Source organism: Pyxicephalus adspersus, chromosome 2 (assembly GCF_032062135.1).
Source record: "Pyxicephalus adspersus chromosome 2, UCB_Pads_2.0, whole genome shotgun sequence".
Lineage (NCBI taxonomy): Eukaryota > Metazoa > Chordata > Amphibia > Anura > Pyxicephalidae > Pyxicephalus > Pyxicephalus adspersus.
In genome coordinates, this window is record NC_092859.1 from 112,363,710 (window position 1) to 112,435,798 (window position 72,089).

General features: G+C 38.1%; 1 long non-coding RNA gene across 1 annotated transcript; it reads left to right on the plus strand.

Annotated features, from left to right (window-relative positions):
• Positions 1-19,462: 19,462 nt before the first annotated feature.
• On the plus strand, positions 19,463-38,518 carry LOC140324194 (uncharacterized). Its single transcript, XR_011919510.1, has 3 exons — positions 19,463-20,434; positions 36,502-36,575; positions 37,677-38,518. It is a non-coding gene; the product is annotated as an uncharacterized lncRNA (long non-coding RNA).
• The last annotated feature ends 33,571 nt before the right edge of the window (positions 38,519-72,089 follow it).

Below are 72,089 nucleotides of genomic sequence, written 5' to 3' on the forward strand. Positions count from 1 at the left end.
GACTGCCCTGGTGAATGGGTTGTAAAAGTAATCCAAAAACTGCTGATCACTGTTAACAGCAGCTTGATCTTAGTAAATCAAACTCTAAATTTATTTTCAGGGTTTAGTATCTTTGACCATCTTGATTGACTGGATCAATTACAAAACTCCTTGACATGTGTACAAAAGTTCAATAATTCTTGGTATCTATGGCCATCTTGATTGGCTGGATCAATTACGTAACTCCTGGACATGTGTACAGAAGTTCATTCATTTTTGGCAGCCAGCTATACCAAGATCCTACATTGAGCAGAACATGTGCAGCTCAGGGTACAATATGGAAACGATTGTGATCAGGCAGGTAAGTATGTTTTATTGCAGATAAGATATAGCCTGTCCCATCTGCAATAAAGACTTGTCTGCACACATTTTTTTAAGTACACCAGCACAAAACTATTATGACGGTGCTCCCTGGAAACCGCAAGACATATGTATACCAAATAAAGCACTCTAAGAATAATCATGCATATTTTCTGACAAAAAAAAATGCTGCATGCAGACGGCTTGTCTTTTCCCCTTACAGGCTATTGTCATGAAGTTAGCTTCTGTTCTTTAACGTATACATTGTGCTATAGGTATAGCAATACTACTTGTATTCCTTGTGGAATTCTTGTAGAGCAATTAAAAGGGGCATTTGTCACAACACAAAATAAACATCCACAGATTGTTATATTTAAACATTCTATTTTTCCACAGTGTAGAGGAATAATTGCCCTCTTCCAGGAAATCCTTTCAAGCTGTGTGGAATTTTTGGATGTGTTTTCAAGTATAATCCTTATCTCTGATTTCCACTCCCATTTAGAGGAAACCGTCAAGTGGGACATTATCATTGTCACCAAAATGTAAGTTTCTGTTCATGATCATGGCGGAAAATAAATGAAAGCTTTGGTCCAGCAAGTATTATCTAAAATACACATTGGGTGTTGGCCGGTGAAAGTGTTGTTGGTTTTGATAACCTGCCGCTTATGTCACGGTGTCAGTCATATTACATATGCTTTAAGGGAACAGACACTATAATAAAGATGTAGTAGATAAGATAAAAAAACATGTATGGGAAGGCAGAAGTCACAATGACCTAACACCTATCACCTTGGCGCTAATCCTGTTTTACTTATCCGTTTTTAGTAACGTATTTGGACACCAATATACACACCCCTATTACCTGCATGAAAACATGGCCATCTTTCACATTCCTTAAATAAGTGATCATGGTGCTCTATATTCCCCCACATAGTAACCAGACTTGATTTTACAAGAATAAGACTAATGAGCTGAGATCTTTTGATGTAGATTGCAGAAATGATAAAGCAAAGTTGGCTTTTATCTTGCATTCAAAACTGTTTGCTGAAACTGAATGATCAATGATCCACATTCATTGCCCAGTTTATACATTTCTTAAATTACATGTACAGCTTGTATAAGATTGAGGAGCTTACCAATAATTCATAACATGACCTCCTGCAGCTTGCCTTCCTTTTGCAACCATGTCCAGACAGCAATGATGAGGTGCATTAACATTCTTCCAATAAATGTAAGGGCATATTACAAACACTTACATGCTCTCATTTTATTGCTTTAGTTTAAGGAGCGGATAATCTCTTTTTAAACTGAGCACACTTAAAGCACCAGGTATTTGGCAAATGGCAGAGCAAATGGCAAACTTACAATCTCTTTAAAAATGCAATGTACCTAAAGCTGTACTTTTTTCATTAAGAAACAGGCTTAACTTTACAGAGCTGAGATGTACTGAATGTTACTAATGCTAATATAGAAAAACAGAGTTAATGTTTCAGGCCCAAGATATGACTGTGATTTTTTGTGCAAATCAGAAAAGCTGCACTTGTTTGGGGGGGAAAAGTTTTGTTTTTCGCAAAAATGCTTTATTTTCCTTCCTTATTCAACTGACTTTGCTATTTAAGTCATTAGTATCCTAGTAAGCTGCATTTTTTAGTAGCTCTAGTAGCACAGTAGCTTGTTTACTGAAATTGACTGTCACACCGTTATGTAAATCCACACAAAGCAGCTCCCTGTGAATATTGGGACTGAAGGCTTCTCTGTTGCAGAGGAATTGTTGCTCTCTGTCTGCTTAAAAAACTGATGAATCGCACAGGATTTTCAGATTGGCATTAGGATTTCTATGAAACCCCTTTTTAATTTGGTCAGCAATCATGAATCCAAAATTGATGTTTTCTTACCCACTGTCCCTTCTTTCCCCACATCTTATGCTTAATTTCATAAAGATTGTCCAAGAAAAGACTCACATTTCTACAAGCCCTACCCTGCCCCAAAAACACCTTTCGGTAGCTTTACATACGCTGTACCTTAGCATTGGCTATTTTGCAACCTTCCAACCTGGTGTACCATTTAATATGCTTCGATGCCTGAATAGATAATGGAGCGCAAGTCATTTTCTAAGTGTGCATAAATATTTTAATTTAATATATTATGAAAACTATAACTGAAAAGGTAAAGTGTTATTTAAAGTATTTAAAGGAAATTATGGTTCCCTTTTGACTTTCAAAACATGGAAGTTCTAGGACTTTCATTATTATCACAGTGGTTAAATGTACCTTGCCATAACATTTGCTTTAGATCAGTGACTTGATAAGGATTGCAGCCCCTGAAATATACTGCAATGCAACACTTAAACTTCTCCTTGATTTTGGTTTGGTTGGTTGTTAATTTTTTTGTGGCTTTGCATACAATTCTCAAGCTCACAAGGTGTTTTTGTATGTCAAAGGCAAAGTTGCCTCCTCCTGTAGTTTAAACATCTTGCTGCTTAATCTTATCTCCTTACTCCCGCTGTGATTTGAGCTACAGGATGATATATTTACAATTGCTGGACTCCATATCAAAGGTAACACTGAATATGAAAAGACAGTTGTTCCAGAACAGCTTAAAACAGAAAGCAAGTCACCTATGAACGGAGTTAGATTTCAAACTCCCTATCTGCTACACCCAATACTGAAGTCTGCTTTGTGCAGCCTGTCACTGATAAATGCAAAAGCTTTTACATACACAGTTCACAAATATGATTCCCAATTTTGCACTTACTTTCAGCATTATATAGAGCATAGGGAATGACAGCTCCCTGACTTCAAAACTAGTGGGAAGCAGTCTGCACTATTGTCTGGTTTAATATTATTAATAATAATGACTTATATAGGGCCAACATTTTCTGTGGCTCTGTACAATAAACAGTACTCAGTAAAGATATAGTCAGCAATGACAAAGATACAAATTACAGTCTAATTTAATGGCTGATCTAGTAAATTGTCCAATAATAAGGATATACACAACAGTTGTACACATAATGAGGGAGATGCAGTAAATGCATAGGTAAATAGGTCACCTGGTTTATTATCTATACAGGTAGATTAGAAATGTGTGTATGCATTGCAATACTAGTGACACTAGGAGAGAAAGCCCTACCATTTTCAGTTTATAGCATAGGACAGTGTTTCTCAAGCAGGGTACTTCCAGGGGTTTCTAAAGATTCCATGAGCAATGACCAATATGAGCCTCTCAGATCAGTTACCACTAACAAAACTAATCTATTTGGGTATGTGTAAGGGTGACATTCTTGCCTCTGGCCAGCAGTTCAAGATGCATTCATCCCCTTTACCATCAAGCTAATGAACCATGATTCAGGCATATCAAATATATATTGGGATTTGAAAATTATTTCAATGGCTTCCCCCCATTAAAATGGAGATGAAAGACTGTTCCAGGGTGATAAGTGGAAGAAAGCATATACCTTAAATGTTCTAAAGAATGCTATGGTGGCAGGTTGTGAACTGCCTTAAGTGACCAATGTCAGATTATAGGCTGACCTAAAGAAGATGCCGGGAATGTGAGTGCTGAATAGAGTGAGACAAAGAAACAAAATCCTTAATGCAAGAATGAGAATAGATGATTATAGGGAATAAGAGAAGGATGCAGCTAGTAGAGCAGAAGTTACATTTTGGATGGTATCTGGAGATAGGTACAGTTATTTAAATGGAAATCAGAGAGTAAGGTAGGAGGAAAGGCAGAGAGAGCTAGTCTGTTGAATATTTAAAAGAAAGGGATCTGCTGGCCCAATCCCTCATACAGTTTATATTTGCCACAAAGGCAAATGTTCATTAGCGTGTTTCACTGTACTTTTTTTGTTTTACACAGAAGAAGTCTTCAGATCCATATAAATGAAAACATAACTAACACTTTTTTGTAAATCACTCTTTGCTAAATGGACCATAAAGACCACACAGATCCTCTGCAATTAATCTGACATACATACTTGTTACTTCTTGTTTGCCAGTTCATATCTTGTTAGGTTTATAATAGTTTATACAAGCTTCAGTATTAAAAAAAAAAATAGGGGTCAGCCAAGGAGGACAGTGCTCTTACATCATTGGATTTTTTGGATATACAGGAAGGACTCAGGAGAAGGTCATTTATATTTAAGCAAATGTGGTTTAGTGGGGTGTAAAGACATTGTAGGATGATATTTTATGATCATGAAATGATTCACAAATCGCTTTTATGAAAACGCCCAGTAAAATCTAATAATTACAAATAGCTGCATTCTCTTGGTATTACTTTTAGAGTTGTATATGAACATCATTATGCTATTTTTGTAACTTCTAAATATTTGTACTGTAATAAAGGGTTTACTAAACTCTTCCGAGAAATTTACTCCTACTCCAAAATCTGTTATTATGTTTATAGCTGTGAGAAAAAGCTTACGTTTCATTCTGTTTAATACAATTAGTCATGAGCCCAAAATAATGTCTTTGACGAAAAATATCTAGTTTATTGGGAGGATGTATATAGTATCCAAAATACACATAAATATAATTTTATAGGGGTGTAATTATTTAGATGTATTGCAGCTTTTCTTAATCTATGGCTCAGAATCAAATTGGGTCAAAGACGTGTTTAATCGGTTGCCACTTTACTGTGTAGTCTAGTTTCTCCAAGTGCACAATTAGTGCTTTATTGGCAACTGATATAGCACACTGATACTGAAAGCACAATCACATATTGGAAACAAGAGCACATGTAGGGGGGAATGGAATTAATTATACCAACAAGATCTGACTCTGTTGTACAAGGATTACAGTAGTATGATGTACTTCAGGTACTGCTTGCATTAAAAAAGGGAAATCCTGATATGCTATTAAATAGGGAGCAGCTAGGATTTTTTTTTTCATCTTGTTTATGTAAAAGCATTTATTTGCATCTATGCTAATGAATCTATTCTCTAATTACTTTGCTAATATTAAAATGTTGGTTTCTATATTTTTGCTTTACAAGTGGGAAAACATTTATAATTATACAGGTAGTCCCTGGGTTACATATGAGATAGGGACTGTAGGTTTGTTGTTAAATTGAATTTGTATGTAAGTTGGAACAGGTACGTTATTTATTTAGTTTTTTTCATCGAATCTCGCGTATTGTGATCCACTAAACAAAAACTATTGTGATCCCTCCTCCAAAGAGGAAGGGTCACCCAGTTTTCCCAGACCCCCCGAAGCGAGGCTCCTGACCGAGGGCTGGTTACTAAGGCCACCCAGGCGAAGCTGGAGTGGACCTAGTAGCCTGTCAAAAGATTTCTTCTGCAAGTTATGCAAACCGCCCCCATCCCCCCAATCAAACCTCCGTCCTGCACACGAGTGAGCAGGAAAGTCCTGTTCATATCTAGGAGTCGTCCGTATGTCGGATATCCCGACTCAAGGACTACCTGTACTTAAATTGAAAGTCTGTGTGTTTTTGTTTATAGCTATTGTTATCTGTCTTTGTATGTCATTCCTAACCACTTGGTAATAATTCTCTTATTGGGTCCGAGTACATTGGTAAATTTCTTAATTAATTTCCTAAAACTTTCCTAAGAACTTGTAAATATATCTCCAAGGATTACCCTGCACTGCAATCGTTCAATATTCATTTGGGTCTATGGGGATATAAAGAGAAAGTTTACCAAGAGACTGTTGGAAGCGACTGCAGGAGACTACAGTCGCTTCCAACAGTCTCTTGGTAAACTTACCTGTTCCTTCTGCAATACATAACCTGGCTGATTACATTTTGTAAGTATAGTTCCACTCCTAAAGTATACTGCAGTGGCACTTTAGGCTCAATTCACAAAGCTTTAACAGATGGATAGAGAGCTTTATTTTCAGCCATGTGCCAAATTATCCTATTCTATTGGATTTGGCTAAAAATAGGCTGAAAATTACTCTCACTTCTGAAAACAAGAATCCTAATCCTAGTGTGTTCACTTTGTGAATAGAGCTTTTGTCAAAAATACTTTGTTTGTCCTCTCAAACTTGAAAGCTGATTTCCTATGGGTTACAATGAATAAATGCACAACTATACTCTTAAAAGGTACAAGTCATTATTATAGCAATAAAGGCTGAATGGAGTAAACCATGAATTAGCAGTTATGAAGCAAAAGGAACTTGTAATTATCATAACTAGGCCAGTTTTTATTATAGTAAAACCACTGCATATGACTATTCCCTGCGCTATTTTCCTGGTTTTGCAGATCTTATTCAAAAATGGGTTGTGCCAGTGCTAGAATCCTTTGAATTTAGTATAATTAGTCTGCAGTAAAAGCATCTATTATATCAGCCTTATAAAAATAGAAAATAGGTTAATCTATCCCTATATCACTATGAGTACATCACTATGACTTTTGTTTGACGTAAAGTGAAAAAATGTCAAATGTGAGCCTACATTTTAAATAGAAAGATTTCATGAAATGTATGGTACAGCAACAAATCACATATACCACTTTGCTTCCATGATGTCAAACTGTCAAGGATGAAAAACAGGTATCAGTGAGAGCTCAGGAAATGTACATACAGCTATACAAATTAGAAAGTTGATAATCAAACCTCAGTTTAAAGGTCAGGTTATTTTGGTTATAGCAGCGCTGGAAAGTACTTTGTTTAATTTCAGACATAAGTGCTGGGGCAACACTTTTTTTTAGCATCATCATCATCAAGTCATTATCATTGGAGCGCCTTCCTGACCTGTGTGAGGTCATCACAAGCATGGGAAACCACAGACAGTGCAAGAATAACATAAAGAGGCCTTGTCTCAGTTCTGTCCTAGATTTAGTATTCACAGGATTATTGCATTTCCCGGTATCAGAAGAACAATATTGGTTTTGTTGTGTATATGGTTACAGAATACTATATGCACATGTTATAAAGAGGGGCCCCCCAAAATCTGGAACAAAGGGGAAAATCTTTGGAATAGGAGGTACAGGGTAAGTAAAGAAAAAGGGTTATAGAGTAACCCCCAGTTTTATATAATTTTGTGGCGGGGTAAAGGTAAATAGTGTATATGGTAGAATACTATAGGTCAGGGGTCGTCAAATTTTCATGGCCAATAGGTGGGCAGGAGCACACTGGTCCTGCCTTAATGGCTCCGCCCACCACCAGGGAATGCCCCCTGAACTGAAATGCCCCCCCTCCGTATGCAATGCGGAGGAGAGGGATTTACCTTCAGGGAGCTTTCCCTATTTACCGCAGTGGCGGAAGTATCAACGCCAGCCGCAGTAAATAGGGGAGCAACAGCAAGGAGGCGGCACCAGAGCTCCAGCGGCTCTGGTAGTTCCTAACGCCCCCTGGTGGATCTGCCAGCATTAGGCTGGATTGGCCAGGGGGCGTTAGACTGGAACGAACTACCGGCTAGACCATATCGGGCCTAAAGGCCGGAGTTTGCCGACCCCTGCTACAGCGGGGTTCCCATGTGCCAGGAGGATGGCAACTGTTGAGTTGTTAGCATGGACTAACGTATTGTAGTCTACTGGTATTTATCAAGTCAATAAGGTGCCACTGTAATAGGAAAAGGTTAGCACAGAATGCAAGTCACACAGGGCTGATATAAAGTTTTGACAAATTAGGCAACTGCCCTTGGCCCCTAACTTCCACAATGTGCCTAAAAGTTAAGGTATCTATAAATAATATAGAGATTCGTTGGGCTGCTCTTTGCAGCATTGAGAATCCACTTACCACCCGAAAAGGGGACCTGTGACATCATGGGACTGAACTTATTTTACCTGTAAAAAAGTAAATACCTACAAACAGGGGTACTCCAAACAGAGAGAGTGCTAACTATTGATATGGGGTGCTCATCAGAGCCTATTACAGTTTTCATCAATCCATGCAGACAACGTTTTACCTCCTTTTAATCTATTTAGCTGTTTATTTGTAAACTCATGAAAAGTTCACTGAAATATCTTTGAACATCTAATCTATGGAGCAGACACTGGGTGATTAAATAAGGGAAACAAAGATAAACCGTTAGTATGATCATAAATTTGTTTAGTTTAGGTAACAAACCAGTCCTAACTGGCGCCCATGGCCTCTCAGCTGGGATGTGCTCTTACCGATGACTTATATTTGGGATTTCTCCATGCTGAACAGTCTTTCTTGGTCATAAACACATTCATCAGTTTGAAGGCAAGCCAGGGAGAACACTGTGTACTAACGCAACTGAATGTTAGTCCAGAATCTTTTAATATCTTCCTGCTTTTAATGTGGTAACAATACAAAGAAACCTCTAGGACCATAAATGTTACTTTATGACATAACATTGCAAAGGCATTCACTGTTTTCTTTTATGTTGATCATACACTTGGAGATAGAAACGTTTAACCACTGAAAAAGTTAAAACATATGTTTAACTATCTTGCAATCATTCATGCACTCTTGTTTATTTTTCCAGCTTCTGTCAATCTTAAAAAAATACCTGCATCTGGAGTTCTAATATATTAAGGGGTGTCAACCAACCTAAAAAGTACAAGCTCCCACCTCTGTGTTTTCTTCCCCTGTGCTATGACAGTTGTGGTGGCAGGTCCAGGCCGGAGTAAATACTGCTTTGATTATTTTACCCTGTCTGCATAGGACAGTGCTCAGCCTCTTGGTACTGAGAAGTTTGGCGGGAACACCATTCTTCTAGGAATCTCCTTTTTACATTAGCAAATAGCATTTTTATTGCCATACATACATTTCTCAGTAAGGCTCCGCAAAGCAATGGAATAAACTGCACAAAATGGTAGTAGCCCCAACCTAACTCATCTCCTAAACTACTTATACTAATTTGAATTTGTTGTGGATGCTATGGGTGTCTAAACACTTTATTTATTAATTGCTCGTCAATAAAAATGTGATTGTTTCCAAGTAAATAAAACAAATTTGTGAATACCAGGCCCCAATTTTATACTTTATCAAGCGCTTACAACAATATATATATGCAAATGTATGTATATACAGTGTAAATTTAAACAAATATATATATATATATATATATATATTGTAAATTGCTACATGCTGTTGCATACCAATATCCTCTTTTTATAACTATAGAATTTCACATTCAGTTGGGGTGAAGACAAGGTTACATTGAATCCAGTATATTCAGGATCTCTTTGGCTTGGTTTGTTTTATTGCTCATGTAAGTTTACATTAGAACTCCTTGCCCATCTATGGAGGTGCCAGCAGAAACTTGTTTGGATTACATGCGGCACATACATTAGCAGCAGCTGCATGAATCTCTTGGGAGAGGAAAGAATTATTAGAGAGGAAGTGATTGTTTGAGAAATTAAACACAAGTCTCCTGCATGCCCATTATACCTCTGCTATGCGATAAGAAAGCGCTATTGCCAGCGGAAATAATATTTACAGTACTCACATTTCCATGTATTTGTGATTTTTATGCAGTACCAATATTGTAGTTCTAAAAATGCTTTAAAAATGCAATAATGACTAAATGTTTCTGATCTAAGAATGCCAATTATTATTTGTGGTGGGTTTTGCATAGTGTAAAGTGAGAGCTGTTAAAAACGTGTAAAGTCAGCAAGGCAAGCTTGATTTGTCGTCCAAGGACAAAGAAAATGAGAGAGAAGCATGCACCTGTTTTCTGATGTCATAATTCTATGAGAAGGTCCAAGAAAGTATACTGAAAGGAGGAACAGAATAGAACATCCACAAGTCCCCAGTATAACAGCAGGAGACAGGAGTGATGAGCTCTGAAATAGCCCCTATTCAAGTCTCATACGTACAGTATGTATGGTAGCCTGAGTAGATAGCTATGATCATTACACCCAGACTCCATGCAGATTAAACACATACAGAAGGCCTGTATAACCTGCAAAACCATTCATATTCTGCCCAATGAGTCCTGACTTTTATTTTGCCACACTGCACAGCCCTATCTGGAAGGAGAGTAGACCTGATTGTTGTGTACTGTCGTTCAGCAAAACTTAAAGGCTATTCACCCTCAGTCTGTGATTTGCTAGTGAAATCATCAATGGTTGGTGTTACCCAATGTGCGAACCCATGGTGTCAACCTCATTCCCCAGGGATGTAAAATAATAGTGGATATGTACAAATTGCATTAACTATAAAGATGAAAAGTTGAATAAAACCTGACCTTACTTTGTCCTGGGTCATGAGTGTATAAAAAAGAGTGCAAGGGTCAGAAGCATATAATGTTTCTAGTGCAGGAGACAGAAGTATGTTTGGTAGGTAATTCATGCTGGAGAGGTCAGGTGTATGTATTGCACTGAGTACAGAGGTCAGCTGTATGTAAAGTACTGCGTGCAAGGGTCAGGTATAAAATCAGAACTGTGTAGAGCACCCCTGGTTAATTTCACCACCACTCCATTATTATTGGAACACAGCACTCATTTTATGCACACACTGTATAGACATACACACATATTATATACATATACATGGCATGTTTATACATGGGTATCAGTAAACAGTATTCTTTAATCCTCCCTACCTGGAACCAAATATTCACTTTTACCAACCAGAAACAAAAGAAAATTATACCCTGCTTCTAAAGGATATGTTAACCACTTTAAATGATGGCAATGGACCAGTTACCAAACATGTTCTCTTCGAGAACATCCCACATCATGCTGTTCATCATTTCCTTGTTAGGGTGTCTGGATGATGGCTGTCATTTAACCAGGAGCTGGACCAGTCCGGATTTCAGAGCATGAGTCTACAACAAGTATTTTATTGAGAACTGCAAGTTTTGGGGAATTAGGTTTTTTTTTAACCTGTTGTTTTTCAGCAGCACATAGAACCTCAGGCAGTTACAATTGCACAAATAGTTCCTTTTATTAACATACACTTTGTGAAACACTTGTTTCCATGAACGGATACATTGGTATGAATATTACCCTAGCCCTTGAAATGGCTTCATTTTATTTACATTTTTTGTTATGTTTATTCCATAATAACAATCAGTAATGAATCTTATTATCAACCATAACTGAATTTTGTTTACCAATTAGTAATTTAGGTGACTTTTGCCATTGCTAACATTACCTCCAAAAGATTTCAAGTATTATCAAACTTTATTAAAGTTATTCTGTCTTGGAGAAAAAGCCCCCAAATTAGTAAACTCATACATATTGCAGAATAAAGGAAATGCAGAGAGAATAGATTATTTTAGTTTCTTTTCTACTTTTTTTCATATAAAAAGGAAGCTTACATCATGTTTAGTAATACTTTGACAGTAGCACAGTCAGCATTTATCTTCGGTTCATGTTGCACTTCCCAGAAATGTGAGTATATGTAACTAAATTCTAACTACTTTCTGCAAGTAGGTTTCAAGAAGAAGGAAATATGTGAATGGTTTTCGGGAAATTTTACCGACTAAAAAGCAAGTATGCAAGTGATTTTAATGTACTTTTGTCAGGCGCCATAGTGTGAAGTCATTATTACATGACACAAGGGTGATAAAGCTGAGCATGTATATATAAGGATTAGAAGTGTAATGAGGAGGTCAGCTGCACAGGGAGCAGAGAAGACAAAAGGTTATAATATCCCATTGTAAGAAAATAACATACCATTAGAAAGGCCTGTGAATATGATTTTTTAAATTTGATATTTACTAGAATTGCCCCTGTCTAGGAAATGTAGTGTGTAAGATGTGTGTGGATTTTTTCAAGATGTTGCAATCTGGTAAAATTGGCAAGATTTTGCAGCAAGAATATTGGTTAGCTATGTGGCATTATGTTCTATGATATAGATCCATGCATGTCCTACAAAGGTGACATACACTGCCCAACAAAAATAGATAAAAGTTTATCTATACTTCAAACTTTTATTATAGAAAAAGTAGGGAAGGAATAAAACTCCTTTTGGGTTATACTGGAGGCTCCATTGGATAGATTTCTTCACTTCCTGTCTGATAAAAAGTTTGTTGGGACATGAACAGGAAAAGATTCTAACAGCAACACAGGCAAAAGTAAATTTTTTTTTTTGGTAAAGTAGGGGAATTCCACAAATTTATTTTTTTATTGTTTTGTGTCCCGTTGCAGATTTTACCTCACTTGCAACAAAAAGAGAGAGGGGATCTCTCTAAAGCTGCATACAAGATGGCAAATTTCTTCAGATGGAAATGATCTTCCTTGTCCAGTGACAATAGAACACATTGTACACACAGCACCGTTCAGTTCTATGGAGAGGAGAGGACAATCAGGAGGCACTCCACTGCATCCCCCTCCATAGGATAAGACAGAAGTTATCCCTGGTTGGGCATTTAGTGATCCATCACTGCGGATTATAAAATTAAGTCAGGGGACCGCTGTACACATTCTAGACTAGTTCTAAACTTTCCCTATTCTGTTCAAAACAATATAAAAAAGGTTTTGAGTATAGATATAGTTTGAATGTAAAAACCCTTGGATAATTTATATAATGTTATATACTTTATAGCCTTTAAGTATTTATTTCGATACATACAAGCATTTTATGTTACAATGTATACAATAATATATCTAACCTATAGGGTGGCTTCATTTCCATAAATTACCTTCTGAAAGTTGGCAAATCACCTTCTGAAAGCTAGGAAAGACCCATTCCCCCATGTAACCATACACCAAGCCAGTTATTTGATGGTAAAAGACTTTTCAGAACACTCCCAATACCCAGAACTTCTGTTCAATGCAAACATGTTCATTTTGATTGTTAAGTTATCTTTATATGTGAACATTGGGACTCTTAGATACTGTAATTTAAAATACAACTAGATAAAAGTAGTAATCCTCCTTCCATTGTTTATCAGTGACAGGAAGTCTCATGTCTTTGGCTTTCCATGCGGCATGCATGTAATTATGACTTAAGGACATGACTTCCTTTATGTGTAGGCACAGCCTAGCAACAGTGGTGAGACCACACAACATATGATACATTCATAGAGGGAATCAAACGACCACACCATGCAAGTCATCAGATCATTTCTCTTAACTATCACGCGAAATCCCACATCTTCTGCAAGTCACAGCTTCACACCCATTAGTACACTTAGCCGTGAGTAATACAAGTCTTTACATACACAATGCAAATGTACGTATACGCATACTGTGTTACAAAACAAAATGTTTCTGGATAATACAGACGCAATGAGTCCAGACTATTAACAAAAGATAATTAATGACATCTATGAGGTGTAACCATATTTGTAAGAAATGTAACACTTTTGCGGTTGGATAACGTACTGTGTTAGACTTTACTATATACTATTATGTTATATTTTATATATAATTAAAAAAACTGTAAGGAATTAATCACAGATTGACAATAGATGCAGAAGTGTATCTAGCCGCTATATTGTTGGGCAGTGTCCTGCCAATTTTTATATACTGTTTTCCTAGCATTTGAACCCATTAGAAAAGAAACATCATCAACGGGCAGCCATGGCCCAAACACTGCATTTGGTGTTCAGGCCTGTCTTCCATACAGAATCGCAGACCAACGGCTTATACCTGTCCCCAAATTATTGCGGGCACCACCATCGTCTCCTTTCTTCTCTTCCACATTCTGATCTTCACCTAAAGTCAGTTCCTATTTTAATAGAACACATTTATTTCAAGGTTATGTTTATAAAATCATCTCTTTTAGCCTCCTGTACAATATTCTGTATCATTGATTGTATGTATTTTATATAAGGAAAGTTGAAATCATTGCATAGATTTTATCTGGAGGGGACTGTTTTTTTTCTTAATTAAACTATAGTTACACTTTAATATGAACCTGTGGACAGATTAAAAGTATTAAATTGCTACTTACAGCTGGAGGCGCCTGCAAATGTCTGTAACTTGCAATTTAATACATTTAATCTGTACACTGGTTAGATTTTAATCACTTATTGTCTCTGACTTTTAAAAATAATTCAGTGGACTAATATTACCAGAAGCATGGCAGGAGCTAAAGTGTACATTATTAAACATAATAAAAACTATGTATTTAAAGTGACCCTGGCAGCCACTTTTTTACTTGTAAAAGTCAAATTAACAGTCATGGCTCTTATAGTGAATCATGAGCAGCTAGCAAGGACACTCTCAAAGCTCTGATGGGGATGACAGCATGGCTTAGCCCTAAAGGCAAATTTTAAAAAGACATAGAGGGGAAGTCTTTCTGCCTAACAATTGCAAGAAGCTTGTAGTACTACTCTTAAGCTGGACATACACCATATTGTAATTTGTTTCTGTATATAGAATGCTGACTGGTTATTGACTCTCTCTCTCTCTCTCTCTCTCTCTCTCTCTCTCTCTCTCTATATATATATATACACATGTATTTGCATATTGAATATATGTGGCTAATCACAAGGATTATTTTAAATAGAATGTAATATTGGTTAAAGCAGGGGTTGGCAAACCAGGCCATTTCAGGGGTGGGTGGCAGCACACTAGGCCAGACTCTGAGTCCCGCCCTAATGTCTCCGCCCACCACCAGGGAACGCCCCCTGAAGTGAAATCCCTCTCCTCCGTATGCATTGCGGAGGAGAGGGATTTACCTTGAGGGAGCGTTCCCTATTTACCGCAGCGGCAAAAGTATCAATGCCCGCCACAGTTAATAGGGGAGCAACAGCAAAGAGGCAGCTCCGGAAGTTCCTAACGCCCCCTGGCAGATCCGGCCGGCAACCTGCGACTCCGTAGCCCCAGGTTGCCGGCCATCATTAGCCTGGATCAGCCAGGGGGCGTTAGGCTGGAAGGAACTACCGGCTAGGCCGTATCTGGCCTAAAGGCTGGAGTTTGCCGACCCCTGGGATAAAGCTACCACTGAAAGAAAATCACATAATGTTTAGCCTTAGACAGGACTACATATACCTGCTTAAAATTGCCAAATTGTTCACTTTAAACTCTTTTAGTAAATTACCACTTACTATAATCAGATTCACACATTAGGTAAGTTGCCTTTTTCACTTTTGGCTTGAGGTGGCTTTGGTTTAACTGATTAATATAAACCTAATTACTTGGATTAATATAATAGCATGATAAAATCTAAAGCAAAAGTTAATTACTTTGCTATCAGATAATAACATACAGTAGTAAAGATACATTATGCTGCATTATCACCTTACTGAAAGATAAAGCTCAAAGTACAGGAAAAGTACCATAAATCTATAAATGAATATATTGTACAGGAATGCAGATGTATAAAGAAGTACACAATGCACATTAGTTTTATTGCAATGCATATTACAAAAGTTTACTGCAACCTTTTTGATAGATACTAACCTTCTTGCATCCTGCCTTTTATTGACATATTATAAATACTGTGTGTGGTAATGTGGTCATTTATATTATAATCTCATACTACTCAATTTTAGAATACATTGAAGCTTGTCTTTTTTGTTTTTATGTATCGGTGGAACGAATATATTGTTCTTTTCCATGATTTTGTGACTCTTCTGCCAAAATATCTTGGCATGCCTTTGAATTTGTTCAGTCTCTACCAACACTATGAGCAGGGCATAGGAAAGTACAAAAAAGCTGAATATTCTGACCTAAACACCTTTACTAGCATTAATCTTAAGGGTCTAGGGGTAAAACTCAAAAATATTCTTATATCTGTTAGTATATAAAGAATATACTGCAATATGGTGTATTCTAGGCATTACTACATTAGTTACATAAAACTGACCATTTAGTCTGCAGAAAGTATTGGCTATATATTAAACTACACTATATAGTGTAATATAACTCGTATAGTAAAAAAGTGCACATTCTAAAGTATGAGTATGAGTTCTTCTTCTTGCCCCCCAAAATGTTTTTAAAATTTACCTGAACCTGGGGTCCAAGCTAAGTATTTTTTCTCTTTTTTTATTCTTTTTTGTCTTGTAGTTTAGGTTGTGGAGTTGGGGGGCTCCTATATATACCATGCTTGCTGCAGACTCTAAGGCTTTAAAAGTCTTAATTGCGGCAAAATGAGCATGTTGTCTTCACACAGGCATTTATTTTCTAAATTGTAAGAAACATATTTAATAACAAATTCGTGATCTAGGCATTATGGAAAACGATCCACGGCTTAGTATAACAGCTTCAAAAGCTTTTGTATAGCTATTCTTTACCATGGTCAAAAACATTGTCTGCTATTTTATCTCTCAAAATGATCATGTATTGGTCCTGTCTATTAGAAGAGAATACATGCCTTCATTTCCCTTCTCTATACCATAACAGGGAAATGTATATATCCAAGAATTCCTGTTTAGGGACAGAGTTGGCACAACAGATATCATTTACCAGTTAGGCTTCTGCAACATCAAGCCATTGTCTAATGTCTATGCAGCTGCATATAAAAGAACAGTAGGCTATATTTCAATTATTGAAAATAAATAAGAATACACTTATAACATAATTAAAGTTTTCAAAAGTTCTCCCTTGTGTTTAATGGAAAATAACTAGATTTCCCACTACCCTCTGTTAAGGAGAATATGGAAAAGACAGGATTTACGTGCCTATGCCAAGAAGATATGTCTTTTTTTCAATATCTAATTTCAGGAACTTGGTTCTAAAGCAAACACCTATGTGAGAACATTCCATTACCAGCAACTATTCCCATATTCATGTGCCATACTTGTGTCATACTTTAAATGAGAGGCAGTGAATCGGAGCCTGTACACTAAGTCAGGGCCTATAACTGTTCCCATCAGAGCCATCTTACATCATATATCATCACACAAAACAAAAAAGAAATAAAATATTTTATCACAAGAAAAATATACAGGTAGAAGAAGATCTAGAGATTCATGTCATTGCAATCCCACCCTGAGAACAAAATCCTCTAGTAGCAGTAATCTTCTATTGCCTTTTGTGTTCATTTGAGAGAGCCTACTATATGTTAAGCCAGCATGAGTTTGTATCCTGGTTAGTAGTCATGAGTTTATATATCTCACATGCAAACAATGTAAGCGTGTAAGGGATGTATAACAAATAGGCCTTGCAATGTATCTCAAAATAAAAATTTATTGCGCTTTTAGGCAGACTGAGTAGTCTTGCTCTCTTTATAATTGTTTGACAGTTAAGCAATATTAGTTCTATCTTCACTATCTTCAAAAGTTTGTGAGTGATCTCATGTCAAGTGCAATTATGATATCATAAAATAATCCAACATAAGGGCTATAGCTAGCTCATACAGTCCTGTTAGATGCCTATAAGTAGAAAGAATGTTAAGTTCAGATAAGAGTATGGTGATTTCACAATGTCTTCCCCCTCCCTTTGTTAGGTCCAGTGCTTGTGTATTGCTTAATGTTTGCACAGAGCTTTACAATTCTTAGGTTTCAATTTTACGTACAAGTCTTTCACTGTGATTTCACATACTTCATGTCTTGCACACCACTTCATTTTCACGTTATAGTTTCCGTATGAATCATGCAAGTAAGGATCAACCAAATGAAGACTATTCATCTACCATAATTTAATTGGTTGTTGAGTTATGAAAAATTACATGAAAAATGTAAATGTATCTATATGTTTTAACAGCCGACCATATACCTATATTTTGTACAAATTTCGATAGTCATTAGGAGGATTTTGCCCCCCCCTAAAAACGGCTATTATTAATGTATAACCTATGGGTTGGTTCAGTGCCAGTGCTCACCAGGCACTTCTTCTTCACCTATAGTAAAGTCTCTGCTCAGCTTCAGGAGGCCTGCCGCACCGTCCCAGCATGCTGTTGCCCCCAGGATGTCAGTGCACATAGGATGGCATCTGGGGAGAATTGACAGAGAATCAGGAGCCCACAAAGCAAGACACAATGAGAAGTCAGACTGTTCCAGGTCAGAAACTAGATGATCCATAGATACCCAGTACGGGAGAATCCAGCAGGGTCACAGAAACAGACCCAGGGGGTATACACAGGTTATCAGTCCACCAAACAAGGTATCAAGCAGAGTCAGGATCACAAGCAAAGGTCAGTCAAGAAAACAGGCAGAGTCAGCAACGGGTACTCCAACAGACAATCGCACCACCAGCAGATTAGACAGGCTAAACGCTACAACAGGTAACTGGTGACTAGGAGTTGAGAAGCTATAAAGGACCAGTAGCCAATGGCAGGGAAAGATCATAGCCAGGAACCAATGCACTCATTGGCTGCAGCACATATTTCAAAATCCCCTTCACCTGCACTCAGGCTCAAAGCAGGGGATGCTGAGAGAACATTCACAGCTAATGGGAAACTGGGGATGCTTCAGATTGCAAAGCAGAGGACAGACAGCTAATTGCTTGATCTCCTTTACTGCTCCAACCGATTCAATCAGGGGGAAAAAACGGGGCGTGCTGAACTGTAGTGATTTTCTGCACAGGACTGCCATTTTTTTTAGGTGTTTGCTTGCAGAAGCGTTGCCGCTGCTTTTTTTAGAAACTATAGGCAACGTCCAAGAACAGTTAAATGCTTCAGCCCCTTACAAAAAAATGCACAACCTACAAATGCATAAAAATATCTGTACAAACCCCAAGCAGTTGGCGCCTCCTAGGCACCTGTACCACTCCTAGGCACCTAGCAGGAGCATTAGGCATCATGGTTTTTAATCACTAGCCTTAACTTAGCTTTATTGTTTTTAAAAAGCACAATTTGTTCATTTTGTTTCCCAGCTATTGAAAGAAATTTAATGATTCACTGATTTATAAAAAAAAAAAGAAATGCTTTCATCTATGGTTCAGTAAATTTTAAAGATCACATTGCATACTAATCCAAAACCCATAATAATGTTTTTTATATATTATTAATATTATTTATTTTTTTATGTTTAAATATTTTGTATTCAGGACAGTTTTAACCTAACTTACACAAGAATCCCGAAATAAAAATACAATACTTGTGAACCCCCCTGGTGGTATTACCGAGTGTGGCTGAGTTCCCGAGTGGGGTGAAACTTCTTTACAAAAAGCGGTAACCCTGAGCCACACTCGGGGTGGAATTGAGGACATACCTGGTCCTCATGAGCCCGCGCCCTCCTCGGCGCCCCGTTGGCAATGCCTGGCATCTGCATCCCCTAGCCTCGCATCCTGGCATGTGAGTGTTGCCAGCCGGGTATGCAACGTGTGCGGCTGGGGGCATGCATCAGGGGGTGGGACGGGTTGGGAAATTTAAAATTGGAAGTACTTTTGTATGTACAGATTTGACATGTAAAAATACTCAAATTATCATACTGCCAGGGAGATTAAAGTACAATTAGGGTCAAAATGTCTTCCCTGTTTCAATATATTTGCCACGCCATTATTAGTTTAGGAAACAGAATCCTTTTTACAAATAAATTCCTGAAATGTTAAACTGACTTAGTTTTAATGTACATTGGAGCTTACACCAATAGGATATTATAATCATGTATAATGGCTGCTGCTAACACTTAAGTATTGTGAAATACAGGGAATTTGTTTTTAAATGATTTGGAACAAATGCAAGTAGAAATAATTATATGGACAATGCAGATTTTGGATACAGGTTTTTATTGTATGTTATGATTACCAATATAATTTAGCTACAATGAATGAGCAAAACAATTCTAGTTGTCTAGGTTATTGCAGAAATGATACCTTATATATAGCGTTATATATATATATATTATATGTACATAATGAGCAATAGCCATATGGTTGAATTGAACTTTGGTGCACTGCTATGGAACAAGGAGTAGCCCTTACTTCCTTAAATTCTATTTTACTCATGCTAGAGAAGATTTTTACAAATTAGAAATGGAGGTGCTATACTGAAGGATCTGCGACTGAGTTGGGACTCTCAATGTCGTAATAGGGATATGATTCAGAACTTACAATCAATGTGGCTGCAATATGTATATATGAATTATTTTAGCTGCTAAATATATAATTGTGCTCAGTCAGCCTTGTCATCCCAACAATCTTGCTTTACTGCATAATCAGCATGATAACAATGCTTTTTCTATTTCAGCTTCCTGGATCACTTGCCTGCTGACTGGATAATAACCTATCCATGCAGAACCAGATATGTTTAACAGAATTGCAAATTTTCATAAAACAATTCTCCTTCCCTCTATGTATTTCAGAATGTGTGTAGCTGCTGTTTTCCTGGACTTCTGCTTGAGCGCTGATATAAAGAAGAGGAGGTTTAATCTTGGTGTAAGTAATAGGTCTTCTTTACCAGCAAACTAAATGGAAACTATTACTTCAGAGCTATAACAAATGATCCAGGCATTGAAGGACTGGGGGCTTTTTTAGGACAGGTAAAACATAAATGGGATAATGTGGCTACCAGCACGTGTAATGTCAAAGTACTCAAGATACATTTCCTTTTGAGGACATCAAACTTTATGCCAGAGCTGTAATAACAACTCCGGGCTTCAATCAGATCCCAAATTATAACAGCAGAGCGGAAAGTAATGTCGGAAGTATTTACTGTGCAGCCAAATAATTACACCTGGGACAACATTTGGAACAGTGTAGAGCACTTTCTTTTCTCAGACTATAGTTGGCTTTTCTTTATGAACTGAAAACATTTGCTAGAAGAAAACAAATGACTTTATATTTTACCAGAAGCTGAATGATGGGCAGGGGACCTATTACATTTCACATAATTATGTTTTTTGACTTACTTTCTGGGTTGTCAAGGCATCTTAAAATAGAAAGAATACAAACTATTATAGAGACACAAGATATAACAACAAGAATGAAGCCAGACACTGTGATCAATATAAGTTCACCAATCTGACCTTTAATAAAATCACTGTAGTGCAATAAATGATTGTGTTTTGGGCATGTGTTTTGGAATGAAAACAGAAAAAAGGTGATTCAGTATAGAAGGCTCCCTAGAAAAGAATGCTTTAGGATTTAACTAAAAATCTTTTCCAACATAAAATACAACCTCATAATGTACCAAACTCAGAGGTACACATATTTTACCTTCCCTTTTCCTTTTCACATATAAAGGAGCTAGGATATAAATAAACTATGGACTTCAATGTTTCTTAACCAGGGTCCCTGCAGAGGTTGTTGGAGGTTCCTTGAGCAATAAACAATGTTGCCTGTCATTAAAACAGCTGAGAATCAGGTATTGTTCTTATCTTTAAAAATGAATTTCTTCACAATGCCTACAGCTACGGAGGGCTTGGTTTAAAGTGCTTTTACTGGATGCAGGTTGACTTTAGGCATATTTTCAGTGTAATGCTAACTGTTGAAGGTTATTTTTTATGTGGAAAACACAAGGATTTGAAATTCATACTGACACCATGAAATTGGAAATAAAGTTAGTATGGAAAATTCTGTCAGGTATGTATTTTTATAAAAGGAGAAACTTTATATGTTTCCACTGTCATAGATGCTTCTACCTACCGTCTGCTTTTTTTTGTGTCCACTAAACCACACATGCAAGTCAGTGCCCAGTATTGGCCAATGGTAAATGTAGCCAACAGTAGGCCCCTATGGCTATGGGGCCCCTTGTCAGCTAAGGAGGTCCTTCATGGAGTGGCACACTTTGAACCACCTTATGTCTGCCCATGGTCTTGGCACATTTCTGTGCTGGAACATTGGACCTGATTTAGTAAAGCTCTCCAAAGATGGGGGGGATAAACTTTCATCAGTGAAACTGGATGATTCAGTAATCCTGAAATGGATTACTTCAAAGCCATTTGCTTTTTGTTAGCAAATGTTTTAAATCCTTGACCAGATCCATTCCAGACTTGCTGGAACACCCAGCTTCACTGATGAAAGTATATCCTCTCGTTCCTTGCAGAATTGTAATGAATCAGGACCAATGTAACTAATGCAAAGGGGTTAAATGTAATCAGGCCCAATGTAACTAATGCAAAAAGAAAAAAGCACTTACTTTGCTAGGTAAATCAGTAATAATGTGCTATGTATACTTTCAATATATGGCAAAAAGTTTTCCAAAGTGTTTTTTTATTTTGGTGGTCTAGTTCCAATTTGATAACTAATAACAATTGCATTTTTATGCTTTGAAGATATAATAAAGACATTTCTTAGGTGGCAAATATTGTATATCAGGCTTTGGACCCAATAGATAATTATCTGGCTACTTTAATAACCATTAGCAGACAATAATGCCATGGATCTGCTGTCTATAGAAATATAATGGAGGCACACATGTATCTATATTTCCCCTAATGTATCCCAAGATACTTCTTTTTTTTACATTTAAGTGGCAATGAAGTGCCTAAGTCAAGAATTTACAGAATCAGCATCTAGAAGTGTGAGCTATAGGTGCAAAAGGTAATAACATCTGGAACAGTTTACAACTTCAGCTAGACACCTACTTAATCTTCATTAGAAGATATGGATAACATTTCATAACTCTGCCAGTTGTGGGGTACAAGTGTTTTTTACACTTCAGTGCTGATCTATGTATCAGCATTTTCAGATTTTCTGCTGGCAAACTGGGAGATAAAAGGGAAAACAAAAGCCATATAGATGTGTTTTCAGTTTGCTTTTAAGAAAAATGTACTGAAACTACAGTGTTGCCTAAAACATTCCAATGCATTGTCTGTAAGGTTGAAAAAAGACGTACATCCACCAAGTTCTTGAGCAATAAATGTTAGTGAAGGTTCTTATTTAGACAGGTCATAGTAGTAGTGGGCAATTTACTATTATTAATATAATTATTAATAAACAGTATTTATATTGCGCCAACATATTTTGCAGCGCTGTACATTAAATAGGGGTTGCAAATGACAGACAGATACAGACAGTGACACAGAAGAAGGAGGGGACCCTGCCCAAAAGAGCTTACAATCTAAGAGGTTACTCTACTAGTGATGAAGAGCCTGATATCCCTACAGGGCTGCACATATTATTCTGTAATAATAAAGGGTAATGCTACAGAAAACTGTTATATACTGAACATAGGCATCGGAAATATGCTATATGAGCTGTTGGAGAGACTGGCACACTTTAGGAGACTATCAGAGAATAGTGATCTGTTACATGAGACTGCTAGTGATCACAGCTACGCCAGCCCCTTTACAAGTTAATTTTGTCTCATTTGTGCCTTCTACAGCCTCCTTACACATTACTTCCTTGTGTTATTTTATCCTCTGGAAGATCTATCATAATATATTATATAGTAAAAACATTAACAAAAACAAGAGCCATTCTCTGTGGGAATGACTGTCCTTTTCCCTAGTACAACTGTGGTTTGCAATCCATAGATACAAGATCTAGAATTTTTGTATTACTTATTTTGTTTTTGTATTACTTGTTTTATTTTTCTGCAGCAATATAATCGTGGCCTTTGCCTCTAATAGATTTTACTGTCTCTAGGCACTACAGAAAACAAACATATCCAGGGTGATTAGAGTCATGGTAATTAGCCTAGTGACATAACCAAGAGAGTGAACACTCTGCTCAAGCTACATTTTCCTATGCATTTCTTTAGTTTCATTGTTCCTAGTATCTATGGAGAAATATCACAAAATATATTTCTTACACACATTCCTGCAAACTGTCTTTTATACATGACAAAGTATTACTAGCAATCTTCAACTTGCACCCTAGGCCTGGCCTATCTTGGCTGTGTAGAATCCAAGCTCTGTCTTACAAAGTACCTCTAACCTAAACCTTGACCTCTTCCCAAACACAAAACATAACCCTACAATAGTTTATATCAGTGTTTCTCTTTTTAACATAGGAGAACCTTTGAAGTTGTTGTAATATAGTTACTATATCAATAGCTCACAGTACATTAGTGTGGTGGTCAGTGGAAAGAATGCCTCTTACATTGCTGACCAGTGGGAAGGATGCCCCCCTTACAGATCACCAAAAAGATCATTAGTATCAGTCAAACTGTTCTGAGAGTCATGAATTGCTTAATGCACCCCTAGCAACCTCTGCAGAAACCCAAAGGTTTCACAGAACCTGTTTGAGAAACACTGGTCTATATCCTCATATAACCCAATCATAACCCTATACATCCCCCAATCCCCCAAGATCCAAGACAAATTAGTTTTCCATATTAATGGTGCCAGCTTTAATGTCTATAATTGGTTACACCCTTGAAAACATTACTTTCTATGCAGTAAAAGCTCTAATCTGCTTGTAAAGTTTGAATTTTATTTTCAGTCTTTTAAAAAGAGGCATTCATGGCAATAAAACATTAGAACTAATCTAGAGAAAATAATATAAAACAGTAGAATTATCCTGTCTCATAAGTGACATTACAAGTCACTTGTTCTGTTTTTTCATGCTTTATTTATAATTTACATTAAAAGGTCGTCACACAATAAAAGATATAAATTGAGAATACATTTCAAGGATTTAAAGGAAAGTAATTAATTTATCCACACAGCATTGAATGTGCTAAATTAGCAACTATTCCACGGCATACATGCTAAGAAAGAAGATGACATTCATTATTTAAGGTGTTGGTGCAATCGCTAAAAAAGGCTTTTCAAGGCACTGTGATGTTTTATATTTTAGGTTCTGTATCTATTTTGAGTGTTTCCATTTAAATTGTAAATATTACCAGCTAACAATATTGTTATCATCATCTTGTTGATATTTTTTAATCCTCATCGCAGATTACAACTAACTAAACAAACTAAATACAAAATGGATAATTTCATTAAATTAGCATGAACATTTATTTTGTGCCTTGACAACATTCAGCTTTGCCTTGTCCTGAAGTTGTCTCTTTAACTAATTTGGCTGCCTATACAATGTCTTCCATATAAGTCTTGCAGTATCATCTATTCCAGGCTCATGGATTTAGAATTGTTTACAAGCCATGAGCTATTTCAGGGTTATTTGATTTACTGGCATTTTTAAGATAGAAACCTTAATTTGGCTTCAAGGGATATTAAAGACTTCTGGGACTTGGACACAGTGGTGAAAGACAGGATATATTTAAGCTAGAATAAATGTGTCCAAAATATGCTAGACAGTTTTCTTTGGCTGAGCATTAATATGGCAGGATTTAAAATTAAAACATGATTTAGTAAGATCAGGGAAAATTATTTCAGCTTTCTTGAAAACTTAATCCGCTTTGTTTCAATTGATGCAACAAGTACATTAGATGTTGATGTGTATAGTAATGACATCATACATTTTCATAACTTTAAGTCAATGGACTTTATATGGACTTAAACAGGATTGTTACAAATAGTACTGAGGCTATAGTTAAGCATACATAAAATTAGTTTCCTATGGCAAGAGGAGAATAAAAAATGTTTTTCTTACACAATAGCAAATCTGCTGCCAGTTTTGCTCTCAACAGACCGATCTGATTGACAGGATTGCTAACTGTCCGCAACAGTGCCCTTCTGATTGTTTTCCTCAGATAGAAAGCAATTGGAATTCTGAGGAGGTGCTCAACTGTTTCCATTCAGATACCAGCTGTTCATTTTTGATTGACATTTACACATCTTATCTTGGAAGATATAACAAGATGCTGCAGTTTTTCTACATCTGATGCAAAAGGGAGATTCTTTGCAAGGAGTGTGAAATAGTCTTCCATGCCAAATTCAAACAACCATCTCTAAACAAAGGGATGTCTTTCACCTATTTGTCTTTCACGCTATATTTGGCGTTTTGACAAATATTTACATCTTTAGCCCTATAATTTGAAGGTTTTTTATCTATGCAGACTTCCTGACACCAAGGATAGGATTATTGTATTAGAACAGGATGGTTCAACAAATTCCACCGTTCTTGGACAGTCAAGATCTGCGTTGTCACCTTCATGGTAATTAAGTTGTTTGTGTGGTATATCCTTGCAATAAATTAAGGAAGCAGCTCTGAAAGCTGAGAAATGTCTTCCACATTACAAGAACAACTCCAAAAGAATGTGACTAAAGCTACGTACACACTTCCAATAATTATCGTTGGTAAACCAACGACCAACGAACGACCAACAGTCCTGCACAATATCTTTGAAAGATCGTATAGCACCGATCCTGTACATGCAGATAACGACACGATCGTTCAACGATATTGTACACATGATAGATGCGATCGTTTGAACGATACAGGAAGTGACGTGCACCAGAGGAAGTGAATAGTATATATATAGATATAAAGAGAAATATAAATATAGATATATATATGTATATAGAGAGATATATATATATATATATATATATATATATATATACACACATGAACACAATACAGTGAAGCACCTGTACAGAATGTTCGTTCATCACGCATGCTCGGAACATGCATGATCACTGAACGACCGTACACATGATAGATGGTGAACGATCGTCGCCCAATCAGATCCGCCGGGCCCATAGTTCATTTCCAGTTTGTTCAGTTCGTCCGCGTCGTTGGTCACTCTTTCGTTCGTTGATTGGTCGTTAGTTTCCAAAGATAATTATTGGACGTGTGTATGCAGCTTAACTGCAAGTTTTCTTTTATACAACTCATGGTATAGACAGTAGCTTCTCTGAGGCAGTTGCATTCATGTTGAAGACATTTTAGCATTAATCCAAATAACTACTTCACTTCAATTAAGGGCACCTATAAATGAATGTATGACAGCACAAATAACAACAGTCAACGATTATATCAAAATACAATTTGTCCCTGCCTTTTTCACTTACTAAACCAAAAATCAAAACACAATGAGGTAATAAGTAATACAATGAGAATATCTATTTAATAGTCCAAATGTGCTTGCATACTTCATTTCAGCTATTTCCTCTCATCTCTAAATTCAATGGGAGAGGCACTCACATATGAGCATAGTGACACCCAAGAATAGATGCCAGTGTACATTTCCCAGCATTCTTGCATCAAACCATGTATGTACCATTTAAAATCATCTACCATTATGCCATGTACCAAGTACCATGTATCTATACGAGGGGAGGAAAGTTGTGTACTTAAGGGAGGTGGGTAATTGTCAATTTGAGGATTCTAATCTGTAGCAGGAAACTAAAAGGGGCATGAGAGCTCATGGTTGTGTGAATAGGTGCACAACTACAAAATGTGTTTTTAGTTTTCTGGGCTCAGTTGGGTTTTTAGTTTAGTTTAGTTGCACCAAAGATCACTTCTTGTAAAGGTGACATGTCAAGGCTCTATAGGTTCAAGCAAATATGAGTAATGTGGCTCCATATCTTTTTTGGGTGATTTATTAGGATTTAACCCTAAAATCCCCCCCCCCCAACCTCTCATGCTCAATGCAACGTTGGTGAGCGCTAACTGGCCAACCGGCCAACCTATAGTCAGCCTGTTTAGGCTTCTCCCAAATGATGTCTATTTAGATCTTCTTTACCACACAGACAATTTAAAAGTGCTTTGGAAAATTGTGGAGTTCTCTGAGCCTTCTGATAACTTCAAGCTGTGTTCACAGCAGTAAAGCTTTGTACACACGTCAAATTCTTCTCGCCCGATAATCAGCTCGGGCGAGAATCTGGCATGTGTACAGCCCACGTCGTTCATCGTCTCTGAAACCGTCGTGGGGGATCCACGGACGATGAACGACGAGCGATCCTGATGCAAGGATATGGAGAGAGCACACAGCGGGATGCCACTCTGTCATTCTCCCCTTCCCCTCTGCATAGAGCAGAACGGTGCTGTATGTACAGGACTCGTTCATGCATCGTGCAGTTGTTATCATTGGAAAGGATCTTTTATGAGAATTACACATGTGTAGGCAGATTAAATTTTCTTGGATATTATGTCTTCTGATCTTCAGTCTAGTATTTTGGTGTTGGCCCTCACTGTTACAACTTATGTCTGTGGAGGGTTCAGAATGTAAGAATATTCCCATGTAAGCTTGACAAGGATATTGACTGATGCAAAATATTTTGTTCATTTTGGAAGCTGATGCAGAAGATAATTAATAAAAACAACATACCCAACAAAATGTAAGGGAACACATGAAACACAGTTCCTCAGAAGAGGATTTCTAATGAAGCATGGCGCCCTTTCAAGGTGATACATTTGCAATGGCTAATGGAAATAAGATTTATCTTTTAAACCTTATAAACATTTTTTAGTCTTGGGCACTGGCACCTTCCCTTGGTCACGTTTTTTAGGAAGGTGTCTAGGCAGCCTGCATTGTGTCTTCACCAGAGAGGATGACAGCCGCTATATTATAGTTCTGTATTCTATCACATATTTGCCTGACTCTCTCACACTGGCCACACAAGCAAGTCCATAATTCATGTCTCAGTAATGTATTTATAAGACTGAAAGTAAGGCCAACTGTAATGCATCATCTTTCTTCTGCTACATCATTTAATCTGCAAATAATCATAGACCATTGAAGAACAAATACCCCACAGTGTCTCTTTTACACAAATACAGTGATCAATTATATAGTAAATACTATTTATTCTGCTGTGCACATTTGTATTTGACTGTAAGTTGTATAGCATAGTAACTGGTCTCATAAATACATTACTAAGACATGAAATACGGACTTGCTTGTGTGGCCAGGGCTAAATTAGTTAGGAATGAACTCTCCTACTTCTGTAATATCAAAAAATGAGTCTTATTTTGTAACTTAGTAAATATTCAGATAGCTAACAAGCCTCATAATAAAACATTTTTTATAGGAGGCTTTCAGTGAACTAATGTAGGTGTCTTCATCACAGACAGATGTATATTTGTCAGCAGGTAAATAAAAAAAGTGACTTACTACTTTTGTAAAATCATTGTGGAACTCACTTTCTTACTAACCAGGCTTTACTTCTACTACTACCACTACTTTAAATAAGTCATTGCCCATCCATGCTAACTACTGGTATACCCTCTTACTGACCAGATGACACTTCAGTCCCCTTCTCAACCTGTGTCTGGACAGTCGTCCTCTTTTTTGCCTATGGAAAATGGCCAAAGCATTCATACTAATACATGTTTGGAACAGCAGAGAGAAAGATTGGAGCACCACTCTGTTGTCTATGGCCCTTGGACCTGCTCTAGTTTTAGTTGAGCTATAGTAAGCATTGGGTTAGTTAATAATAATGTAAAGGTACAGTTATCTTTTATGTCCATCTGCTTTTTCATTACCTTTCAACCATATTCACAGCAGTTCGGCTGGCAAATTCCCTGGTATGCCAGCCATATGACTATATACTGCCTTCTCAGGCTCCATTCCTCATATGGCTGCACTGGGACCTGGCGATTGGCCTGATTTGTGTTCCCAATGCCCAAAAGTACCAGGTAAGTCAATGGTCCTTAGCAGGAAATTTATCAGTACATAAGTAATGGCACTATACTCCTTACAGTAGGGTGCCTTCTTTGCATTATGTGTGATTAAGTGTTTCTTAGATTTTACTATCTTTAACACAGGTTTACTTTACAGAAGTCTAGAAACTCTAGAACTCTAGAAAGAAGAAACTTAAAGTAAAATGGGAAGCAAGTGTAGATTTAGAAAGCTATGTAAAATTGTTTCTCTGCTGAGGAATTTCATCCTGGTCCTGGTAACAAGTAATATCAAGTTATAGGTTACATAGGTTATAGGTTAACCATTCAATGGGGACACATGATCCCATACAACTTTCTAAAATGTAAATCTTGGAGTGATTTCCTCTCACTGTCCCACTGGATTGGGAAGTGATATCTCCTCGTCTGAACAAAGATCTCAAAAACTACATTATAGGGGACTTCCCTCTTCCCTAAAGTATCCAAAACTATGGAAAAAAATCAGTTCATACACTTTAAGCCTTAATAGGAAATCTGAAATCTTTCTAGAATTAACTGAGTGCTATGCTACAATATGCTATGGCACGCAGTACTTTTTCTGAGAACAGATGTGTCTCATTTAATTTATAAACAATGTCATACTGCCAAAATGCTTTGTTTTAAAGCAACAATACTGCAAAATATCATGCTTTGTAATGTTTATAGCAGAATGTTCACTGTAAATGAGCTGAACAACACATTACAATACAAGCTATAGGGAAAACAACAATGGATAATTTGAGAAAAAAAATATCTGTATTGTGAGAAATATGTGAGGCTATCATTACAGACCTCCTAAGAACTGTAATCGTCTCCCTGATTCTGGCTTTAAATATTTTGACCTGCCAAAATTAGGCATCAGAAGAAGTAGTAGATAAGAAGCATAAGCCCCCAGAACAAAAAGGTCACCTTTGGGTGGAGTGATACCTTATTAATTGATACATACATTGTGTGTGGGTAGGTAATATCTTAATCATAATGGTGTGCCATAACATTTAGGTTGTACTAGGCAGAGCCCAAGACAGAGAAAGCTCTCTCACCCAACATCCATACATAACCCCCTAGTGACCTATCTCCAAAGTCTGCACATTATACATTCCTAACTCCGGTAATAAATGCTCACTTCAAAAGGGTATTCCATTTAATACTAGCTTACATGAATGTCCCTTCGTACATGGGCATCATGGGAATGTCCCTGACACCTGGGTATGTGACCCAAGTCTACAACACTGAGTATTAGTGTTCAGTGGATCAGCATTTCTTCCCTGAAAAGCTCACATCTTTCTGGGCTCCTCTGGCTCCGTTCCTTAACTTAAGTAAATTTTTTTAAGTTATTGTGTTTGACATTTAGCATGTGCAAATTTTTTTTCTTTCCCATATAAATACAGTTAATATCTATTTTAAAAGATATAGTTTTATATACATATCTGGTTTGATAGCTTGTAATGTATGCACATATAGGACGGCATATTTACAAAATCCTTTCCATTTAGCAGGCAAATTTATTTTCTTAACTACTTATACATGGTAGATCTAATGTTTGTTCAGATGCTGCAGACCCAGGTAATAAAACTTGTGTTACACACCTTTTCCAATAGAAGAGATGAAACAATGAAAATATGTCTACAGAACAAGGAGATGAAAATCAAGTCTTACCAGTATATATGTATAATAAATACCCACATATTATTTGTTTTGAAACACACATTTCCAAGCACATAGAGGTAACCCTGAATTCACATGATACTCCTTGCCCTCAGGTGCGAAACAACCCTTCAAGAACTGTGTACAAGGATTATCTCGGTCCTACACCCTGTTTCTGTATCTTTTCCAGACATCGCATTGCTGATCATTGATTAGGAGCTGCCCAACTTCTTCACACTTTCACCTAGTTAGAAGCATGCAATGTTGTCTGCTTTTTTAAAATTAAAATGTCGCTACTGACTTTCAAATCGTTTTTAATATTATTCAACCATTTAAAATTATATTTAATAAGGAACAAAAAAGAATGTGCCATTCTTGACCACTTTTTAGCCTTTAGAATAACCTAATGGACAACTTAAGTATTGGGAGGTTTTCTTTTTGAATTAGGGTATAAATAATATATATATATATATATATATTTTTTTTTTTTGCTATGTGTGTCCTATTCTGAAGACATGATGGGAAAGTAATTTCTTGTCACAGGAATAGATGCCCATACTTTAGATCTTGAGTTTGTATCTGAGATCAGTGACCTACACAACAGATAATCACTAAAAAGATGAATATTGGCCACCACAACACATAGGGCTTGATTTATCAAAGCTCTCCAAAACTGGAGAAGATAGACTGTCATGGTAGAACCTGGGTGATTCAGCAAATATGAAAGGTTTAATAAATCAGGCCCATGGTCTCAAACTGACAAAGTTTGTGTAAACTGATAATTAAGTGTACAATACAGTCAAAACTGATAAATTAAAATTGTAGTCCTCCAAATGCACTATAACTCAGCCAAAAGTGGATGCCAACTCCAATGGAAAGATCTTCCTTATGGAATAGTCATTCCTGCATATTGACCTTTAAATAGACCTTAACCTTTATTTTGCTATTTTGCAGCCTGCATAATGTAACATAAAATAACGAACAAAAGAGGGGGGGGGGGGGGGGTAATATATACATATTCATGCAATGTTTATTTTAATTATTGCTTTAAAGCTTTATTTATATTTTATAATAATTTATTATTGGTGCTACCTGTCATGTAGGTACTACATAACATTTTATTTCTACTTTGAGTCTATCAAAAACTGTACTTAGTATACTTTGTGAATGATCCAGATCTGATATGTTAAAATCTATTTCTAAAACCAAATATTTGCTTTGGAATAATTTATGACTAATACAGGAGATAATTGAGAATGTAATTGTATTTTGAATGCTAATCTAAACAGAACACTGTTTGAAATATTGTTATTTAGCATCCTGCTATGTCGCCTTATTACCTTGAGAAAATAAAACCGCTATTATTAGATGCAATGAAAACAGCTTGGCCTGCTCTGCAATAGCTATTGATCTGCCGTCCAAATACAGCCATTGGACTACTCAGATAATTATTTCCTAATACATGGCAGTTCTGGGGGTCAAGGAAGAACAAATCATTATGAAGAAATATTTGCTTTTAAGTTTAATTAAGCTTGTTGTTACTGGCAATCTCATTTGTATTGGCCATTGATAGAAGGAAAGTGCATGGCTCCAACACAAACAGCGCACAGGCCAGGAACCTTCACAATGCTCAGCGTGTTCTCATCAGGCTGCCTTGGGGCCTAGGGATAAAAAAAAAATCCCATGGTTAAACAGTCCCATGGCAGGTTAACAAAATGCTGAGATTTTATTAGGGCACACAAGTACCTCCTATGCTGTTTTTGGCACTATGTTAAAGACACAGGCTTTGATGAATAATTTGGAATGTCATCATACTGTTGTAGTACCAAATACTACACTAGAGTCATATGGGAACAACGAGGCAGAACTTTGTCTTGGATGAGTAAAGATTTCTTAACAGGTTATTCATTTATCATCTGCAGCAAGTTAAAATGTGTTGATGGGCATTGGAATACCTGTGCCTTCTTATTTCCTTTGGGTCAACAAGTGTCCACACACTTCTTCTGCCAACAGATTGCAGAACACTGTATGTGTTTTCCAGTGCAAGCCTTTTTTGTGCTTTAACTGTTTTGATGCATGGGTTACTATAAGCATGTGTGTTGGGGGTCCCAGAAATTTATTAGAGAACCCCAAGACATATGCAGAGTGCATAGGATTAGCAAGCATTAGCAAACAGTTGTGAAATAATTTCTGGGTGAAAACCCTTTCTGGAAGAATCATAAAGGTTGCAATTGCTTATTTCTTACAAGAAGCATTCCAAAAAGAACTGACTTTCTTGATCTGCATATTTGTTCTAATTCAGTGCCTCAGAAACTATTTAAGCCAGTAGACTAACAGCCATCTAGCACAAAAAACAGTAGTTACAACTTATATATAACAACACTTATATATGCTGTAGAAAGTGATAGCCATATTTTCTTATATTTTCTTCTGAACAGATTTACTTTAAATATGAGGTTATTTACTACAGCATTCAGTTTACAAGGTTGACAGTCTAACGCATTCAATAGGGTAGGCGTGTAAGAAGGAATCTCTCCTAAGAAGGCAAAATAGACCCTAAAAGCAAAACTAAAGCCTGGGGATACTCACTTGTCTCTGTTTTGTTGCTGGTGCTACCATCTTCTCCTTTGTTCCAATCATTGGCCTTCTTGATTAGCTGGGCTGGGGCGATGTAATTTCTGCACAGGCAGGGTAAATGTGTCCTGACACCTGCTAGGGAAGATGGCAGCTAAGAATACTTATTGCAGAGGGGACATTGCTTGTCACTTTCTACAATAAATACCTGCCTGATACCAATTTTGTAAAGTGGAACTTAATTATACTTTAGCACTAGACAACTTAACTCACCCTCATTGTATTCATAACTTTAAAAAGTTTGCTAAGTATACCGTTTAAGATAGTGCATATTATTGTATATGACATTTTAATCTATGGGATTCCATAAATAGTGTTCTAGCAGTTTGAGGTCTGCATATTCACCTATTTGGTATAGAGATATTCTATATAGTAAAAAAGTTACTGCCCAAACTGTTCCACATTGCAACACCAATATTCGATAAGGTTACTTCCCAAAAGTTGAATGGTTTACTCCATTTTTTACTTAAAAAATTTAAGATAGTTTCATGGTGTCAGTCAGTTTTCTGACTCTGTTATGTAGTGTAATGAAGAAAAGTTCCTGCCTTTTGTTTTACTTGTCAGATCATGAGTGTGTTTTACAGAGAACAATTGTGCATGTTATAGTACTTTAAATTGGTATGACCATGATCATATTTTCCAGCATTGAAGTCTGTAGTCCTACAACCTTTGGCTATCCCAGGACCAACTCTTTTGCATGCCTGAGAAAATGTATAAGATGTCTTCCCTGGAGCAATATTTTTGACATACTATAGTGTGCAGCCTTCTGCTCTTTGTTTCCATCTGCCTTTGATGTTAAAAAAAGTCAACTTCAAACTTAAAGCTAGAACGAGTTTCTAAGAAGCTTTAGCTTGGCGTAACAAACACATTGATTCTGGCCACAAAGTTAGGAAAAAAAACATTTACTTTTATTTTTAGGATACGTGGACAAGACCCACGGTGCATTGTTATCTTTTATAGCTGCAGTCATTTGCAAAGCTGACATTTCAATTCATGCCATGCAAGGGATGTTACCCATCTACTAGTTCTTATAAGTATCCTGCCCAAATACCAAGTTGCAAGTGGATTAATATAGGGAGGTCTGGCCATTGTTCTTAGAGGCATGGGAAGGCAATTGTTAATTCAGCCCCTCAATATCTACCAATATTTGTAATATCAGTCTTGGTTTCTATATGAAATATTATCACTGCCTGCAAATGCTATAATCTGATAATCCACAAAGAGACATTATGATTTTCGCCCCCATCATAAATAACCAATGGCAGTGCAAACAGCAAAGTCTGTATTACAGCTGTCCAACTAAGTTGTGCATTTATCCTCTATAATACCTTCTGATAAAATTACTGCCTTACAGAATGACATTGATTTATCCATCCAAAGGCATCACCAAGGCAGTCAGGTCACTTAAGCAGGAATACATTTGCTGGTGGCTTATCCAGACCACACCAGTGATATAGTCACCAGGGGTAACCAGCAATAGTTAGGTTACATGATGAGTAGAAGAGGAAGAAATTAATATTTACAAGTCTTTGAAATGTCAAGGCAAAGCTCAAGTAATGCATATAATTAAAACAAGGCTTTAGATTGCTATCATTTTACAAAAAATAGGCTCTTATTTCAGAAAAAAAGATAAATAAGGCTTTAGCATTCATAAATAAAATGCACAATTTCCTGTCACAACACCTGTTATTGCTTTATGGAATTAGAGTTCTCCCTTTTAAGCTCTAGAGTTGCCTCAAAGGTCGGACATCACAAGCTTCTACAATAAACAGTTTTTACAGAAATCTAGAGGGTATGCAAAAAATGGATCCTCATTTCACCTGCAGATTCTAAAAAAACACCATAACTAAAATACTCAGTTCTTTGTCATGGACTGATGGGCAGCATGATGGATCAGTGGTTAGCTCATTGGCTTGGCTAGGGTGCCAGGTTCAAATCTTAGCCAAGACACCTTCTGTATTTTTTGTATGTGATGTTCCCAAGTTTGCATGGGTTTTCCTCCACATCCAACAATCATACAGAAAGGTTAGTTGCCTTTCTCCCAAAATTGGACTTGGACTATATTAACAAATGACTATGCCGGGGGCATTAGATTGTGTGCTCCTTTGAAGGACAGTTAGTGACATGACTATAGACTTGGTAAAGTGCTGGGCAGTTTGTTGGTGCAATATAAATACAAGTTGATAATAATCAGCACTGTTCAAAGATGTTCCTTAGCCTTGTGATAGTTTAATGCATGCTAGAGTGTGTTGTTCACACATAAAGTATCCTAACTCCGTTGTCCATTTCAACATAATTTCTTGTAAGCAACAAAATCAGTCATAACTCTGAGTTGTATATAAATACCAGCTTCATTCATCAACAAGACAAATGAACACCTACAATTGTATTGGTGGGTTGTAAAATGCAATCCAATGAACAGTGGCGGTTTAATGCTCATTAGCATATCATAATTATAAAATGTAATTACAACATACTGAAAGATTACATAACCATGTATAGTGTAGACTATACTCTTCTTTGTTTATTATTAAACATTTTAGTTTATTTGGATTTGCAGCCTTTTAATTGGCACCTCTTCTATTTAAGATACACCTCTATCCAATGAATCATCACCTGTATTATATCATGGTAACTCTAGGAAGTTAAAGTGAATCTCTCGCCAGTCTGTGAATGTTCAAGTTTTATATACTCACAGCAATGGGCTTTAAACAACCTTCACTGCCCTCTCTAGCTACATGTACTGTATCCTTTTTTTTTTTTAATAGGGGCAATAAAACAATAGGTCGAATAAGGAAGATTCCTTGGGCACTGTAGCTGTTGAAGAGAGGCAGTGCAGATGGTAAGACAGTAGGTATATTGCCTTTTTCCTATTTTTTTCTAGTATCTCTCTCACGCTCTGTATATATCTATATACATACATCACTACTGCAATGGCTATGATCAGGCTGTAAAAAACAGAAATTTGATGTAACACCCACATGTGATTAAAAGAACTAAACTCCAATGAATGAGGTGGGCAAGGGACAGTCAGGTTGGAGAGGAAAGATCTAAGTGATGGAGGACATCCTCCAGCCAGGAAATAAAACAGGCTCTGTTTGACTTGATACAGCTTCAATGCACACTGATAGAAGATCACACTTTGCAGTAAGTAAATTATGTGCAGGAAATTAATTTGTGTAAATGCACAAGAAGGAGGATAAGGCTGGAGTTCAGCTTAGAGAATCTCTGCTGTAAACATTGGGCATATTTGCTCCTCAGTGCCTGCACCTATTGATGTCAGTGAGAGTTTGTAAAACTGATTTAATGCTTGTTACAAACAATGTAAATGTAAATATCAATAACTTAATCACAGGTAAGTTGAATCATATTGTATTTGAATGGTCACTGGAATAAGGTGACATTTATTTAACAACTCCTAAACAACTTGAAAAAAAAAATATCCCTGCAGATATTCATTACATACCTCCATGGCAGAAGGCTAGTGCAGAGCTCTTGGAGGATCTTTGCACCTGACACATGGGTGTGCTAGAAACCTGAACAAACTTCTGCTGACCCCCGTATGTCTCTACTGTTAGCTAAGTAAAAAAAAATATTTGCAAGTGTTTTATAATACATAATATGAAATACTGATTTTTTGCTATGATTCTCTTGGTAAATAATGACAAACCCTACATCTGGAAGCAGCTATTGTGATTTTACATGGGGCCAGTTGGACGTTTATATTTTTATTTATATTAAATATATAGAACTTTACCATTTAGCAAATTTTCCTATAAATAGATTTGGGATTATCAAACTGTGGATTGGAATTGGGCTCAGGGCTTGACAACACTGACAATTTACATTGTGTATCAATAAAAAAGGCATTACTCAGTTTTAAATTTCATGTTACATGCAGATAATGATTAATTAATGATTGATTTTTTTTGTTTCTTGTCAGCATATATCATTATCTACACAACTAGTGGAGAGTGATACTTCTGACCTATGGAGCAACAAACCATCATGGTTCATGGTGCAACAGTATAAACTACATGTAATATATTAACACTAATGGGCAATCGAAGAGTATAAAATAATGTTTGCCAAGAAGGTGAAGCAACTACATCACTCATATTGATCATATGATTGCACTTACTTGTCCAAGAAGACTAAGTGGATTTCATGCAGACTTTACACCACAAAAAACAAATCATCACCAGAAGTCAGAGGTTTTTGACAGAGGTGAAATGCAAAGACAAACCTTCTCCCATGCTCCTGGTGGCTTTTTGTTTTTTGCTTATACTGCATGGCCCATGCACCATGCAGCATGGAGCCCTGCTTTGTCTGCGGCACCCCCGAGAATAGACCAGGACATGAAGGAACAATGTGCTTCCCAGTGTCTGAAGATGATCATGGTGGACCTGGAAAAGTCGGCATCAATGATATGCACACTTGCACTATATGGGAAAAACTCACTACTCACCAATGACTATAGTTCTGCTTTAAAAGTAGAAGCTAATGGATCAGCATTGTGGCTTATATCTATCATACATATTATCAGCTGATAGCTTATAAAAACTCTTAGGCTTTATAGTAATAGAACATTTTTTTATCCCACATTCTTGCAGACTTCCTAGGCTAATGGTTTTCAATAAATATAACTAACCAGAGAAATAAATACGCATGCCTAGAAAATTAGCATAAATCTTGCAATGATTTTCTTTAAACTAATACTTTGATTAATAATAAAGTATATGTTTTACCTCCAATACCATTAAAGAAGGTTGGCTATTTAACCTCTCACTGTATTCCCTTTTAGATTATACTATTATGAACAGTAACTCATGCAGTGTTATGGCTCTCTCATCTTACTCCACTATAACAAGTAATTATTGTACATGGCTGATCCTATGGCATGGGAAATCCTCTACATTGAAAGCTTGTCTGGAATTTAGTGTGGGCGGCATTGTGAAACTTGGTGAATAAGCCACGTCGATCCTTGAGCTCCTACGTCCAGCAATAATGATGTAATACTAGAAACCATCTCTGGTTTGAGTGGGTAAACAAATAGTTCATTGTCACTTGTAGGTCTGTCAAAAGTAGAGAAAACTTTCTACAAATTTCTAGAAAGAACAGTATTTAACTAATCTTGTTCAGTTGCTTTTTAATATATATCTTGAAACCACTTCTGGGATTTTATAGCATAGAGGAACGTGAAAAATGAAGAAGGCTTAATAAAGGAGGGGCATTTATCAATTCATTCAATAAGCATACAACTCAATTGGGATTAGCTAATATTTGGTATAAAAGGAATCAGGAATAAGAAAGTGCTCCACTTCTTCCTGCCTAGACTGGTTGGCTAGGGTTGTCAATTCAAACACGAATGTACCTAAACACAAATGAAATTTGCCAATCCATGGTCATCACTCATTTAATGTCCATGTTCATGTCCATGTTTTCATGAAGAGTATTTTTGCCATTAGTAACATTGTGATGCTGTGAATTTGTTTCTCACATTTTTAAAATAAATGGCTGAAAAAGTCAGACCCCTGATGCATTTATAATCATTGTTAAATTTTATAACTGCACCACAGGCATGGAGTTACAGCAGCAGAATCACCTTTGGCAAAAAATGAAAGGCAAAGAAAAATTTACAAAAGTATTCAGCTGATCACTTGCCAAGCCAGTGAGAATAGAACATCATAACTGATTATGAATTCCTAATACCCAGAAATGTTATAGGCATTCATTGAATATTTCTGTCTGAAACATTATCCATATGATTTACAAACAGAAATAAAATATTGAATAGACGGAATGTTGATTTACCAAAGTTGTTTAAGCTGATCACCTAGCAAAGTGAATTATTACTCTTGGGCAACTTAGTGAATGAGGTGAAGCTCTGCTCACTGCAAACAGGTGCAAACAATATTTATTTTATTTTTTTCATTTTCATGCCTGGGTTTTGGTGATCATTGCAAAGTCAGTTTTCATCATATTTAAATTTCCCTTGCAGAGTAATAAACCATTTGTCTAGGTGGGCAGCCTAAGCTCCCTTATTAAATCAATCCATATGTGTTTTTTCTATCAATGGTACATATTAATGGTATATTTACTGTAGATAAAACCAGTGATTTTAGGCTAACTGATGTCTTCTGTTCCTTATACAGCACAATATGCTTCTGGCACCATGTAATGATCTTTTGTAGAGTTTTAGAAGTTTTCCATCGGATGAGAAGACATGATTGATGCATATATATTGTAAAATTTATATGTAAGAAAACCAATATGGTCAAGGTTCTCATATCCTGTTGTTGTGCCACCCAGGGCTCCCTACAGCAACTGACAACACACATCACACAAGTGAAGCAAAAAAAATATTATTACAAACCTAAAAAAACGAGAATAGATTATTAGAATTCCACCAACCAGGCTTCAGATGTAATCAGGGAGTAATAAATAAGTAATAAAGTAATAAAGCTTTTGTACTTTAAAAAGATGTATGCATGCCAGGGAGTAACCACTCCCAATCTATTAAAGTGGCACTAAATCTGTTATACTCTCCTGTCCCTGTTCCGTCACTTACTTCTTCTCATCTTCTTACTTCTTCTCTTCTTGGTGATGATCCTAGGCCAACTTGATTGGCTGGGCCGAGATGGCTTAATTATCATTCGAGTTCATTCATTCCTGGCATGCGCAGGGGAAACAAGTTTCCTGGAAACCAAAACTGACGCTGCACATGCACAAATCAACTTTTTTTTTACATATACCTGGAGCGATCAGGCAGGTAAGAGGAATTATTGCAGAAGGGACATCCCATGCCTCTTTCTGCAACAATAACCTGCCTGATCATGGATTCTTAAAAGTTGAGGTTGAACTAGTTCCGCTTGAACACAAAGAGTTTAATAATGAATTAATATTTTGATAAAAGTAAATAAATAAACTCTACTGTAGCCATCCTTTTTAAAATAAAAATATGCAGCATTACTAAAAATAACATTTTAAAAATAACCTGTTTCCAACAGCCAGTTTTGCAAAGCATCATTAATAATATGTGTTTAGTTTTTCACATTTTACATCAAAGTTTGCTCACAAAAGTAGGAAAGTCAGTAGAAACATACTAATACCTTGGCGTAGGCAGCCGCATTCTCCAAATGTTTATCCCAGAATCTATTTGACAGCAAAAGAACTATTTTAGGAAATCTACAAATACTTTTCATTGAAACTGCTATAAAAAACCTGTTGTTAATCCCATAAAAGGAGCTTCAATAAAATATAATAATACTTGAACTATGCAACATAAAATAAAGGTTTGCAAAGATTTCAAATTATGATTCAAATTTATCAGTCAAATATATTTGTTTTTATCCAGATTACTGGTTGCTTGGTCTTGGTGTTTGACTGCTTTCTTCATGTGTGCAAGGAAAATGACAGCTTGACTTCAAGTGGATGTTTGTCTTTGGCGTATGCCTTGTTTAATTGCATGTTTTTTGTGCATAAATCCAGCAAACAGACAAATCTCATCATTAGTTGCATAACAAAGTACCACTGGGACCTGTTTGTAATAGTAGCTTTATTATCGTAAGTTGATAGTATGTTTATTGCATATCAAAACAGCCTGCGGTATAAAACAGAAAGGTAGGGTGTGAACACTGAACCAGAATGTCATTTCACAACATCTACTTACATCAGACTATAATTAGATTTAGGGGTCAAATTATTTTTAGTATAAATGAAGATGAAATGTTTACACTAGTAAAACTTCTCAGCCTGCATTAGAGCTAATATTGTTACCTTAATTATAAAGGCGCAGCTCTCTCCTATACTCAGCATGTATAGCAAGATCAATCTTTCCTGAGAGAGACAACTTTACATACTATGTACAATGATGGCGCTGTAACTTAAATCAGGCAACATCTTTACCATGAGAGAAATATTAATAAACACTGTGTGAAATATAGGTGCGAGAGGCATGAAGCTATTGGATCTTAAAGCATCCCCAGACACAGAATCTATGTTCTTCCTAGTCATGTACGCACCTCTTTCTTTCCAACTGATCACAAATCTATAGAAAACACAAAAGAACGTCATGCTCCTTTCAGCTGCACATTACAAATTTTCCATCCTATTGCCCTGATCTGTTGAAGATACTAGGACCCTAACATGGCAGTTTTGGACCATTTTACATGCAGAGTAGAGGCCCTTAAACAATTTGTATAGGCATTGTGCAAATATACTGTACCATAAGTTTATTTTTAAACATTTTTCAGACTATAGTTCTACATAATATGACTTTTTACACCATTTAATTAAAATTATTTTTAACTGCCTATGTTGTTGGTTTGTTGGGATTCTTTTGCTACATGCACTCATCCTTTTGGGTTTTTAAAATGCTACATAATTCTATGGAAAACTGACACATGGTCTATGCAAAACATCTTTTATTTACCAGATAAATAAACTAAAAAAATGAGCTCAGTAATCCCCCAAGTGTTTGGCAACCACTTGAGCTAAAAGGGAATGAAGTTCTACCTGGTTCCTTAGCCATACCTACCCACTACTTGCCCCAATCTCTTACTTATGTACCTAAAATTTAGAAGTTTTCATGCAGTCAATATCAGTGCATGGATCAAATATGAAGCCTGGACAACAACAGACCATGCATCATAGTGTGAGCTGCTGCATATCACTGGTGACACATAGTCCACCTATGACACTTATGCCATTCCTTCTTTTTTCCATCAAACCCAAATGGGAATACATTGCATTTGTCTATTCTTTTGTCTTTTTTCCTAATTATAATGATAAACCTGCTGTATGTATGTTGGTTACCTGAAGGCAGGTGTCACACACCTTTATTCGGTGCAAGCCAATAATTCTGAATGGCACCCAAAGACACCTGCATACCTAAACTATTTACTGATGCATGTGTCCCTATTTGTAAGATTATGTGTGCAGGACATTACTCCTATCAAGTACTTTTGGTCAAGAAAAATAAACAAAAATTCTAATTGGTTGATAAGGAAATCATGTTTATACTCTAAAATGATTGTTCTGTACTTTAGATTAGTAATACTGTATAATTAAACCCTTCTTTTCACATTTCTATCTCACATTTTTATTTTCAACCAACCAGTGAAACCTTTGCAGAAGTTCAGACAAATCTACTCCTACTGTGTGCTATCGAAACAGATGGGAGATTGCTAACAAAGGTTCTATTGTCCACATAAGCAGAAGGGCACACCCAGGATACCACATAGCTTTGAATTACTTGCTCTGTCTGATCTGTTGGAAACAGGCATCTCCTTTCACAGAGCCAAAATAAACCTCACACAATAACTTTGCTGAATTATGTTAGTACACACTAGAGATGATAGAAATGAATATCTGTAATTTACATGTCAGTAAGGAAGATTTCACTGGGTTTCCTATACTCAAAGACACCGGAAGTGGGTGGAAGTTTGTTAAAATTGTGGGGAAATCCTCTCTTAAAATATGCCCCTGCAACAGGTGTCCCCACTGAAAGATTTTTCTTCACATGTTCTAGTGATAGCTTAAAATGTTGAATCTCCCATCCTTTTCAGCACTTCCATATACTATCCAAAAGAAAAAAAAACTTTTATATACTTTATTTGCATTATCAAGTTATTACCTATGATAGGTAGAATGTATAGGATTAAGAATTAATATAAAAATATGCATCTGACTTGAGAATATTTTAGGTACATATATATACACAGGATTTTTGTAGAACATCTAGTTGATGGCAGCTCTACCCCTTAGCTCTTCCTAATACTAGTGACAAGAAACTAGTTTTTGATATTATACAGTACCGCTTAAACTGTAAAGGAAGGAATATCTCCAGAGTAAACAAAAATGTTTGTTCAAATGTTGAACCATTTGGTACATGAAAACAGTGATACCTCGGCTAATTAAGATAATTTGTTCCAGAATCACATTTGTTAGCCGAAATCTTTGTTAGCTGAAATGAAGGGAAAATTCAGCTCAATGAGGACACTTCCCCCTCTGAACGCTGCGCTCCCTCCCCTGCACCCCCCCTACAGCCACTTATCCCCCATCCCCCCAAAGGACCCCCACAGCTCCTACCTGCACTCCCCGTCTCCAGGGGTCCTGCTGCCGCCACATCCGAGTCCCGCACCGCCTCCGGCACCTGGCCCGCCGCTCCGTCTTCCTCCGATGAGGACACTTCCCCCTCTGATCGATGCGCTCCATCTACTTCCGGGAAATGAAGCCGATCCTGCGTCACTTCTGGCCGATCTTGGTGACGTGGCCCGGCTCCACCCCACGTCACTTCCGGCTTCCTTCCGACCACGAGGGATGTCTGCGGGCGCCATCTTCCTCCTCCTCGCGCCAGCCCAGGAACTCCGCCCACCAGGACACCGTCCTCCATCCTCCGGACCACCAGGTACTGGCTCCTCCCAGGCCGCATTCACGGCCGAACCGGCCGCCCGCACCTTCTGCCGGGTACTCGCAGTACGCGAGCCCCCGGCTTCCAGCGAGACCCTCCACCGCCGATCCGGGGACCCAGGCGAACGGGGGCTGCGCTCCCTGACAGCCGCAGCCCCTTTCCTGGACTCCGCTTGCCTGGACCTCGTAGAACGCGAGGCCCCGGCTCCAGGTGCGGCCTCCCCTGACAAGGCCGCACCTGACCTCAAGCGGGGGCTGTGGCCCCTGGCACCCACAGCCCCCTTGCCGCCTGCACTTTGCTGGGCCCCCACAGCGCCGGAGGGCCCAGACTTGAGCGAGACCTCTCTCACTGAGGTCTCTTCACTACATAACAGGGGGCTGCGCTCCCTGTCAGCCACAGCACCCCTGCCTGGTGCTGCCCTGGGCAGATCTGCGCCCGGCAGTCCGGCCAGGAGGGTCCCTTGAGGGGCTCCCAGCATGGCCCTGAGTCCGGGTAAAGGGTTCAGGACTCAGGCGCACCGGAGGCCTACTCCTCCGTGGCCGCAACCCTCCTAATCTAACTTGTGAGGGACTCCCTGCTGCGCCCCCCACTGCCTCTGCCACCCTAGCCTGCAGCCAAGCTTCACCATGTGAAGCCGCTGCCACCCTAAGCTGACTCATTAATGTGTCAAAAGACTCCATTAATCCTACCTGCGTCCACCCCCAATTTTCTTCTTGTAAAAACTGTGACGACCTCTGACACAGCCCCCTTTTATCTATATAACATCCCCACCCCTTTTAATATTCATCCTCTCCTCTTTCTCTCCTCCCTTTGCATCTTTCAAACTCTCCCAATCCTCCAACTTCGCTGCAACTCCCCCCCCCCTGTTCTTTTCCCTGGGCAGCCCCTTACACCCCTGTCATGAGGCCCTGCTCTTAATGCTGGGGGCCTCTCTTTACCCTGCAAAAAACACAGTTAACAAACTCATATACAACAATGTATATGCAGATAATTTGTACACGAAGGGGGAAGATATATATAATAACATTGCAATAACTCTAACTTTTAACTTTAAACTCCATTATTAACCCCTTAACTTTCAAATTAACCACCTCTTGTTATTTTCTTCTTATTACCAGGCTGCAGGTCCTGAAAGGTAAAGCCCGCCCAGTTGCAATATTCACAACTCACCATGACCACTGCTAAGGCCCCTAGGCCCACCTTGTCTCAGGGGCCCCACTCGAACATCTTAAAGGGGCACTCCACCACCCGGGATGCCCCTTCACCACCAACTTACCACGGGCACTTACCTTCCCCCCGACCCCAACCGCCACCGCGCCCAAGGGTGACCCCTCATCCTTGAGCGCCCCTCCACACACGCAGGGCCCTCTGCACCCCATCCTGCAGGCCCAAGAACCACAGATCAGTTCCTATGGCATTCAGGTGCACTCCATCCCTTCGCAAATATCTCCATGTCTCCTCTTCCAGATCCCTGTGCCGCACCACCACTCCTCCATGCCTCTCAACAAACCTGCCCACCTCCTGATTCACTTTAATCTGCCCCCTATTAACCCCTTCAAGAGACCTAGCTCCCCTCCACGAAGTCCTGGCAATGATATCTGACCACACGATCACAAGCCCTGGAAACTCCACTTGCAGCCTCAAGACATCCAACTTAATATCCCTGATCAATTCCCTAATGCCCCTTTTACACAAGTCATTACCCCCGGCATGAATCACTAACACATTAGGCGGCTTGTCCAGCGCCGCAAACTTCCGTACTTCCGGCACCACTCGACTCCACAACATACCCGAAATCCCGATCCAACGAATCGTGGCCTCGGACCCAGGCACCCCTAGCTGCCTACCATCCTTCCTGACCTCCGCTCTCTTGGCACCCCACCACACATAGGAATGTCCAATGATCCAAACCAGGCCTGGGTCCAAATCTGAAAAGAAAAACACACACCATGCCACTACACTGCAGTACTACCACTACATCACCTTTTAACAAAAACAACCCCCCACCCCCACCACAGCATAACTTAAACCAAGTGCGGCCGTACATATACTTTGAAGCGCCCAGATTCCCACCTGCCAATTTTCTTAATCACCGACTCACCAACCCCCCACCTTGCCGCCTCAGTGGCCGCACCAATCCGAAAAGAATGCGAGGAATAATCCCCCGCACCCACACCCATTCTACCCAAGCCTTGCCGGAAGACCGACTCAAACTGAAAACGAGACAGAAACGTCCCATCAGCATGCACCAGCAGAGGTCCCCCCATTGAAGGCCTAACCCTCAAAAACTCCGCCATTGCTTGCACGGGGCACACCCTGGAACCCCGCAAAGGAAAAAGACTCACCTTAAAGCCCCGACCCACTTGGTCTGTTTTTGATCTCCGAATTTTTAAACTTACCTTATCCTCTTGCAATACCACATCCTCCACCAGGATCCCACCTGGCCGATCCTTCGCCGGACTCACCAACTCCCCAACTCTCATTGCCCCAAAAAATGCCGTCACAAAAGCCACTTTAAACAACAATACCTCATACCCCCCAAAGCAAAACTCCTCCAACCCCCCCACCAGGCCAAAACAGGCATAAAACAAACGTCAAAGGTCTCCTGCTGTCTTGTACCTTCTTACCCTTCCGATATCCCTTTAGTGCTTGCCGAACAATAAATGCCTTAGTCACATCTTCCCTGCCCCTGAGTTTAAAACCAAAAGCCAGACCCGCCATCAACCTATTCACTACCGCCACAGATGCCCCTTTTTTTGCTAGCAGGAACAACACCCCCTGAATGGGCTGCCCTGCCATAACTTTCCCCGGCCCCATTTCCCAAGCACTCCACTCTTCCCACACTGCTGTATATGCCTTCCAAGTCCTCTCACTCACCGACCTCTGAACTAACCCTCCGATAATCCCCTCGCAACATCCCATAGGTGAACCGGGCATAGCTGACCAACTTCTTCCGCCTCCGGGGCTAGCTCCCGAAACCGCTACCACTGTGAATAAGACAAAGCATTCGCCACGCTATTAGCTACCCCAGGTATATGCCGTGCAAATATAAACACATTGTGTTCCATACATTTAAAAACTAAATACCTCAACAACGAACTGCTGGCCCCGATGAAACCGAAAAACTATTGATGGCCTGCACCACCCCCAAATTATCACAATAAAACCTAACCTTCTTATTGGTCATTTCCTTACCCCACAACTCCACTGCCAACACTATCGGAAACAGCTCCAACACGATTAAATTCTTTACCAACCCCTCATCAATCCACACCTGCGGCCAAGCCCCTGCACTCCACTTACCCACAAAATAGGCTCCAAAACCAACTCCCCCAGCCGCATCTGTGAACAGTTCTAAATCTACTGCATCAATTGGCCCCTCCAACCATAAAGCCTTCCCATTGAAGCGTTCCAAAAATAAATCCCAAGCCACGAAATCGTCCCGCACACCCTTATTCTTCCTGCAACCTCATCTTTCTTCTCCCAATGGCCGCCTTTAGCTCCGCCCTAAGACCCAACAACTTATTCTCCGGTAGCCTACTTTCCATTGCCACCGTGTCAAATTCAATGCCCAAAAAGGTCAAGGCCCGTCACTGGCCCTTCCGTTTTGTCATCCGCCAAAGGAACCCCAAATTTCTCTGCCATATGCTGTAGTGTAGCTAACAAAACTCTACAAACCGAACTATCCGCTGGACCTATCAACAAAAAATCATCCAGATAGTGAATGACCGAATCTACTTCAGCCACAAAATGAACTACCCACTCCAAAAAAGTGCTAAATTGCTCAAATAACGCACATGAAATAGAACAACCCATAGGAAGACATCTGTCTACATAATACTCCCCCTCCCACTTACAACCCAACAAACGCAAGCAATCTGGGTGCACTGGTAACAGCCGAAAGGCGGCTTCAATATCCGCTTTTGCCAACAAAGCACCCGGCCCATACCTCTGCACCCATTTAATCGCCGCATCAAACGACGTGTAAGCCACCGTACATGCCCCTGGATCAATACCATCATTAACCGAACCCCCACGAGGGAATGATAAATGATGTATCATCCTGAATTTCCCAACCTCCTTTTTTAGAACCAAACCCAATGGGGAAACAACCAAACCCTCTATTGGCGGGGAAGGAAAGGGGCCACTCATCCTGCCCAAACTCACCTCCTTGTTCAATTTTTCCTTTACCACCTCCGGACATCGCAGCGCCGATAACAGATTCCTCGGTTCCTTCGCCGTTCCCCCCACCGCACTAGGAATCCGGAATCCCTCCGTAAACCCCACCTCTAAAACCCTGGCCGCTGCTCTATTAGGATACTTATCTAAAAAGGGGAGCATCCTTCCTACCTTCACTGGCGTCACCCCCTTTTCCAGCTCCTTCCCCGCCCCTCCCGGGGTTTTGTTTGAAGCACCGCGCCAGGCCGTGACTGCCCCCACATCCTGAGCATTCGTGGCGAAAACAACAACTCCCCCCAAACTTGCAACCCCCTTCGTTGAATAACCAACACACGCCTTTCTTCCTGCTCCCTGTCTGCCCCCCAACCGGGACCCCACTATTGCCTTGAAAAATCTGTCCCCCCCCAGTTTGCCGCCCCCCAGCCATCAGCCTCATCCATAAGCCAATATTCTTGTGGTCCCATCTTAAAGATGGTCTCACTGCTTTCCGCTGACGAAACTGTTCGTCATAGCACAACCAACACACCTCCCCATATTGCCTATATGCCTCCCGCACAGTATCCAAATAACAAAAAAGCGCCCCACACTGATCCGGCTGTTTTTCGCTAATCACCCCAGCCAAAATACCAAAGGCTTGGAGCCAATTAAGGAATGTGCACGGTATCGCCCTATGCCTCTTGAGCTCGTTCTCATCCTTCCGCCCCTCACCCCCATTCCCCCGCTCAAGATTAAAACGTTCCAGAAGTAGTAAGGAAAAAATGTCCACATATTCTCCCTTGGATATCTTCTCTCGCACTTCATCCTTCAAGTGGACCCCTAACGGATCTTCAAAACATACATACATCCCCACCCCTTTTAATATTCATCCTCTCCTCTTTCTCTCCTCCCTTTGCATCTTTCAAACTCTCCCAATCCTCCAACTTCGCTGCAACTCCCCCCCCCCTGTTCTTTTCCCTGGGCAGCCCCTTACACCCCTGTCATGAGGCCCTGCTCTTAATGCTGGGGGCCTCTCTTTACCCTGCAAAAAACACAGTTAACAAACTCATATACAACAATGTATATGCAGATAATTTGTACACGAAGGGGGAAGATATATATATATATATATATATATTTCACCAATGAAAAGTTCACATATTTTAGCCTACACAGACACACATAAACACATTCATATACACTCACTTACCACTTTATTAGGTACACCTTGACATTATCATGTTGGACTTGTTTTGTTCTCAGAACTGCTGTGATCTGGTGAATTTGTAGACCATCTAAGTCCATTGAACTCATCATCATGTTCATGAAACCAGTTTGAAATGATCTGAGGATCAGAGCTTTGTGACATGGTTCAGTGTCCTGCTGGAAGTAGCCATCATAAGATCCAAGGGATGGACATGGTCAGCAACAGTACTAAGCTAGACTGTGCCATTTCAAGAATGCTCAGTTGATACTAAGGCCCAAAATGTGCCAAGAAAAAATCCCTCACACCAATAAACCACCATCTGCACTAATGATACAAGACAAGATGGATCCATACTTTCATGTTGTTGACACCAAATTCTGACTCTACTATGTTACAACTCCTCCCACAGATCGTCTGTTTAGCAACCTGCAGAATCATCAGCCCACCTTTAGCCATGAAGTTTCCACTTGTCTTGGCATAGCCTGCACAGACACTGAAGGTATGAACAACTAAAGGGGATTTTAGAGTATATGGTGCAGCCAATGAGCCAATTGGTTCTAGGATTTATTCCTGTCCTGGTTCTTGTCTTCTGCCTGCCCTGACCTAGGACCATAAAGCCCTTGATCCTTGTTTGCCACCTGCTCTGACCTCAGGCCATCTTGACCTTGCTTTTCATCAGCTGCTCGGCCCTGACCCTGGCATCCTGCTTAATTTTCTTACTACCCAGTACCTCGTCTCTGGCTGTCCCTACACCAAAGCTCTTTGTCCCACTGGCCCCTGGTGGAGAGGGCCTGTGGGGCATGACCTGGAGTTCTCCCTGCAGCAAATAGTCCATTGATCACTAGGGTCACCATGTGAATTGTAGCCCCAGAAGCCTGTTTTAGCTGACAGATTTGTGTTCTCCTGCTGCTATTGTCAATCCGCTTCAAGGTTCAATATGTTGTGTGACATGTAGGGATGAGTGAGCAAAATTTTTAATTTCGATCTTGCCGCAAATCGGGCCTTTCTCGCTTACATGTAAGGGAGAACAGCCTTGTGATTCGCCACAAGGTCGTGTTCTGGCGGAACTGCCGATGAACTCTCAATGGAGAAACTCAATTAAGAGTTCACCTGCAGTCACAGCTAATTGGAGGCACTTGCGTGCCTCCAATCAGCTGTGACCGCGGTGCCCACGCTCCTTGGGCTGTACTTATCAGTCCGGTGACCGCGGGAACTGAACTGCAGGTGAACTCTCGATGGAGAAACTCAATTGTGATAAGTGATATTTGACTTACTGTTGCCTTTCTATCAATTCAAACCAGATTTTTCATTCTATCAGCTCTAACTTCATTCTCCTCTGACTTCTCCCCTACAGAATCTTTTTAGGACCATTTTCGGTCCATGCTGGTCTTTTAGAGTTTACAATCTATTCTTACAATCTACAGTAAATGTAGATGGTGAAAACATTTTTAAAAACAAGTTTCTATTATATGAAATAGTGAACAAAAAACATTGACCATCCAGCACATAGATATACACCTGTAGCTGCTAGCTTGAAAATACTTTTTTTGCTTTGTAATGAAGCCTTTCTTTATCACCTTCCAAACTGCAGTATTTCTGTCCCTTTAAAGTTTACATGTCAAAGTGATCAATTTTTGCAAATAGTTTAAAAAATCATCATAAATGTAATATAAAGTGTTGCAATAATGCAATATATATTAGGTTAGTTGTGTTGGCTTGTGTATTGTGAAATTCATCTGTCCCTGTGTTGATAAAAACACTTACTGATTCCTAGCAACAAAATACATACACTAGTCATTCTAATATTACAGTTTCGTACATACCTAACCCAGTTATCAGTTGTTCATCTCATACTAGCAGACAACAAAAACATTTTTCTGGTTCTTTTGTCAACAATATCTACATGACCTGTGTAATATTACAAGAGTAGAAACAATGGCCTGGTTCATACACCTTGAGTAAAATGTTCTTCATGCATTGTTCACAACTTCTGTAAACAGCCTAAGTAGGTTTGCTATATTTCCTGGCAAGTTTTGAGATGTCTGTTTAGTAACGTAAACTAAAGGAAACCCAAACACTCCATCAAATGTAATTTATTCCATTTTAAAGAGTTTTGAAGACATCACAGCTTAATTGAAGAATTATACCCAGATATGTACAAAGTTGAAATACCCCTGTAGGTGTATATTTCTTATTGATTTCTGTTCAGCCAATCTGCAGTTTCACATTTCCACACCATCATCCATTCACAAGACTTCATCATTTGCTATCATAGGTTTGTTGCTTCACTTACCTTCTCAGTGGATTTTGAACTTCCATTTTAAAAAACTTATAACTAAAGCTATAAACTGTCTTAACAGTTTTCCAGTAGGAGTTGGTCACAATCAACTGTACTTGAACAAAAGGACAAAGTAATATAAAATACCCTAACTGGTTGATTGACAATATTCTTAAATTACACAAAAATATTAACTTGAAACATAGAAAAGTTTTTAAGAGTGCATATGGCATGTTAAACTGTTAACAAATATACAAGTATGTATATACAGAATATGACTGTATACATACTTTATTATTATTCAAAAAACTCAATTATTGTTACTAATGGGTACCTTCTCGTATTGATGAGTTTTCACTTGTAAGCATGACGTAATAAAATAAATGTAACTAATTGTAAAATAGTCATGACAACTATAAATTATTTCACTGAAAACGTCAAACTGAACAAGTTAGCTAGATGAATCATAAAAATACATGACTCATATAAAATAATTACCAAGCCTGATCAAACAGGAAAGTGTATATCACCTATTGTGGATGGTATACTTAATTTCATCATAATATGTTACATGATACATTGAAAAGGATAAACAGGTCACAGCCTGATGAATGAGGGAGTATACATTTAAAAAATGGCCAAGCCCAGAAAATATTGTGAAGGATTGGTTTTATTTACTAGTAAGTTGTAACCAAAAAACATACAACAAATATAACAGTAATCTACAGACTGGACAATGCAGTGGAATATAAAATAGTGATAACAAGCAGTTCCCAGCTTCACTATTAATAATTACTATAATACTAGACACCAATACTTCCCTTTTCCATTAAAAAAAACAAACGGAAAACAATTTTAACAAACAAAAAATAGGGATAAAGCCTTTACCAAAGACATTACCCCCACACATTAGAAAGAGTGAAACAGACAAGTACAATTAAAAATACTAATGTTTGATCAAATTAAAATGTAATAATAATATTAATAACAATACTTAATATTAATTATTAATACATAAACAATACAAATTACTAATAAAAACAGTAACACAAGAGTATTAGTCCACCACTTTGTCTTTTCACTTTGTCTGTCATTCCGTATATATAGATATTTTTTCCTTTTACTTGTATATGCGGGTGGCTATATTTGTTCATTTCATATACACACTGAGTTTCTGTTTTAAATTACATCTCATATCACTCTTTTAATCTTACTGAAGTCTGTTGTTCAGCAAAAATCCATAGTGATTCACTGATTTTATCTCAGGATTCATTCTGCAAAGTAATTATCTGGTTTATTTACTAAGGGAGTTAAAAAAAATCTGTACATAAAATATTTTTGTGAAAATTTGCCACATTAAAAATTACTTTCAACTAAGCTTGCATTTACAGAAATAGTCTATAGTTCCCCTTTGTTTGTAGGCGGATTTAGGAGATAGAGCGATATAGATAGACAAGTAGTGTTTTAAGAAATTGAGAGATATGAGACCTAAAAAATTCAGTTATGTATTTAGAAAAAAAAGCAAATGATATATAAGAAATCCATTCCAGGTTTTCTGGAGCACACAGTTTCTCCCTCGATTTTCTTCAGTCTTGGAAAACTTTACGAAATCAGGCCCATTGCCTTTGGCTTTGCGTCTCCTCCCTACAATTTTGCTTATAATTGACAAGTTCTTGGTTAAATACAGTATATGAAATTATTGGTGCTAGTTTAGCCACAGATCAACTCTTGCTTGTAAATTGTCCATCTGGAACCCACATTTCCATCTCTACTAGGGTTTACCTAAATTAGTGGACCAATACCTGCCTTCCAGCAGTTAGACAATGCAACCGTCGTTTAACTTAAACAAAGTCTATATAATATCTCATATATCAAAAAGAACAAAAGCTGACAATATACAAACATTTGAGTAGTTTTATAAGATGCCAGAAATGTATTGTACAATCCTTTAGCTGACCCTAAATAGAGAACATTATTATCGTGTCTCCATTTACTACTTGGTATGCTGCAGAAGCTTTGGCAGGCACTATTGGACCTCTGAGCCATAATATCCACATTAATTTCCAGGCCTAATCAAAGCATACAATATTGCTTTGTATTGTTGCACTATATTGTTTATTTTTTCCTTTGTTGTATATTTAAGGGTAAATTGCTGCCTTGTTCCTTTTATCTCTGCAATACCATAGGAATGGGGTATGTAGACACTTGAACATTAGACACATGAAGGTACCATTGATATACTTGCATATGAGTTTTTTTTCAATACTAGACTGTACATGATCTACAGGTTCTGTAGGAAAAACAAGAAAATATCCAGCAGAAAGTTTTTTTTTGTTCTTTTATATTTTAAACCTCACCCTGTCTTTATAATATTCTCCTGGGTTCAGTCTAACAGGGTCTGCACTGAACACCAATCAAGCTGAAATAGATAGCACAGCAATGACATCATCATCCCAATCATTTTAAAGTCATCTTCTGGTAAGGAGAACCGCTAAACCACATATTCACAGACCCACCAGTTCCAGAAACTCAGACAAAATCCTTATTTGGTTATGCTTATGTATCTGCCATTTCAAACTACAAAAAAGTTTGTAAACTAACATTTTCTTTTTTTTTTTGTTAGTTTGGTAACCAACTTGTTCATCAAACCAAAGGTAAGTGTTCTTTTTACCCCTGATGTAAGAGATTGGTTATTTTTCCTAATGTTTCCATTGCTAGTAAGGAAGATTTATTTTATGTTAAAAAGTTGCTTTATGTGCGCTGTGTTTTTTTTTTACATTTTTGTGTGTCACTGCTAATCTAACTCTGATGCTCACTTTCCAAAAACACAATCTAATGTTGGACAGTGGTTGTTAGGTTTGGATAGAAAATCGGTATTTTTCCTACAGTTTTATCACACATTGGTTTTACTAAAAGAAACAATAGGATGCTTCTACTGACAAAACATTATCATACATTGGGTTCGTGGCTTTCTGTTTCAAATTTAAATGGCTGATCCTATTATGTAACTCTTCACTATATAAGGTCATATCATGCATGTTCATAGGATAAAAGCACACATGAAGCGAAGCAGAAAGAATGCACAAGGAATCTAAAGCAAATGGCAAACAGGGTAAGTAAATACATTTGTAGGTCGAGTACAATCTCATGACTGGTTATATAATAAAAAGATTATTGTGCCACCACTGTATTTCTGTCATTTAAATTGAGTAAAGGTGAGCCTTAATGTTACTTCCTGATAACATATTTACAGTTTTTTTTTTTAAATATATTTTTCTTTGAGACCCTAATGTGCACTTATTGCCACATTTTTTACATTGTATATACTTTTATTTACTTTTCTTTTTAATTTTTCACAGAGGACCCCTCCCCTAATTGTAAACATGCAGCCTCTTGGGATACATATGTCACGTACAGTACCCCAGGAGGCTGCGGGATGCTCCTTCTGCACATGCCTCATATGGTGGAGTAAGAAGAAGCTGGAAGGAGATGGCTGTGGCCACTTTTCAGTCCGCACCAGAAAGAAGAAGAAAGATGAGACAATGCGTGACCTACTGGAATTTAGTTTTTTTTTTTTTTCCTATAAACAATTAATTTTCATTTTCCCTAGTTTTGTATTTATCATGGCAATAACCTTAAGTTTTGTAAAAAACTCACACTTACGTGTCCTCAACTAATGTAAGACAGTAAAGAATGAAAGACAAATAAGCTAAAGGTCAGCAAAAAAATTGCATTTGCTAATTGCTACTTAATCACCCAGTAACTGAAATATAGGATGATAATGCTAATAGAGTGAATATGGGGGTTCAGCCAGCTCCAGATTACCTTGCCTGGCCGCCTCTCTTGATCTACCCCTCCTCTTTTAACCCTCTGCTTCCTGCAACACCTTGCACCTGCCCGATCTTGGGCCTGCACAGAAGGAGCTTTTCCTGCAGTGAGATTGGCACCCTTTTTTTTTCTATTTGCAGCAGGCTAGGTCACCCGATCTCGTGCCTGCGCAGTGCTTGATAGGGTGAGGTAGGATGAAGAGTAAAAAAGATGTTGGTGAGTTAAGTTTTTTTTTTTTTTTAACCTTTCACCATAACTGAAATATTAGTTCTGTGGAAAGAGGGGACATTATCCTTATTTCATAGGTTTAAACACTCTAGAATTAAATGAAATGTACTTTTTTGTTTAACTGACTTTATATTTACTGTGGGTTAAAACTGCAATTTATTAATTTACATTGCCGTATTACAATTAACCAGTTATGAATACAAAATATTTGACTTTAAGACACAACATAACTCTTTGGCTGCTGGACAATCACAAAGGGCTATTTGAAATCCCTGCTTGCATAATGAAGCAGAATGAATACAGTGCCTTATAGTATGCAATGAACTCTTTTCCGAAGGCAGGAAACAATTCTAGTATGGTTCATAAAATGCCACATAGACAGAATATGGTAATTTAATGTATGCAGCTTCTACATTATTCATATTATTTTTGTAGATGTAAAATTTGCTTTAATTCTAAAAATAAGAAATAAAAGCTGCAGCTTCTATAAACTTACTTGTGGTATGATCAGCTAATGACAATAGAACATCTGATATACAAGGTCATGCAAGGTGACTTTGCATTGATTCTTAAAAAAAAAAACAACAAAACCTTTGTTGAACATTACAAAAATGTTCATGTTACCAACTTCAGCAGGCTTTGTTTTTAATAAGGCAGATAGGGGCTATACTCAAAGTTTTCAAATGAACTTGTCACCAAAGAATGGCATTTAAAACTAAGCTTAGGGTGGAAAATTAAAAAGCAGAGATAAACTTTATTGAAAACTGCATACTAAAAGAATGAGTGGGCTCAGTGGCTCAGTGGGTAGGACTCTGGCCTTTCCAGCACCAGGTCACCAGTTCATATGTCAGCCAGGATTCTGTCTGCAAGGAGTTTGTATGTTCTCCCTGTAGTTGCGTAGGTTTTCTCCTTTGCCTCCCACATCCCAAAAACATGCAGTTAGGTTACTTAGCCTTCTCTCAAAAATTGTCCTTAGACTACATTAATGACATATGACCATGACATTAGATTGTGAGCCCCTTTGAGGGACCGCTAGTGACATGACTATGGACTTTGCCAAGCGTTGCATAATATGTCCGCGCTATATAAATACTGTGTCATATTAATCAGTAGATCTATAGGCAGCTGACATTATTTCTGAAAATCTCAGCTTCTCCTGTAGAAGTTAAATTTGACCCAATGTAATCCAAAAATCTGCAAAGAATGCAGGGTTAGGACACTTATGAATGCACATTAGGACCCTAAGAAAGCCCGTTTTTTAGACTAATAATAACGAAAATATTATATTTGCTGTTAATATATTTTACGCGTATTTATGAAAACTGATGGATGCTGCCATATTGGATGTGATGTCAATTACCTTCAGACTCAAAGCCATTCGCTTAAGTGACACTATATTATTTCCCTTCTCTCTTCCCCTAGATCTGACATAAAAGGGTTATTTAGGGACTGTGAAAAGAGGGGCTGAGAATATTAGAAAGCACAGCGTAATTAGGCACTTCCCAAAAAGGAGAGAACAAGGTCATGCAAGGAGGGAGGTGGCTCTGCTAGGGAACTAGGGAACATCCTCTAACAAGGTCAAAAGTAGTATTGCAAGTCAATAAAAACCACAGAAATTACATATTTTAAATGTAAAACCACACACCCCTTCTGCCTTCCTGGCTTAAAAAGAAGATCAGAAAAGTTCTCACCCTTTTTTTTAGGTTCTACTTGGGAACAAATCGGGCTGTGTATGGCCTTCCTAAAATACATGTCACTCATCCTTGCACAATACAATAGAGGGTTTATTACAGCTCAGTTTTCACCAGACAGAATAGAACAAATGTCTTCCCATTTACAAGTAATCAGATGGGGGTTGCTACAAACATCCGGTTTTACAATATCTGGCGTATCTCTTTCTTTTCTTTTTTATTTGTCATAACCAGACGTGTGTATTCCAGCCTCTACGTGTGCATGGTACACATGCCAGTTTTCAAATTAGGTATACGATTGACTAAAGCTTGCAAAGATATATATCAAATCCTTAAACTCCAAACCTAAATCACCTTCAGGGTATAAACAATTGTACTGTGCTGAATGATGCCTTGTTGACTCATCCAGACGCACCTTATTAATCCACAATGACAAATGTGTAAGTAATCATAAAAAGACAACCAAAAAAAACAATTTCCATTCCTAAGGCTGTAAAATTTAAATGGAAATAATCTGTGCGTTAATACATAAATAAGTATAAGAATTAAGTTCACATTCAAAATTATATAAAGTTGATGTGAATGAAAGGTTGGGTAAATTGGGATTTCTGTTTTGGTCTTTCTTTAGTAGTGTTGTATCATTGCTGTAATTGCATAACGTGGATACAGCCTTGGTTTCTCAACAGCTGATTTGCAATTTAACCACACAGGTTTAACTATCTGCTAAAATTATCAGAAAACCCAAAATATCTATCTATCTATCTATCTATCTATCTATCTATCTATCTATCTATATGTCTAATATATGCATTCATTCAATTCTTTCCATCCATCCAAGGAGAGAGGTTATTTACTGGCACATAAATCCTGTACAAACAGTTTTGGAAATTCTTCCATATATATCCAGATTACACAGGTCAACACGTCATTTTCACCATAGCAACTTTAAAAGATATACAAATTATATTTTGGCTGTCCACTTGGTGACCAGGATAAATTTTGTTCCAATGGACTGTGTGACTGGCTAAATTGGCGTAAAGCAGCAATGCCGTTTGCAATCCCGATGGTGTTGAGAGAACCGCGAGACCATCTAATCGACTTCAAGGCGTAAACAGAAGCACTTGCTTGCAAAGGGTGTAACTGTAACTCACTACAGAAAACAAAATCATAACTTGACAACTTTCTTCACTAATGATGGCTCACTGTGCTACTGTCATGATATAAATGCACTCCTTACAGTTTGTCACAAGAGCATGTTCCATCTAAATGGCGTATCTTCATTGATTCCTCTAAAAGAAGCTTGAAAGCAGTCTTACTGAATAATGGTAATTCCAAATCAAGTTTACCGATTGCCCATTCCGTTAACCTAAAGGAGTCCAATGACAACATGAAGTTATGCAATCTGCATAAAACACACCAGTGGAACATCTCCTGATGGAAATGCAAGGAGGATTCACAAAATATTGCTGTTTCCTATGCCTGTGGGACAGCCGATCTACGGGAGACCATTATGTCAAGTGTGATTGGCTACCAAGAGATACCTACAAGCCCGGAACAAGCAGTGTCAAGTTTCTGCCTCTGGTTGATCAGCATAAAATATTTCTGCCACCTCTCCATATCAAGTTAGGCTTGATGAAGAACCTTTTAAAGGCCATGTGTAAATCAAACTCCATGGGTTTTCAGTATCTTGTTGAGAAGTTTCCAAACATAAGCACTGCAAAAATGAAGGAAGGGATATTTATAGGGCCACAGATCAAGTCTGGTATGATGTTTTCAAACAATCTCTCTCAGCAGCTGAGCTAGATGCTTGGGATGCATTCGAGTAGCTGTGTGAAAATTTCCTGGGCAACCATAAGTCTCTTGCATACAAGGAAGGAGTTCAGAATCTGCTTGATTCATACCAGAAACTGGGTTGTCGCATGTCATTAAAAATACATTTCACATCTAGAATTCTTCCCGGAAAATCTTGGTATGGTGAGTGACAAACAAGGAGAATGTTTTCACCAGGACATTCAGTTAATGGAGCACCGCTACCAAGGTTTCTTGAATAAAAGTATGATGGCTGACTACTGCTGGATGCTGTACCACTACAATCCAAAGAGTACACAATAAAATCATACTCTAATAATTTCTGAAGAAACAATGGTACCTGACTGACACTGTTCAGTAGATCTATACCACTGTGTGCCTTATTTTACTTCACACTGAAGATATATTAACATTTACTTCAATGGTGATTAGGTTTTAGTACAAAATACATTCACGTACAATGTTAACTATAGTAGTACTCATAACTCAGGAACTGGACTGAATCTGAAATCTGTGATAAAATTTTGCTGTGGTTTCTGATGATTATCAAAACTAATTTTTTGTTGACCTGTTTTATCAGCAATAATCAGGGACCATTGCTTGGCTGCTGTTGCCCTTTCCTTCTGTTTTTAAATCAATATATTCATATGACTGATTGTTTACATTGGCATGTGCCTAGACCAGCCAACATCTCCGGGACTTGTTGTTGTAGATCAGAGGTTGGCAAACTTTTTGGACTACTAGGCCATTTCAGGAGGTCAAAAAGGCACACTAGGCAAGAAGAAACAAGGTGTCCAAGGAAAGATTTTTTCCAACCGTGACTGCAAATGAGCAGCCTCAGTCTTCTGCTCATCTGCGCTGTAGTCTCTGTAGGTGTGCACGTTATTGACATCAAAATCCCACTCGAGATTCGACGGCTTGAAAGTGCTATTAGTGTCGTTGCACACTAAACACAAGGCATTGTTGCCGCGTTGGACAAAGAATAATTTGTCAGCCCATTTAGTGTTGAAGATACAACGTTCGAGTTCAACCTTCCAGGAACTGGTAGCTGCGCGTTGCTTCTGCTTCTCAGGCATAGTAATTGGGGTTACAGTGTGGGAACTCGATTATATTGATGATATTGAGGGAACTCATTACGCAATAATAAAGAGATAATTCATTTGGGCCGTATCCAACAATAAATAACTAGGGGTGCGTTAGGCCAGACTGGAATACTGGCTAGGCTAAAGACTAAAGAGTTTGCCTACCTCTGCTGTAGATACCCATTGCAGATAGTCAATATTATGCAGAAAATTCAACTTTTGCATGTAAATAGCACAAAAATTGCATGTACTTGAAAATTGGCCAATCAATATGCATCTTCAGAGTTTTATTGGCTTCATTTCGTCAGTGCAATTTTCATGTTATTTGCATACAAAAGTCCAATTTTTTTTCATCTCATTGCCCATCTCTCATGGCCAAGCTATACACAGATGAGAAAGAGTCTACTCAAGCTTTTACAACTTTTCCCCAGTCCTAGGCTATATCCCGAAAGCCTTACAAATGTTTCCACTACAAGTAGATGTCAAATTTTTTTTTTAAATATAAGTAAACCTTTTTGTATACCTTTTTTGACTTGCGAGTGTTTCCCAATACTTCTTGTACAACACTTATACAATGTTGGTAAATGTCGCAGGAAAACTAGCTGCCAAACTTGCACAGGTTAATAAAATGTGTAATTGAAAACATGCTATTCTGAAATCATATTAGCAAGTTCATACTTGATATTTTATAGAGAGCATGGACATTATCTGTCAGCCCTCTGCAGCACTTCATAGGTGGAGCTGATTTTTCTTGACAGATTAATTAAGCCCTTAATTGCTTCGGCTTTGTTCTCACTGTCAGACAAGCCATGTTTAAACTTTTCATGCCCTGCAAGATAGGGAGACGGGAGACTTCAACTACATTAAATGTGCTTGTAAAATGCTTGCAAATAGTAATGTTTGTAATGTAAGCCAGGAATAAATATATCATAAATTATTTACCTTTTAATGCTACAATATGTCACTTCTATTTCCATTTGAGTTATACCATGTCATTGCAGATCCTGGAAAGCTTTCTTTAATGAAACAAGAGCTTTGCATTAATGTCCTAATTCACTTGGACTTTGGGAAGAGCCAGAAGGTGAATAAGCATTAGGCACAGTCAGTTTCTTTGATACAACAATACTGTTAAAGGTTTTATGTTTTAACCCATAAGTGGACTTCTGCTTAGACTTTAAATTGTACTAATAAACAATGACCCCTTACCTTTCACTCCCCTAAGGGACAGTGCTGGTATTGGTGCTTGGCTGATAATGGTTGCCTGGAAAAGGTAATTCACATAGATAAATGTTGGAATGTATGTCCTCAAACAGGTAGATTCTAACATAGGAATCTCACCACTGGTACCAAACAGATCAGGAAAGGTTAGTCTTCGGTGTAGAGCAGCCTCTCCCAACCTTTTAACCCTCAAGGATCCCCTGCTAAAGTTAATTTATTGGGGGTCAATGGAAAAAAAGCTTCTTAAATTGTCAGCCAGTGGAAAGAATGCTCCCTTAGAGTGGTGGCTTCATTACAGTCATGCAACTGGCTCTACCAAGTGGAGCTGGTCCTAGAACTATGCATGTATCATTAAATGGGATGTCCACAGTACGAGGAAGCCCTAGCAACCTTTAAAGAAACCTTGGTGTTCCATGAAACCCTGGTTGAGAATGTAGTTACATTTCAAAAGTGAAGGCTGGGTTTAGGGGTACAGGCTGAGGCAGTATGAGGATCAGTGTGGGGTTACAGGGAGGGTTTTTGTGAGAAAAGCCTAGAGTAGGTTATTAATCCCTGGGCCCGTTTTTACTAGTTAAAGCAGAAGTAAACTAAAAACAAAAAATGACACTTACCTTTAATCCGGTAGATCCTTCGATGGCGCTGGTCCTTCCTGCGATCCTGTCCCACGTCAGCCTGGGATATCACTTACTGCCAGCGAGGAAACGCCCAGCGCCAACATCTTTGCCCTCTCTTCCAGTCTTCTTGCTCTGTCACTCCATCTCGCACTGCACAGGTGTGAGATCAGGGACAAAAAAAAAGAGAGCCAATCTTACTGTGCATGTGTGAAATAAGCATCTATTTCATCATGGAGGAAAAATGCCCATTCTGGGCATGCCCAAGATTAGGGCATGTGCAGAAGGAGCAGCCAGGGCCTCTCGTGATACATGATGTAGGTATCCCAGGAACGCTCTGCGCTCCCATTATGTCTTGATCGCCGCTTCAATGTAAAGTAAAAATGTTGAGTTTAGGTATGTTTTTTTTGCCTGTATGGAATTTTGGTGTAATTCTTGGGGTTCTGTGGCCCCCCTCTTGTGATTGATCTTTCACACCTGTGCCTCAAAACTATAGGACATATACTACACCATATTCTTCTTCAGTATTCCAAACTGGTATAAAAAGGTGTACATTGAAAGGCTCTACAGAATATATTGGCTAAACATGAATGAATTTGTACAATGACCAAATACAGTATGGGCAACTGGATGTTCATCAACTGCTTATGAATACTGCTTTTGATTATGAATGTCAGGTCGTTGGCCTTATATTAGTTCCAGGTGTCTCCTTTTCTGTTAAAAAATGTATCAGCTACAATGAAAGATTTGAATGATTTTGTTTTTCCTACTTTCCTAAATACAGACATCTCCCTCCTGCTTCCACTCTGTAACGGATCAACCTAAAATTACCTCCTTCCTTAATGTTATGTCTAAGAATAAAGGACCAGCTGTCCAGACAGCAGACCAATCCATTCAATCTAATAGAGTGATGATGTCACTGTGACCTACAGGAAGTTGGCCTGCTCCACTAGTACAGCCTTTTAACACGAAGGAATTGCTGTGGAATGAAATATGATATTCTTCACCAGTAAACCCCAGGCTATACAACCATGAATGCCTTTCATTTACATACACAGCTGAATAATTTTTGAAGTCTTGTGTGCTGTAATTTGGATCAAGTCTGGATGTTGTCCGCAAGAAAACTAACATTTCAGTCCTGTTCCTGGAGCTATATATGCTGCTCTGTAATTAATAGGGTCTAGAAAAAGATAAAAACATTATAATGTTTGGTAACATATGAATAGAATTAGAAATCACTTTTTTATTTTTTTTAAAATATCTGTTTTTGGTGTAACTGAAACTGCAAATAAAGACAAATAGCAAATGCTATTCACAGACACTGCTAGTGAATCATAATCAATAATTCTACACCCTACATACACATTTGTGTATACATACATGCATACACTTGGTTCTGTGCCTCTACTTTGTCCTTTTATGCTAGGGTAGGTCCATTTTAGGAGGCTTATCTAGCCCCCTAAAGCCTTAAAACCATTATTACCTCTCTATTGGCCAATTTTATTACATGTCCTCTCTTATAGTGCCACGTTCTCCGAAACCTGTTTGCCTTGTGATGCTATTGGGATTGTTGGATGCCTGTGTCCTTTGCCGTGAGCTGTAGTTCCCCACTATAATCCCTATGTCCCTACCTATTTTACAGTGCCGTAGTCACCATAGAGAGAAACCGGCCAGTAGTAGGGAATACAGGCATCCAACACTCCTGGAAGTGTTGCTTGTCAATAAGTCTTTGGAGGGTGCAGCACTAAGGAACAGCAGTAAAGCCAGGCTACTGAAAAGGTGAGTGTATTTTGTTTTCTATTGCAGACAAACCTAACGGTTTTAAAACTTTGAGGGACCTTTCATGGTCTTTCAATTCAGTAGCAACTGATAAATATTTGGAATTTTGCTGGCAAAGTAGGAACAAGCCAAAGAGTGACTGCATTGATACAGTGGGCCAGCCTAAAAAAGAACTAAACTTGTTAGTAGGAGGTGAGCTTCTGCTATTATTTAGGTAAGTAGCTGCCCTGCAGGTATGACAGGTCTAGGGCCGCTGCTGCATCAGAGGAAGGCACCATCTTTGCCACTAGCTTCACAGTGGAGAAAATGGTGATCAATTTTTGCCATTGGAGAGTCACTGTGCAAGAGACATTGCATCATTAGGCTTAGGTTTGGTTTACGCTTTAACCAAGAATCCCTGATTTTATTACACAGCTTGGTAGATTGCAGTGGATTAATTAGGAACAGAAGAAGGTATTGTTAACCATGTTTTTTTTAATATACCATAATACTTTTCAAGTTTATTGATATTTTAGGCAGGTGAAGCACTTGTAAACTTATTATTATTTGTGAAACAATGAACATGAAAATATTAAACACATGCAATGTATAAGGATTTCATAATACATCCTAAAAGAAAACAACTTAAAAAAAAAGAAACAAAAAACAGATAACACAATATTGAAAGACATGACCGCTAAAGAACACAAACAACACAAAGAGCCTTAGTTTATTAATTAATATTAATGATTTTAATAATAATTAACAGCTTTGAACAGCTTGCAAAAAAATGAAAAGTTAAAAAAGCAGGGGTATGGGATTTGGATAGATTCATCTACATGGCAGGGACAACATAAATATAACCGCTTAGCTTCATGTGTATAGTAACTGAGACCTTGGATTTCAAGGTATATAAATATACTTTCCAAAAATGTTTTAATAAAAAATCCGTGCTAAGAAGCATCATATAAAATAATATGCCTAAAGGAAATGAGAATCCTCACTCAAAAGCAAAAAATTCCTGTTCACTTTTTTTACATGTGCAGATGCTTTTCACATGACTGTATGAACAAAGTGAATGTTCACACAACTCTCTTAGTAAATTAGCCTTATAATATCAGTCATTATTCTTATGTAAACATTCTCTACTCTGTGAGATGCCCAATAAATCAGCAAATAATATGTATTTCTGGCCCCAATTCCTACATACATTGAGAATTATAGGGGTATATTTTTAAAGTAGTGAATGTAACATTTATAAAATGTTCACCAAAGTTGTATCTCTTTGGTGAATGTGTTTTAAATTACAGTGCTTGTTTTCACCTGTTAGCTAAATGTCCCATTCTCTACCTAATAAATGTTAAGCCTGTTATAAAACAACCACACATCAAAACTACAATCTGATTTAATAAATATAGCATATTTACAGTACAACTACAAAATGTGTGCTTGGGTAACACTATTTTTAATACTGTTGATATTTTTTGATTGCTTTTGCCAATGTAGGCAGTTAAATATACTGGGATAACTCAGGTCAATATTTCCATTTATTCTCATATTCATATTTGGATTAGGCTTGACTGCCATCCTTCGTACGTCATATCCATTTAGACTTTAAATCCCATTTCTTAGGGTCCCACATACTTATCCGGATGTCAGCAAATTTGTCTGTGCTTTTCTTACAGTAGAAATCTGAGTTTGAATTCATATTTTCCCACAAGAGCTGACTCTCCCTGTATACGTGTGCAATGAACTAATGAACATGAACAAAAGAGAAGGGAACACATCAACCCAACCTCCCTTATGTAAACATTTCCTCCTCTGTGAGTTGACTGACAGATTGCGTTAAGGAAAGTTCTCAGCCCAGAAATGTGCATGTACTTGCAGTGGGCCGAGGGTGGAGAATGATCAGAGAACAGGTATACAGATCACTGATTTATGTAGTGACAGCTCTCCTAGAACACAGAATATCAAAGGAAAATTCGAATATTTAAGATTCATAAGGTGACTGTAGTCATGTAAGTGCAACAACAAAGTAATGTTTTGTGAGTTCTAACCACTTTTTCTCGGCAGTACGAATAAAATTTACCAGAATGTTAAAAAAACTAAAAAGGCAACAATCTCTCTAAAATAAGGCGCAGAAAAGTGGACCCTGGAATGGAAGAGGGGAAGAAAAGTGTCAGATAGGTGAGAATGGTCATATTAATATTTGATTATGAGGTCACATTCAGTTTAATATCTCTTGTGTCAAACAGAATTAACATTCGTAGTTCAAAGTGAACCATATTAACCAACTATAACCAACCATATTAACCAAAGATAGAAAACACTTTTACCTGTAAAAGGAGGGAAAAAGATATAAACTCTGAGCCCATGCCATTTTTTTTCTATTCTTAAATACATGTCCCAAAAATAACACTCCATGGATATTTATTCACATTCATTTTATTGATATTTATGTTGATATCTGTATTGAATGTTAACAGTGATTGACGCATTTTGTGCCCTAGGTTTATACTCGAGTCAATGTCATTTTCCTTTTTTTTCTTTTTCAGATACCTTGGTTTATATGAGGATAATTTTTTATCCAAGTAGTATCCACATTATTATTCCTAGTTACATCTGTTGTATTGAATAATGTAAACCAGTGGTTCCCAACCTGTGGTCCGCAAGAAAATTTTGGAGCAGTCAGGAGAAGGACCCCACTTTCAGGGATGCACCAGCCAGAGTCGCGGACCATGGCACCCGTATACATCGCAGGCTCAGGGCTCAGGGCGGGTTGTGTCAGACCTGCGATGGTAGAGTGGGTTCTGGCATCATGACGTCACTCTGGGGGAGGTTTCTTTACCTTTGAGTGACACACGGCTCCCCGTGCATGCGCAATCCGGAGTTCATAAATTTAGTGGTCCATGACATCCAAAAGGTTGGGGACCACTAATGTAAACCACATTACTGGAAGAACAATTGTATGATCCATTAATATTGAAGGTAAAGCAAGTATATAATACTTGTATTTTTCTGCAAGGTCTACTTTACCATCCACAATTGCTACACTAACATTTCTGATCTTTCCCCACTTGCTCTTTACTATCTATGCCGTCACAGAGGTGTCCATAGGAATTAGATGACAATCCTACAACGATCACATTTCTATACACATTTCTATAGGGAATCTGCAGACATGCAGTGGGGGAGACAATCATGTCTGATGGGTAATGTTTTTCCTCTGTGAAGCCAGTGAGTGAGGTGTCTACAGTGCACCTACCCAAGGGCCAGAATATGTGATTTTAGTATGAAATGTGCTGATTGAAATACTGTGGATGTCTACTGGCAATAGGACTGTGGCTGCATGTATGGTCTATTGTCAACTTTAAATAAGTCATTTCTAAGTCACCTCAAGGAATTAAGTATCAGCTTTGGTAAGGTAATGTAACAAAAAAGGTGTAATTTGCCCATTATTGTGCATTTTACCATTGTAAAATTAGTTAAGGATATTTATTAAAACAAAATGTCACAATTATCATGGGTTAAGAAATAAACAGTTAGAAAATCATATTGAAACTGTTATCTAAAGCTTACTAAAAATGCTAAATTTGTTCTGAACACAAGATTTTGATTATTATCACACACGCAGAGATTAAAAATGAATATTATTATTACCTTTGCACCCAGCAGTCTACTGTACCTTTTACATTTCACACCTGGAACCCCATTACTGTCAATATAGTTTTAAAATGCATGGGACATAAGTAGAATATGGAATGCATAGTTATGATCAACTGAATAAATGGTAATAAACCTCTTGCTGGAATGTGAACAACCCGACAGAAAAGTGTCAGAAATCCACATTACAGCTCAAAAATAAGAGGCTACCCATCTACTCACTGACAGACCTTATATAAGAAGACAACCCACATCTGGATATGATTTAGAGCCTTTACAAAGTAACCATAGCGTATGTAACGTAATTGAATGCTTTGTCTATGTCTGTGCTTTCAAGTGTCTTTTGTTCAAATACATTCTCTGTATTTTGTATGTACACATAATAGGCTAAAAAGACTCATAACTAAGTACACATAATATACACAGGAACATGACTAAACTAGGGAGAGAGATGCTGTACATACAGCACCGCTCTGCTCTATGGAGATGGAGCAGCACCCCACTGTGCACTCTTTCCCTTCACTTGCATTACGATCGTTCATCGTCCATGGATCCTCCAGAACAGTCGTTCGGACGATGGATGATGGGTGCTGTACACATGCCAGATTCTCGTCCGATATCCGCCCTGAGCCGATTATCAGGCAAGAACCATTGGACGTGTGTTCGTAGCTCAAAAGACTGGAAACGATAGATTATCATGGTAGAACCTAGGCAATCCGGCAAACCTGGAATGGATCTGGTCCAGGATTAAAAACATTTGTCAACTATTATTTTTAAGAAATCTATTCTACGCTTGCTGGATCACCCAGGTTCCCCCTTTAAAGTCTATTTTCCCCAGTCTTGGAGAGCTTCAATAAATCAGGCCCACTCTTAAATGTCGGGTAACTTTACCATACATTTCTTACATCTCAGTTTGTTTTATGTTTTAATTTACAATTCTGACTGGCTACAAGAAAGCAGATGTTATATTACACTTTTTCCCTATAGATTTGTCTGGGGGGGGGGGGGGGGGATCTTGGATCAGAATGCATTGCTAGACATTATAGTAGCTTACTTTTTGTGTATTTTTTGTATGTTTGATAAACCTTTGAAATGGCTGGCAGTGGTTAGTGGATTTTGAAGCTGAGTTGAGTAGCAATGTTATTTGGCAGCGCCACACAAAATGTGTGATAATGACATTCAAGATTCAAACACTCCAGCTAGATACACAGGGATGTTTTTTTTTTATTTTCTCATGCTTTTGTCCTGTAATTTTGGTAAAGAAAAAATAGATAATAAATGTTGCATATCACAATGAGTTTTTACCAATGCATTTGGGTAATAGGAGTGGACGGTTTAGACCTGTCCTAATGAGGAACAAGCTGTGGCAATGAGCTTTGAAACTGGGTACATTCAGAAGTTTGAGAACTAAGCTACAGGTATATTTATAGCAAGCATAGGTCAAAGCAGGAGTGGAGGATGAGAGGTAAAAATAAATAAATAAATAAATAAATAAGTAGAATGAATTTATCACCAGGAGGTATGAGGCCCAAATCAAGGGGAGGGCAGAAAGTATGAGCCATATTGTGTACTTTTAGACAGCCCCATGAGAGCTTTAAAACCCTAACAAAATGCTTTTGGGCTGACTAACTAAAGTAACATGCAATACCCTTTGAACAGTCCCTGGATTTCAGTGCCACCTGTTCTGCTCTATGAGTCCATCAAACATAGGGGGTATATTTGCAACCAGCAAACTTTTTACACTGGGAAAAGAAGACATAGGATTGCAACTAGGATGAATTAGTCTCATAATTTTACTATACTGATAAAGTACATCTTGCGAAAGGCGTTGAAAGATAACTGAGACCCCCCAATGTGTGTAATATATGTCCAATTAGGTTGACACATGTATTGTTTTTTAGCATTCAAATAAATTATGATTTTATGATTATGTTTTTGAACACCTATTGATAAAAGGTGCCTTAAAAATCACTAATACTGTTTTTTATTTGCAATGATATTGGATGTGGCACCATATCTTTACATACCTTTACTAACTAAAAGAGGATATTACATTGGCCACCACCTAAAAGTAAGAACAGAAAGTAAGAAGGGCTTTTACACCACCAGCAGCTTTGCAAACCAACAGCTAAACAAGTTAACCACTAATTAAAAAGGGAGCTACACTGACCCCAAACTAAAGGGGGGCCACATACAACAACTTAAAGGATGTACAACACTGACCAAGTAAAAGTGTCACTTTATTAGCAGCAAGAGCCTGGCTTGCAGAAGGAAGCAGGAATGTGAAGCTGTGGCACAAGGATATGCAGATGGTTCCAGTCCAGTCAACATAAAGAAGTAAGAGTTAGTTAAAAAACAAGAGTGTCTCTGCATCATCAAAACAATAAATTGTAGTAAACCACAGAGCTCTTTACTGGGAAGCTATTCCACCACGGTTTGTTGAAAACTGATTGTGTGCGCAGTTTTGTCAGTTGCAAGCTCCATAGTGCTTTGTGCCCAATCCAGTACAGGCTTTATACTGTTTTTTTATTCCCTTGTGGATGCCAAGCATGCCCAAATGTGTATTTTAAATGCACTGCCAAATTACACTCATTTGACAAACACAACTGTAGCAGATAATCTTTGTTTAAACATTACATCATACATCTCTTGGCCTTTTAAAGTTAACATAGGTTTGCTACAACATTTACCATAAATCTTTTGAGGGTAGCTTGACCTGTAAAAGAGGATAAATGGGATACTAGATATGTGCTTTTATTTTTCTTTAAAGCAGCTCAGGCCTGAAGTGAAACAATAAGGTGATTGCTCATTTGTAGGTAGAACTGTCTAAGGCAGCACCCTGCATGGAATCCAAAGGCAAATCACTGAAGTTCTGCCATTCTTCAGTCTGTAACCTGCCAAGAGAGCCAATAACTACTCATAGGTGATGACTCAGAGATGGGGTGCGCCCTCCACAAGCCAGGTTATTGGAACACTTTTAGTCATGATGAGAAATTTAACTCTTGCCCAGTTTAAAACAAAATAACTGTTTCAACTTACCAGGCGTTAGAGATTTTAGCAGCAGAATTGAGTTTTTTAAATAAAAAATGTTTCTCCTAGCAAATTTTATATTTGTAGCTAGAAGCTTAAATGCTTGAAAAGTAAAACTGAAGAATATGTTGTATGATTTATTATTATTATTACACAGTATTTATGTACAGTACACAGTATTTTACTTATTATGCAGCGCTTTCCAAAAGCCATAGTCATGTCACTAGCTGTCCCTCAAAAGGGATCACAATCTAATGTCCCCACCATAATCATGTCATTACCACAATCTAAGGTCAATTTAGCTGAAGACAATTACCCTAAGTGCATGTTTTTTTAGAATAGGGGAGTAAACTGGAGTACCTGGGGGACACCCACACAAACATGGGGAGAACCTGCAAACTTTATGCAGATGTGTCCAGGCAGAGGTTCGAAGCTGAAAAGGCCAGAGTGCTATCCTCTGAGCCACCTGCTGCCCATAAACCAGATTGTTGTATAAGAATGCAGAAATAGAATTCAATACAAAATAGGCTATTTATGAAACAGTGGATATGACAATCAGCAATATTCCCTGGTTAAAAATTATTCAGAGGATGTTGTTGAAAGTACAATGTACAAATAATCCATCTATTCAACTGTCTTACCCCTACAAATTTTCAATTGCCCATTCCATGCTAGAAACATACAGGGTCATCAAAGATAGAATAGGTTTTATGAGACATAACCTAATTGGAATAAATAAATGTGTTTTTTGAATTTGAGCTTGGATTGACATATAGCATATATTGACATCGACAAGTAGCCATAACCAATTTTCGCCTCTTCCTCTTTTCTACCACCTTAACCCCCATCCCCATGTTCCCTCTTCATGACTATGTTACTAGTCCATTCATGTCATTTTGTGTTCCCTCCTTTATAGCCTTTTAATCTTTACCTGTCACAGCTGGAAAAGGACCCATGAAAGGGAAAAAAGGGTTATGTAAAACTATTGATGGTATGGACTTCTGTACAGTCTGGCACACAAGCACCAAAACTGAAATTATTATGCTAGTTTCTTTAGGTATTAAGTCTGTTTCTCTGTTTATGTATCATACTCACCTACATGTTTGACCAATATACGACTGCTTTCTTGACTTGTATTATGTTTTCCTGTGGAAGACTTAATGAAGACTTTAAAATAAAGTTAAGATTGAACCTTCACTGATTGAACATCAGTCCAAAGCCGCATACATACGTGCAATTATAGTCGTTGGAAAGGATCTTTCACAATCCTTTCCAACGACTAAGGAGTGCATGATGCATGAACGAGTACTGTACATACAGCACTGTTATGCTCTATGGAGAGGGCCCCGCTGTGCGCACTCCCCCTTCACTTGCATTAGGATCG